Here is a 71287-nt window from a genome sequence, read left to right as displayed (position 1 = left end):
GGCCAATACGGCACAGTTAAAAATCGATTTGAGATTAGAGATAGGTTTGTTCGACTGAGATATGTGGCTAATCGTGGGTGACACCACTAAATTGGAAAATTCCCGTCGATTGGCCCTATACTGATTCTCCGTCATTTTGGTACCCTGTGTTCGTATTTGAATTATCGAGATTTTCATGACAATCGAGAGTCGCCAATGTGTTGAGCGGGTTCATTGTGGCTCGAAGAAAATTGACCACGAGTTATTTGTATTAAATATCTCCGAAAACTATTCGGTAGCCTAGGTCACGTTAAAAACACGCCTGAATGAAATTAACTGCGAATTCAGGTTCGATTTCAGAAATTAAAAGTTTTGTCATGTCACGATCTATCTTAGGAACATTGACTCATCCTCTGAAGAATTTTCGGAGATTCCGAGATTTTTACGAAAAATCATTACGAATGTTTTGGAAAACAAATGGAAATTCGAATCGGCCGAATTGAAGAGATTTTCGACTTGTAAATAGAGCTACTTGATGAATGGGAGTTGTAGAAATTATGTGGACTTTTTCTACATCAAAATGGGACGTCAAATTTGGGAATTTGTTGAGGAAATTGAATACCAAAATGAGTAAATTCGGAATTAGAAAAAGGGCAGCATTTTTGGGCATCAAAATGGGTTTATTTGTAAAGATAATACAAGAAAGTATTATTGGACAACTTGAATAAGTTTGAGGGCTTTGAGGGGGACAATGCATTAATCAAAGGAGATAAGTTCCTTTACTTTTCCTTCTCTCTCTCGTTCAAGCTTCTATCGCATGCCTTGACTGCCGCCCCTCCCTCTGCACGTCTTCGAGCTCTTGTTTTTGCTTCACTTTCATTCTTCCTTTTTTCTCATTCAAAGTCTGCAGCATCACAGAAGCAAATTGCTCAATCTCTGCCCATTTCCTCTCTCTACACCACTTGTCCGTGAGCCAAGTGTCTTCAGTCAATAAACTGGCATCAAAGACCACCGAAGTTGATCCCCTTTTGTCGCCAGCAACGAAACCACCTGCTAGTCTTGCCTCCTTCGTGTCTTTGTCACATCCTTGGGTCAAATAGCAAAGCCAGAAATTGACCGCCTGTAAACTGACTTCACCTAAGCTGCTTCCGTGGACGCCAACAGTTGCTTCTCCTTTTAGTCAGTGAAGCCACAAGCATTTGACGCCAGCCCACCGATCCTCACGCTGTCACCACTCCACTGAATCCAAGTTCCCTGCAACATGTCCTCAATTGTTGCTTGTTTAGTCAACCTGCTAGCCCCCTCGGTGGATTTGTTGACCGTGAAGTCTCCACTCGCCCAGCGTCGTTGACTGAGGGTAGCTCCATTGACTTCGCTACTCCTTCATCCACGCGCCTTTAGCCCATTCGAAGTTAGGCCACAAGAATTTCAACCCATTCGCTCTAGCAAGTTGGTTCGGCCCAACCTTCACACAAGTTAGCCCACATTTCAGCCAAGAAGCAGCCCATCAAGTGAGTTCTTGGGCCTGCAAAGCAAGCCCAACCCAACTACAGTCAAAGCCCAGGATCAAACCCAGCACTTGCTGTGGGCTTGCAAGGCTTTGGGCCCAATTCGAATGCCCGTTGACGTTACCGAAAATTTAGATTTCGACTGCCGTCGTGGTGTTCCAATCTTTGCATTTAAACGAGTGAGTTTTGCTCACTAATCCTCACTTAGTATGCTAATGATGCTTAAGGGTTGATTAGATTTAATTAACTGTAATTAGGTAGATAGACTAGATTATAGTAATTAAATTAGGGATTTATTGATGCATGTTAGGCAAATGGATAGTGTAGTTAGTAAGGAAAAATTCCTAGTATTTATTGAACGAGTCTCGGTAACTTTCTAGGCTCATCTCGGCTTCCGATTAGGCATTATGGGCCTAAATTGAATTTATGGCATTTATTTAATATTTTCTGTAATTATTTAATTAATTAATTATTTTTCAGATAGGCCGTGATAGCTAACGATTGGAATTCTATATTAATTATTGTGGCGTAGTCTGTTTATTTATTTGAGTGCTAAATCGTGCTGAATTGATTTAATTCTGATTTTAGGATTTTATTCCTAAATTAATTGATTTTGGTAACTAATGGGAAAATTACCGGGCGTTGGTTTAAAGTGCCAAAAATATGTGATGGGTTGTTGAAACTGGTGGGATATTTAAAAAGCTGAAATTATTATATTTTGACTAAGATTGACTATGTACCCACACACTGCTATTTTATCGAGAATAATAAAAAGATGAAATTGGTTGTATAATTGGGATGGTATATTATATTGACTCATGGGCGATATGTTAGCTTAGCATAAAGCAATATACCGGTATACTGTATCAACCTACGGGCTATATGTCTACTTAGCAGAGAGCAATATACCTTGTTAGTTTTGATGGAATATGTCGTTGTACTATATCTACTTATGGGTGATATGGCAGCTTAGCAGAGAGCAGTATATCTTATCATTTTAGATTGAACACTATCGATATACTATATCAGCCTACGGGCGATATGACAGCTTAGTAGAGAGCAGTATACCCGATTATCTTATAAGCGAGCTATACTATCTATTTATTAGTTTAGCAGTGAGCATTCTTGATATGAACAAACTTTCTAAATAGTATGAGATGAGTTGACCAAAAAAGGGTCAAGAAGACATGGAATCGACTAGGTCGATTGATTAATGATTTTATATGATGTTATGAATTGATTGATTGATGTGATATAAGACATATATAAATAACATTGATTTGCAAGATGGAACTGAGGCCAAGGTAAATCCTCTTACCTGTGTTATGCTTAGGTAGCCTTTAGGGCATATTGGCTTCCTAATCGAGTCTTAAGGGGTAGAACTCGCTGAGATGTTGTCTCACTGGTTATTGTATAACCAATTTCAAGTCCTTAGATGGCGTTGGTGAAGGACCAGAGGCCCGAAGAGTAGAAGGTGAAGTTTGAAGAATTGATAATCCCGTCTGACTAGTTAGTCATAGGACAATTCTCTTTTGATGAAAGTTGATTCTTTTTTGCATACTTGTTTATGAACTTGTGGTTTAAAAATTGACTTAACAATTCACCTTATATATATTTGCACAATGATTTGCAATGTATATAAGTGTGGTTTTTCAGTTGTGAAATTTGGAGTCATACTTTCATATCCCATTGTTTTATTGTCTATGGATTGTTTATATGCTTCCGCATGCGCATTAAAAAGAAATGGTCGGCGATGCGTCCTGTGACGTCACTATTAAATCTACCAAGGTGAAGGATGGGTGCGTGACATACTGGCTCCTCTACGGTTTGTGGAGCTCGAGACAAGCACAATGAGGGGAAGAGAGGAGTTGGTCAATGGTCTTGGAGGGAGAGAAGAAAGAGAGAGAACAAAATGGGGCTACCAAGCCTTGTTTTTCCACCAATTTGTTCCCTTGACCAGTCCTCCTCCACCAGCACCTCCTTGGCTGCAATTCAGCCACCCATGCCTTCTCTTTACAACCTTGAAGTGACGAAAAATGGGCTAGGCAATGGGGCATATGAGTTCCAAATGTTTTCCCTCAATTAGTTACTTGTTCTTGCTTGATTCTGCATAATTCGACCTCAATAAATTCAATCGACACCCCTCTGATCAAATCGATAGTTTTCCTCACTAATACAACCCATTTGCTTCCCAATTTTGCGACAAAAAGCGATCCATGTCTTTTTTCTGAATAAAAACAGGTCTATGACGACTTTTCCCCAAAAAGTTTTGGGTTGCAGAAAAATCTTCTGAAACTGAGTCAACGCTCCTAGAATTTATTATGACACGATAGAACTTTCAATTTTTAAAATCAGACTCAAATTTGTGGTTAATTTCAATATGACGTGTTTTTAGTGTGACCTAGGCTACCGGGTGGGTTTTAGAAATTTTTAGTGCAAATGACCCATAGTCTATTTTCTTTGAACCGTAATGATCCCACTCGACACATTGGCGACTCTCGGTTGTTGTGAAAATCTCGATGATTCAAATACAAACACATGTACCAAAATGATAGAAAAATCAATCTAGTGCTGATCGATGATAATTTTCTAATTTAGTGGTGTCACCCGCATTAGCTACACATCTCAGTCAAATTGACCCATCTCTGATCTTAAATTGATTTTTAACTGTACCGTAATGGCCTTTAAATATGAGCACAGTCAAGAAGCTAATTCTTGGTCGAATTCTCAGGTCTATCGCATTAAAATTCCTTAATGGTTTTCCTAAATAGTCTAGTTATCTCGAGAGTGATAAGCTCTGAGAACAGCCTATAGGCGCATCGATGAAATGCCCAATTTATTTAATAGAAAACAGGATTGAAAATCTGGGATGTTATAGAAATAGTGTAAAATTTTCTGGGAGAATGCGGCTTTGCAGTAGGTGGCACTGGAATATGCAGTCGGACCGAAAGTGGTCCTAACGTTAAGGATTGGGTCACAAGAAAATGATATCAAAAGGGTCCTTTCGAAGATGTGGAAAGACGAGAGCTAACGAAAATCAAGAACAGAGTTGGTGCTGCTTGTGCTTTCGACAAACAGAAGGTAATGGTTTGACTTTGACAACCCAAAGTACTGAAGAAGAAATGGCAAAAGTAATAGAATTGCTGCAAACAATTGCGGCATGGCTAGAATTTGACATGTTTCCTTGAAAAAGTATTGTTCTAGAAAAAGTGTAAATGTGGGTACATTTTTCTCTTTTCATATATTTGCAAAATTTTGATCCATATAATGTCGATTATTTAATTCCATTGATCGATGATAATTCATAGTAATTTGCAACAAAGCAAATACAAGATCTTTTAAATGTCGGGTTTTTCGCTTACAAGCAACAGATGTGCACTTTTGCTAGTTATTCTATTATAAACCATCCTTTTTTAATTTTCAAGCAAACAAGATAAATAATATGATTAAGAGCCCAACCGAGTTAACCAACTGTCCAATAAAGTAGATGAGGAAAACAATAGTACATTAGACCATGTCCCAGGTTTATTGTGTTTTTCCATGGAAAATCTTGGCACTCTAACTCAGACAAGAGTAATCTAGATCTAGCCCAAATGCAGAACTGATGATTGTGTTGTGAAATTGAATTTGTACAGATTAGTAATTACTTATAAATTAGGATTACCCAAAAGTAGCTAGTAAACTTCTTTGATTAAAAAACATCCAGATCCCAAAAGCTCCTCAATAATGCATAATTTAAATTTTTCCTGAAACATCATGGCCCCACATGGTAATGCACCAAATATGGAGCAAGCATAATTTGATTGATCGACAATGCATATTACTTGCTGCAAGCATTAGTCGAATCCAAAAGTACTTGAATTATAACTAAAGTCTGCGTCTCAGCGAAAATTACCTAGGAAATAACTACTATGAGTTTAATGTTCACCATAAACTTCCAACATTGATCAAAGAGTTCAGGGAAGAAAATGGATAATCTGAAATCATGCAGGTCCAGAATCAAAGTGGTCCAGAAAAGGTCCTCCTCAAGGGTCTAAAGCCACCAACTTCACTTGGTCCTGGCCCATGCTGAGAGAAAAATAAGATGGACAGGCTATAATCAGTTCTCATAAATGTGATGACAGTATGGAGAGGGAGAATTTGAGCTAACAAAACTATACTTCAGAGTCAAGAATATATGAAGTTCCGATAATTGATATATTGAATTCTTGCATATTAATTTCTTCATTAAGCCTGTTCCTTCTCTTTCTCCTAACCGAAAGTATCTCAAGAATATCTTTATAGTCAAGGATTTCTGTTCTCGGTATTGGCAAGAACCGTGCATCTCCAACCATGCTAGCGGCATTTAAAGGACAGACCAAACCTAAATCCGTCCAATTCTGCCTTGTGATGATAGGGTTTAGCTACAAGGGAGGCAAATCAAGTGTAAAAGGGGTGCTTCTTGGGTCCAATAATGACTTGACTCATTACTTTGGATGCCTCGCTTGCTTGTCCTTGGTTCTATAACTTAGACTTTAATCACCGTATTAGGCCAATCCAACGAAATTGGGCATTTCAATTAATTATAATCTTGGAGGAAGAAAAAGCCAGCGGCGGTGGTGGATGAATGATAAGTATGTGAATTAAATTAATGACCATCTCTTCAGTTCTTAAAGTGCAGATTTGTTATTAATCTAGCATTAGTTGTAAATTCTTTCCAACACCAAAGATAAGCACCTAATAATATTCTTGACAATCAATCGTAGTTTCAGAGGAAAGGGTTGTCCAAGGATGACTACTAATTCATTCTATATAAAAGACAATGCGAATCAGTTTCGGTAGAACAATGAGAGAGAGACAGACAGACAGACAGACAGACAGACAGACAGAGTTTAAGCATGATTACCGCCAACAGCTTTCTGCGATTATCATTTTCCCTGCGCATCCTCACGACCTTTTGCTCCAATTCGAGGATGTGATTCTGACCAATTAGTGGCATCAACACATTCAGAACCTCATAACGAGAAGTATTTTGAACGAAATTCTAGTTTACCAAACAAAATTTGTAGGGAATACTTTTGATCCGGCCTCACCGACTGAGATCCCAGCAATTGTAGTTTGACTGAATTGATTATACATATAGGGAACTTTTACCTGAACTTTATCGAGAGAACGAGCAGCAGCCATTCTGTTCTTAATCTTGTTGAACTCTTGCCTTTGAGCATATTCCAAAGTGCCCCTTTTGAATCTTTTCCTTTTGGGCCATTTGTTTTCACTTTCGGTGGCATCTTCCTGAAGGATCTGCAAAGCTCGGTCATATTCAGTGCGATCCTTATTTCATATATTACTAAGAAGACTGCTAAATCAACAAACAAAATGCATGAGGAATAATTGTACAATAAAGTAAGCAGATAATTCTAACTTCTATTAGGCCAGAAAAAATCTTGGGCATGACGCACAAAAAATTTGCCTTTCTGGACACGACAATATGCACGAAATTGTCTTTTGGTCACCATGTGTCCTTCAATTCTCTGCAGGCTAGTTACTTTCCAAGGAGGAAAAAAAAAACATGAATAATGAAAACGATTTACTTGAACAATAAAGGAAAAATATATGAAGAAATAACTACGAAACTGTATTCTCTTTTTATCTAGCAGGCACTAGGGATGTGTTTGGAACGGATGACTCTGTCCAAATTCCATCACATCAAAGCATGTCTAGGTATTTCAAACTCAACCCTCTAACTAGGAAGCAGCTAGAAATGCAAAAAATGTGTACACTTCAAACAAAATGCTCATCTTGCTCAGTTAGATTAGATTCACCATTCAGTGTAATTTACATCAAAAGCTAGGACTCCTTTTTCGTTACCTTAAGGGAAAAATTCACAAAATGGCTCATGCCAAAATGATCATTTTGACTCAAATCCTAGTTCACAGCCCAAATTCTATCTGCTGTAAGTTCATTCGAGATGATTTATCGGGGGTTTAAATCCAGAGTTATTACCTTCCTTTTCTCGATGGCTCCATCCACAACAATTCCATACTTCATATTGTTTGGCTTGCACTGCCGAGCATATTCCGGAAAACCCTTCTTACACCTTCCCTTGACGTGTTCAGGTTCGTTGTGTTCCTCAAGGATTCGCATGAAGAGGTCATATTCAATGCAGGCGTTAACATCATCTAGGGGATGATGATCAACAGAACCCAAGCAGTGGTTCTCCAAAGGCTCGGATCCACGTAAAAGCTCGGTCTGCTCCGAAGAGTCTTTTTCTTTGATATAGTTCAGCGGATCCATGATCTACTTTGTAAGGCTAAAATGCTCATAAGTTTCCTCAAGCCGAGTTTCAGTTTCTGCTCAATACCGAAGAAGGGTGAAAGCTTTGTAGGATACCATCAAACACACCGTCACACTTCTTTCATGCATCAGGCAATTATTTCGTGCATTAGGCGCATCACTTGTGAAGGGACGCTAAACCAACAAAGAAAATGCATGGAGAATAATCGTACCAGTCTTTCAGAGCACCTTTTCGTGGTTTGTTTTACCTAAAACAGGTCTGATCATACTCAGTATCTTGACAAATCATGATCCATCGAGTCTCAAGCTATGCATAATCAAGCCAAGTTAAGTTTATGTAGACTCAACTCAATCACACTCGCACCATTAGAACTTGATTGGATTGCGAACTTAGATAGATTGTCATCCCTTGATTATAATGGGAGTAATCTTCTAATATTTAGTCAAATTCATAGTGAAAGTATTTTACGGTCCACATAACTCTCAATTTATAAACTACCAAAGAGTATAACATGGCACAACACCATTACCAACACCTGAGGCTAGGAGTTCTATGTCGTTATGGGAATAGCAATTCCTTTATTGGTGATGATATGACAAGTGAGAGGTTGAAAGTTCAGCCTCCAAGTGAGTGATGATTTCCATTGGAAGCTAAAGCTTCCATTTTGTCCAAAGATTCCTTGGAAAGTGGATGAACAATGTACTGGGAGAAAGAATATTTTGCTTTCATGTGCATAGGCATGAACATGATCTGGGATCCATTCAGCCTCCTTCCTAATAGGACCGGGTAACAAATTGGGTACCGAGGCTGACCAATGCGGTGGCACCAACTAAGACCTGGCCGCCCATAAACGGAACAACAGCTTCTCTTTTGGACTATGTTAGATTAGTAGGCCCATTTGATGGAGTGGAGATTGACTACGCGCAATTGAAAAGGCTAGGGGTTACTGTTCAAGGATATTTATTAGGTTCATTGCCAATAATGCGAAGCCTGCGTGATTACTCCTGCACGGACGATACATATGTATGTGAGGATCAATTATGCACAACTCGTCCAGTAAAACATAGCGGGTCACCTATCAAATGTTTACTGTGTAATTTTTTTTTTTTTTTTTTTTTGCTATGTTATCTTTCATTTGAGATTAGAGGAAATTTCCTTCTCCCTCGGGATGATTTCGAGAATGGGATAATAGCACAAATGGTCCTTTAACTTTGGTCTAGTTTGCAATGTAGTCTCTCAACTTTTAATTTTTGCAATGTCGTCCCTAAACTTTGACCTAATGTATAATATTGTCCCTAAACTTTTAATTTGTTCAATATAATCCTTGAACTATTAGAAACTATTCAATAGATTCCTTAACTTATATGAAAATATTTAAAAGTTCAACGACCAAATTGAACATTAGATTAAAATTCAAGGATTATGTTAAACAAATTAAAACTTCAATGATGATATTGCATATTAGACCAAAGTTTATGAATCATTTATATCATTTTCCCTTCGGAATTTTGTAAAAGTATTATATCTGTAGGTGATTCCCCATTGCTAGTCCCATAAACAGAACCCTAACAAAAACACACACACTCTCTCTCTCTCTTCAACCAACCATAACAACACCACCTCAGCCACTTGGCCACAACCAACTTCAAGCTTCATCACGGCGGTACCAACCCCATTGCCATCGATGGACCACGCGCAACCTAACTCCACGGTCTTCCTTGATCTAGATGAAGTCCATCACTAATTGAGGGTGATGGCCATTGATCGACGATGATTATGACAGATATGCATGGGAGTGCACACTCGCGCGTGGGGAGAGAGAGAGAGAGAGAGAGAGAGAGTTGCGGACCCCATTTTCTTTATAATGTTAAGAAGGTCCCAAAGTCCCTGTTTTAGTGCCACTCCTTGTCTTCTATAGGCTAAAAACCTCATGTTGCCTGGCAGCTATGCTCACATATCGGCATGCCATAATTACTTCCGTGAAACATCTCCTCCATGTCTCTATAGCTGCAGTATGCCCTTTTCCTTCTAACCTGAAGTCCGCACGACACGATATTTTGTTGTAGTTGCTTTTGAGGACTTCATGCCCACATCAAAGTGTGTGTGTTGGGGTCTATATAGACCCCTAAGTTACTCTAGCTTCAATCATGCCCACTAGTGAGAAAATGGTGCCAAATCAATCAAAACCAAGTGAAAAAAAAGGGGAGAAGAAGCTAGAGTCTAAAAGATCCTGCCCTTTGGAAGAGGGAGAGGCTAAGAGCAGCAAGATCAGTAGCTCTCTTGACAATTGTAACTCAATCATCCTGATTGAAATTGTTGAAGGTCATTGAACACATGTTAGAAGTTCATATTAATAAATTAGATTCTTAGATCCGTCGACACTAGTTTCATAAAATCTTACTGCAATAATGATTGTGGATGAATAAAGCAGTACATTCAACTCTTTTGAAAACGTAGTCTGTAGTATCGAGAGCATGAACTATCGTCGATTTTTTGAAAATAAAAATAAAAAATTCCATTTTATCTTTAGCCTCGCGGCCTTATCCAACCAACATGATGCCTCCCTTTTTCCCCTATAAATAACTATACACGAAAGTTAGTTGATAAAAAACGAATGTTTATGAGAACAAAACACGGCAACCGCTAACTGACTATCGGCGCATTTATTTAATCCGCACATGCAACTACCACGGCATGATTTGCCCTGAATTACGCGAACTCTTGATCAAACGAATAAAAAATCTGTTGATGCCACATAATTTGGGGCGATCAGGTAGTACTCATTAGTCATGCCTTGGACGCAAAATCCAAGATTGACTGCGAATCTCACCCAGCATACGAACGAAGAGGTCGGGCGATGCAACGTTTATTAAACTGGTCCATTGGGGACCATTTCATTAAAATATAGTTTGGACATTTGCTTTATCGGATGGTCCGCCTTGGACCATGAAATTTATATTCATGTGTAGCCATAGTCCTTGTTAGCTTCCAGCTAATAAAATATGCCTAATCTTATAAAAGTGAGCGAAGTAGACATGATAATACGAAGAGATAAGATATTTTCTATACATCCAATTTCTTTTGAGTGGCGATTAAGAGGTACTTAATCTCCGTCTTTGCTTACTGAGCACATCTCCCAAGTGCTACCAAAGGCACGCGGGTCACGTCAAAATTAGGGGATTCTTGTCCTAAAGATGTCGGGCAACTAAGAATAAAACCTTGGACAAATCTTACAACTACTTGAAGCGCAAAAGCGCAAAAGCGCAAAACCATAGTTTCCATCTAGTTGACTATGTAGCAATTTTGACCTGTCTTTTCTCGACTTTAATTTCCACTTAGGATGCCATTATTATTACTTGTAATCAACATGTTCTGGGGCAGTTTCCTTTCGCTAATGAAGTGTCACTTTGCAACAATGAGTATACATAATATGTAATTAATGCATGAAGTGGCGGTTCTCGAAAGTTTTCTAAGGCACATGGCCGGCATCCGTCCAACAGATGGCAATGTTAACATGCAATTTGTAAGATTTTTAAAGGTTCATTTGCATTAAAAGGTGGGGCATGTCGTTGATCAGTGCAAATCATCATGATAGTCATCATCATCCTCCTAATCACATCACTTTCTCCGATATGGGGGCCAAATTGGCAAAAAAAAAAAAAAAAAAAAAAGAAAACAGAAAAAAGAAACAAAAAGGAATATAGATTTTAATTTTTGGGTGGGGAATAAAGTTTATAAGCAATAAATATAAGTCGACCCCTCTTAGGTTACGAAGTATTGATTGAAATTAAATTATAAAATGTCTCTGCGTCACGAGATATCAAATGATTGTTGAATAAGTGTTGACCTAGGAAGAACCTAACAGAAATTTTTTGCATGCTATAAAATCATGCTATTCTCTCTCTAACCAAAAAATCGAATAGGTTCGTCTTTATGAATTGGGTATTAATCAGCGATGGACAAAAGATGAAGACATGAGCATCTACTAGACATTAGACAAATCCCTAAGCTCATCAAGACATGAAGGTCTCGGAATATCTAAAGATGTAGATTTATACACCTCTTTTCATCAAAATCAATGTTGAGAAACTTTTATATGGGACAAGATTATCTATTTGTACATACTAGGCTTGACAAAATTAGTATTAGCCTATTGAAACCTCATATTGAAAAATAACATTTTAACCCTTCACTTGAAAACTAGATCGAAATTACTTAGAGAACGAATGGGAATTGAAGTATCAAGGACGACTCAAATCCAAAAATGAAAAATGTGAAGCTTGGCTTTGGTTAATTAGAAGGTCGAACTCAAATTATTAAGTTTTAAGTAGAGAAACACTATATGCAAATAAGACTGTTAAAATCCCATTTCAAGCAACGTCAGATGACAATGAACAGATAATATTTGGACCTTGCTCCTATCGAAAATTTTGTGGGTGCATTTATCACCAACAGAATTTTCATTTTAATACAAGCAAATGAGAGAGAGAGAGAGAGAGAAAGAGAGAGAGTTGAGCTGAGGGTCGACGGAGGTGACGGGACATTATAAACTGCACAAGTGGTGGATGGTTGTCAGAGAAACGCACATTATATCGAGGAGGAGGAGGAGGAGGAGGAGGAGGAGGTCATTAGAGGATAGGTTGTAATCCCTCAAATGTTAGTATTAAGAAATTTTAAGATGAGTTTATGCTTTTGGTTTTTTATAAAACTATATCCATCCTGACATGATAAAGATTATGCTCATTAAAGCTCTCTTTAATTCAACCAAGAGATTAATTGCGGTATTAGTTTACTCTTTGATGGTGTAACCTAACTATCATATTTTTCAATAATTTACTTTTAAATAATTGAATTTTCAATTCAACTAAATACATGCGATCATTTCTTGAACTATAACATATATCCATAGATTGCCTTTGTATGTCTAATGTAGAGTCTGAAACTTGATATATTTTTCCTTTCGAGTAGTTTATAATGTATTCAAATTGAATTTGATCAGATATAAGCTGGATAAGCATTATGAATATGATCATTTTTCCGTGAATGACCTCTCTCTCTTTCTCTCTCTTAGAACACCATTCTTGCACCGATCACTTGGTGAAAGCGATAATACATGAACACCAAAACACTTAATTCGATAGCATGTCTATACTCGACGTAATATCCAGCTATGACCAAATGAGATATGGTACGTACATGAGAAAACCCTCCTTCATTCTATCCTTGTCTTATCACGTTCATTCGGTTTATCTTAACGACAAAACACAGATTGTAAGTCCATTGCCCCCTCGAACGACGAAAACTCCGGGGGCCTTCCTACCAGGGACGCATTAACCCATGTGGATCCCGAGACGATCGCATCAAATCACCAAATCAATGATGCGCCATGAAGACTTGCGCACGCACGGGCACAGCGCAAGCTGCTCCGATGCTACAAACAAGCACACGATGACACCGGGCGAACCCTTTGTCTGTGTCCGGCCTCCGAAACCACCAACAAAGCGAGCGATTCCATTACAGTCCAAGTCAAGGAGGCCCCAAGGGGGAAAAAGAGGGAGGGGAGGAGAGGACCCAAGTCCCATCAAGTCAAGAGATGATAACTTCTCAGACAGCTGAACCGACGGACCACATGCGACACGTGGCCGACATGCAATTCAAAAGAACCAAACCTCCTTCGCCAAATGGGGCCGCTGAGAAGGAGAATATACTCGAAAGATAGTGGGGAGAAGAATGATGACGATCCCGAAGATGGAAGAACAGGAACGTTTGACGTAACCCACGGATCGATGCTAAGATCCCTGGACTAAATTGACTTACAAAGTGACTTAATATATTTATGTTAACCGAAGCCAGGAACCATCACTCTGTGATTCGATCTTGTTTGCAAACCTCGCGTAGTTTCACCATGTTTCTAGTGATGGGTCCCGTTTGGAGCCCACGGTTTCACGAGGAGCACTTAAGATAGAGAGAGGTCAGTCCACTTGCGATTGCATGCTTTTTGTGAATTCAATCATAGAGCCCCAGTGTTTCTCAATATGTGGGGGAGACAGTTCAAAGAAATACAGGGATTGCTTTTTAGCTTTCCTTTGCTACTTGTTTAATGATTGTACATACGTCTCTCTCTCTCTCTCTCTCTCCTCGGTTCAGTCTCGGTTTTATGACAGCATCCTTTTATGCATTAACATATGTTGACTAATCCTAACGAACCACCTCTCTACTTTCCTTTTCCCCTCTTTTTTGATAAAAATATAAGTCTTCTCCACCCAATTCTCATGGTGAATACACCCATCTTTGTTTTTCTCGGCCAATTGCTTCATATCCTCGAAACTTCTGCGTCTTTGTTCCATAACGGTTGAGCTCTTCCAGAGATGACTAGCTTGCACGAAGAAGCGGAAAAGTCATCTCTTTTGCTTCGCTGCTGATATAGGTTTCTTGATGTTTCTGGGATTCATGTCCAAACTGGAGCCTGTAAACTACACACTGACATCAATCTTGTGTAGCCACTCTAGAAGGTTGAAAGCAAAATCTGGCGAAGTTTCACAACCTGCCTAGTTAAACCTTTGTGATTTCGTGGGATCAAAGAAATTCCCAGGTATGTTTTTTCTTACCTCTTTCAGGTTATTCACATGAATCCCGCCGTGAGCTTACTTGCTGCTTTTGTCATTCAATAATTAGTGTTATCCACAAAAACATTATTTTGCAAAATCTGCTTAGTGTATGAAAAGGTGTAGATGTCTAGAGAAAATCTCCTGTTGGGTTATTAGTTAGGAAAATCCAAATAGGATGTGGACAAGAGGAAATTATTTTTGACATTTTCTCAATGACATTGAGCAACAAATAAAACTTTTTCTAGTGGGCACACTTCAGCAGCGTCTTTCCGAAGTTTAAAAAGATAACTTAACTCAACAGGCTAGATGACACATAGAGGAGATCAGATTTTCCCAGAAATGAGTCTGAGATCCTGCAATTTTTGCGCCTAAAAAGGTGACTGAAGCAAAGACACAACATTTCTGATTCTTCACATAAGCATTGGGCCTGACCAGAGGCTGAGGGTGAAGTATAAAGCTAACTTTCTGAAAGGTGGGTTCTGAGGTTTCTGCAATTTTTCTATGCCTTTATTGGTTTAACCAATTGAAAGAAGAACCTCAAGGGCTTTTTTTCCTTTTTAGTTTTGTGTTACATGGCCAGTACTTGCCTTGAATTAGCCTAGCCTACATGTGCATTGTCACTCGGCTGCTTTCTTTTATCTCCATTACTCTCTTTTCTGGAAAAGAGGAATAAAGAAAAAGAAATAAACTTGGCCCTAGCCAAGATTTTAGAGGATCACTGGTGATAAAGACAATCCCCAGAGACATAATTGTACAATAGGACCACTAGCACACAACACACAGTTGGACGTGGGGGCAATTCTTGTTTACTTTTTGAAGGGATTGAAGGAAATGTCTGTGTCCTGACAGAGGTTTGAGCAACATATATATCATGCAATTGCAGGTCTCACACTCATCAACCATGTCATCTACAGCTAGTTTCAGATAGCGAAAAGTACATAAAATAATTGTTAAGAAAGAGAGCCTCAGTTAGGTGAAGCCATCCCTTCTGATGTCCGAATCCAATATCAAGATTCTGCAGAAAAAAAATTTCAAAGGGTGATTGTCACAAGGTACAGTAGCGGCTTTTATTTTATGCATCTGCATTACATATGAATGGCTAGAAATTGCAAAAATTATGCTCAGCATTCTCAAATTAAACTTCTACTATGACTGGCCCAAAAAAATTGTGTTATTAGTGCGTCAATCTCATAGTAGATGAGAAGCAGCCAAGAGATTTTGGACATTGGTTCAGGTACTCAATATTTCTCAATTTTTGGAAAGAAATTCTATAAATCAAAATTCAGCGATGTTAGCACAAGATAGCTACAATACATCTGTTTTGCTAATTCAAATATGTATCGGTGATGCACACAGATCTTGTTTAAAAAGAAGGAAACAGATACCAAACTATGCTCGAATGTTTGTGCACTTGTCATGACTACTCTTGTCAGAGTTCGGTTAAAACCTGAATTAATAGGTTTTATCTCAAGCAAGACATGTTATTTAAGAAAGATTCAAATCCGATTCCCATTCTTCGCCTGCGTATGTAAGAGGAAAACTGGGCAAGTTTAATATTGCCTTAGCTTTTTCAGAAATTATTAGCTTAGGCTCTTTGTGAGCCAAACTACAATGCAAATTATGCTGAAAATAGTTGGAGCATCAATTCAATTGAATTACAATATATTTCTCGAGATTCAAAATATTTTTAACATTTCTCGGCATATAAGGAAACCAAAATCTGCAAAACTAGATGAAACATGACCTGTTACGCATAACTTCTTAACTAGTAAATGTCCTCTCCATTATTTTTCCTCTTTAAATTCTCGAAAGCAGTACTGCCTTCTCCTGGTGTGTCAGATTCTATCATTTTCAAAATCAGATTTCCCATAACTCCACAGTAATTGAGGTGCCAATTTTGTTCACAAGCAAAGGGTTGGTCCGTGCCGATGCTGTAATGTATTACTTCCTTATAGTGTCTATGTAATGAGCAATAAATGACGCAATAAAGGTAGTATTTATATGGTCGAGAGCGAGATAGCTACTCAGTCAATGCACGTAACTGCTGACCTCATCTTTTTGAAAACCAAAAGTCTCGTCATTTTAAGTCTTCTTTTTCTACAATTGCAGCATTTGTCAAAAGGGGTAGAAAATCCCAAGATTCTTCTTGAATTGAATCCGATTTCTCATTGTCATACTTTAATAGATCAGTTGCTTTTAAAAAGTTTTTGTCACTTACCATAAACAACAGAGGCGAATCTGCACGACTTTAAGCAGAGTGCAGAGTGCTGTCCTAAGAGTTGGAGCCTCTTTCATATCTTGGCATTTCTTCAGGGAAGTGTTAGGGCGGTTCACGTCTAGAGGGAATTTTAACTATAAAAGCAACCCATTTCTGTTGGAAGCATTAATGAAAAGGTGAAGCTGCTTGGTTTTCTGTTCTATTCTTTGTTTTCTTGTTCTCCTCCTTTCTGAGTTCTCCATCAAATTTGAAATGCATTCCCCTTTTTCTGATTAGGGATTTGTGATCTTACCTTCTCTTCCTCTTCCTTTTTCTTTTTCAATTTGTTCCTCAATGGTTCATTAGCAGATAGTTTTCGGGTTTTGGCGTTTCCATTCCATTTTTTTGGTTCAATTATCTTGGCTATCCCTTTTATTGCCATTTGCTTTTCAGTTTTTACCTGATCGAGTTCAGTCTCTATTGATCTCTATCTTTCAATATTGAGTTTTAAATTGCTGGTGATCCTCAATTCGCATTTGGATTTGCTGATCAGTTTTTTCATTAGAATCTGCCGGTACTGATTGAAATTTGTGCTTCAACTAATTGATACATTGCCTTCATGAGGAATAGAATTTGGGTATCTCAAATCACCCGGTTTCAATCTTTTTTGCTTTTCTCTTTTGGGCATGAATAGCGTACAGAATAATGGGATTGCTCTGCTTTTGACGACTTCCTTCTTACCTTTGTGCAGAAAGCTCCTGTTTGTTGTTGATCGATTCGTAGCTACACTTTGCTCGGGAGCTATTCCAAAGTTTTGCAATTGCTCATCTTAAAATGGATAGACCATAATTGGTGGAATTCTTGGCAGTTTGAAGCACAGTTGCTGGAAAGGTGAGGCTATCAAGACTTAGAATCTGGTCATGAGCCCTGGAATTTGGATAGGAAGAAAAAGGAACCACGAAGATGAAGTTTATGAAACTTGGGACAAGGCCAGACACATTTTACACAGAAGAAGCGACAAGGTACAGATAGTAAACAAAGATGGAGGCCTTTTTTTTTCTTTTTAATTTTATTTTGGGCAAATACTGAGGATACTTGCGACTGACATCTTAGTTTTGGACACACATTTGCAGAACGGTGACTTCAGATACACCGCCAGACCTAATTTTACGAATCAACAACGTCAATTATCTTCTCCATAAGGTAAAGGTTCAGAAAATCCTACTCAGCATAAATATTAGGACAACTCAATCCTGCTGATATTAGTTTGAATTATGGAGTGGAAATAAATCTACGTGTGCGTAAATCAAATAGCAGAAGATGAAACTTCTTGAAAGTCTTTAACACAATCTCATCTTCAGATAAAAAAAGGAACACACTGAAAACTCATGAGTGTCCAGAACTTTTTATGTTACTTGAATTGTTTATGTTGATTTATTTTATAACAAAGAGCTTTTAGTTGCAGTTCTCTCTGCTACCGAAATGCGGTCTCTTACAACAGCTTTGCCCAGTGGATGATGGTGAAATTACCATAGATCTCCATGACATTCCCGGAGGTGAAGAGGCTTTCGAGATGTGTGCTAAATATTGCTATGGAATTACCATCAACTTCAGCGCTTATAACTTTCTACCGGCATTTTGCGCTGCCAAGTTCCTCCGAATGACCGAAGTGGTGGAAAAGGGAAATTTCGTGATGAAGCTTGAGGCTTTTTTCCAGTCGTGCATTCTCGAGGGCTGGAAGGACTCCATCATCACGCTTAAGACTACATCAAAATTACCTGATTGGTCTGAATCTCTCGGAATTGCTAGGAAGTGCATCGACTCAATTGTGCAGAAAATTCTCACCCCTTCACCAAAGGTTAAGGCATTTCTTTTCTTCTTTTATCTACTTTTTCTTCATTTAGACAAATTTTCACTGAAAACATAAGGCCGGATTGTAACATATATGCAGGTCACATGGTCTTATACTTATACAAGACCAGGATATGACAGAAAACATCGACAATCAGTACCTCGTGATTGGTGGACAGAAGATATTTCTGATCTAGACATAGACCAGTTCCGATTTATTATCATTGCATTACGAAATATGCTCCCTTCACAGCTTATTGGTGAAGCTTTGCATGTCTATGCCTCTCGCTGGCTACCAGACATGAGTAGGACTAGCACTATCGGAAGTACCACATCACAACCAGAAGAAATCACGATGAAGAACCGGCGAATCCTAGAGGCTATTGTAAGCATGATCCCAGCGGAACAGGGTTCTCTTTCAATTAATTTCCTGCTAAGGCTACTGAGTCTTGGAAACTATCTAGGGTCATCTCCATTAACCAAAACTGAACTTGTCCGGAGGTCCAGTCAACAGTTGGACGAGGCGACAGTGAGTGATTTGCTGTTTCCTTCTTATTCCGCATCAGACAAACACTTTTACGATGTGGAATTGGTACGGTCCGTGTTGGAAAGTTTTTGGGTGCTGTGGAGAAGGCAGCCTCCTGGATCTTCAGAGAAGGGAGAGTCTATGAGGTCAGTTAGGAAGGTTGGGAAGCTCATTGATTCTTATCTTCAAGTGATATCCAAGGACGTCAACATGCCTGCGTCGACAGTAGTATCTCTTGCCGAATGCTTGCCTGATATTGCCAGGCCACTGCATGATGAACTCTACAAAGCTATTAACATCTACCTAAAGGTAATATATTTTAAGCATTGACACATAGAAAATTGGCGAAATTGAGTAGATGTTCTTAATCTTGACTTTCAAGGTACTCGTCTGTTTATTGGATGGCTTAACAATTGGCTTCATGCTACTTCATGTGCTGGCAGGAGCATCCTGATTTGTCCAAAGCCGACAAAAAGTTCCTCTGTCGGATTTTAGATTGCCAGAAGCTGTCTCCTGAGGTACGAGCGCATGCCGTGAAGAACGAGCGCCTGCCCTTACGCACGGTGGTTCAAGTCCTCTACTTTGACCAAGAGAAATCTGCCAGGGGAGCAACAACACCTCACAGCTTGGCTTCACATGACACCAGAACTAGGGGCAAGGAGACTCTCGCTGCAAGAGAAGATCAAGGCAAGCAAAAGCTAAGCCCGGAAGTTGGATTTCCCAGACCAGATGACACGACGATATCAGTAGCCGAAACCAGCACTACAGATCATCCTAGGATAATGCAACCGGAAATGAAGCTACCACGAGAATTGGAGAGGAAGTTGGTGATGAGGGAGATGGAGGAGGGAGTAGAGTCATCAGATAAGGCAAAGGATGTCGCCGCAGACGAGAGATCGCAAAGAAGCACACTGGACCCCCATAAGATCGGGAAAAAGACTGGTAAAACAGACCGTGGCCATAATAAAGGGCGAGAGAGATAGCAAATTGGCCGATGGTCGTATACATCAGCAGGAAGGCGTTGTGTTGCACTTCAGGATCTGTAACTTTTCCTGTGCCCATCAATTAGTTTGGTTCTGAGTCATTATTTGCAATGTAATCTGCTATTTGTGAGTAGACATAGCTTCTATAAGATGAGAGCCTCCATAAACCAAAGAAGAAATTCTACAGGATCTAATCCTAAGCCATTCATATACCAATATACCAGCAACATAGGCTGCTCTATGTACCTCATACACTCCTTTCCTCTAAAGATATGAATTTTTTTCTGTCAGACTTCCTACTGATGATGTTTGGTGTGGACCTAGAGAGTCAAATTCAGATAAAAATTGAGAAGATAAGCTGTTGGGATATGGAATGGGTTTTTCCTGCCAAAATAAAAGTTCATTCTACTAAAAATCAACAATCTCGTAAATCTATCTATTAAATAGAGTCAAGTAAACAACATTTAATCTCGTAAGTCAATTCAGCTTTAAATTATAAACAGTACATTGCGTGCTTTTCATAGTAAATGAACTTTGAATAGTAATCATTTACACATATTAAAAATTCAAGTTAATATCACAAAAAATCTCAAATTAATACACCTATAATTAATTTACAATCAATAAAAATTTCAAATTAGTACACATGCGATAAATTTACCTTCCGTGAGTTTTCCGTTAAATTTTAATGTCAAATAACTAAATTGGATGACAAGGTGTACAATTTAGGGTTTTACCTCTCATTCATTTGTTGTTAATTTATGGTTTTTCGATGCATTAATCTAATTCAACATAAACTAAAGGTAGTAAATTTATTACAAAACTGCAATTTTGGATTTTTTTTATGGTAAAAAATTTAATTTAGGATAAATTTATCACACAATATAAATTTGGAGCTTTATTTGTTGATATCTTATATTCCTTTGGCGACCCAAAAAATCAGGGAGAATTTTCCTTTTTCCAACAGGTGGGATCTTATAGAACGCTTCAGATACTCCAACAAAGGCTCTCACTTTTCACTTTTCAGCGCTCAAAAACCTCCTGCAAGGACCCAGCAGAGCAAGAAGACGAACTCGAGCTTCGGTTCTGCTTGCCCCCCTCAGGTACGTCCGCCTCGTGCACCGCCCCCATTCGCCCCTCCAGCCTGCTAATTCCGGTTTCACCCATTTCAAGATTCGACGTGATCGTGCTATAATTTGCATTGATTTCTTGGGTTGGGGTGTTGCAGAGGCTGGTCATGGCGGAGAAGGGAGGGAAGGGGCACTCGCTGCCCGGCAAAGCGGCCAAGTCCTCGCTCAAGTCCACCACTCCCAACGGAGGTAAAAGTTAGCGCGACCCATTTTCGCTTTCTTCCGATTCTCGCGTCGCTGCTTCGTTTTTCGATCGCATTATTGTTTTTGTGGCGATCGGCGTCTCTTGCTGTTCTTGGGTTTATGCTGAGAGAATTTTTTGTGGTTGTGTGTGTTGACGTGTAGCGTCCGCGAAGGGCAAGGACGATGGTTCTGGGAAACCCAAGAAGGGGAGGAAGGTTCAGTTTGATTCCGAAGGTTTGCATAGCGTTTGGGTTGTTTGATTCTTTTTCGTGGTTGTTGATTATAAGTGGTTTGGAGATGTGGGTTCTGTGACTATCCGGGGTTCGCTCCGTTTCCTTGTGGTGATGTTTCTTTGTTGTGGGTGGCTATTTGCACAGGTCTCGGGGATGGAATTTTGGGTTTTCATCTGGCAGCAAAGCAGACAGCTTGTTGAATAAATGTCCGTCTCCGAATTCATCATTTTCAGGCTGTTTCTGTGGATTTATTGCTTGGCAGTTCCATGTGGCTTCGGTTGCTTGCGTTGTGTTATTTGCTACTTACTGCGTGCTGATTATTTTGTCCTGGCAATCTGTGTAATTTCCTTAGTGAATTTGGGCAAAGGAGGGAAAGGAGATAAGACTGGCAGTGCTGCCAAAAGTTCCGCTCCCAAAGAACTGCCTCCTCTGGAGCTCAGAGTTGAGCAGGGTAGGTGTTTAGCTATACTGCTCCTTTTTTTCAGCAGCGCAGATTGAATATCTTACTTATGGGTTGCTTCAACCTCTGACTGTTGGGTATAACTACACGTGTGGAGCTTTGCTTGAATTGGTTTGTTTTAGGTATGAAAATCCAAATGAGATCAGTAATTGGCCTAAATTTTTTTATTTGAAAATTTGGGTTCAAGCGAGATGGGCTTGGCAAGAAGGTGGCAAGAAGGCATTTAATACGAATGGAGAGACAGATGCCTTACAAATTACGTCTACCTTTAGCAGTTAATAAACTTATCCAATCATTGACTCATGCTTGTAAGCATAGGTCTGCATGTTGGCAACCTCTATGATTGTTTCATTTCTGACTTACTAGAGTCATACAGATTGGACTTCAGCAGGTTCATTTTGGACTGTGGAGTGTGGTTTTTCCTCTTCTGGCCAAAGAGCAGAGTTGTATTGAATTTTTCAATTTATTGGGCATATTGGTGATGATGCTACGTGTGAATGATACTTTACCTTTTCATCAATTTAAAGGTTTGGTTTAGACTAGTTACTGTGTTGGGTATGCTCCCTGATCTTGTCAATTTATTGAATTTATAGAACTCCCAAAACATGCCAAATGTCTGATGGACTGTGAAGCTGCTGAAATCTTACAAGGAATCCAGGAGCAAATGGTTGTATTGTCTGAGGATCCAACGATCAAAATTCCTGTGTAAGGAGTACATTCTCGTGGGTATCCTTTTGATCCCTCTCTTTCAACATACCTGAGTCAACTGTCCTTTCAGATCCTTTACTCGTGGATTGCAATATGCCAAAAATGGAATTCACTATACAGATCCGGGATCAGTGAGAAGAGCTCTAGAGTATCCTTGTTTTTGAAGTTTCTTTTGAGTGCTTTAATAATGTGATTACCAATTCTCTTAATGAGGTCCCATGCAATGGATAAAACATTGTTAACCATTAACTCATCTCAAAGGCCTCTTACACAATATGGTGTCACTGAGGGCGAGGTACTAATCTCAACTTTTTGGGTAACATTTCTTAAGAAGACGCAGTGCCATTAATCTCAGATTTGGTGCAGATATGTGTCATTGGGAATGTCTGTCCAGAAACTCCAGATGAAGTCTTTGCTCTTGTTCCATCCTTGAAGGTACTCTATGACCATACTTTAAGATCTTTAGCTTGCCATGGACAATTTTCGATATGGCTGGTAACCTGCATTAGTAGAGACAATTTGGGCACCTCTGTTCAAAGCTGTTTTAATCCCCTGAAAGGCTTTTCTTTGTATGTTCCATTAGTGGAAAATTTGGCCTGTGCTGGATAATTGTGAGAATCAAGCATGACAAAACATGCTAATATCATTTTAAATAGAAGAATTGAATGCAAGTTCCAAGTTTTGAGTCAACATTTCATGCTGTGGATTCATAGGGTTCTTTTCACGACAGAGATTTTCATTTTGAGTCGCCAGTTAAAAGAAATTTAGATGATATCCAACTAGGGTCATTGAAGTTTAAGCTTTTTGTTTACAGTTAATGTCGGGGTAATATGTGTATAAATATTCCTGCATGCTGAAAACTAGAGACGTCATAAAGTCTCTGTATATGTCATTCTGTCTCCTTATGGCATGTTTGCTATTCGGCTTTGCAAGCCATTTTTGTCAACTCATTGATTCCTTATTTAAGTTTTTAGAAAAGGAAATTCGTCTGTACAACTAGGTTACCATTTGGAATCGAGTCTGGTTGTATAATCCCTCCGGCTGCCTCCTTGTCATCATTACTGATACCTTGTCTTAGACAAAGTTTTGACCCCAAGTTTTGTGCAGTCTAAGAAGAGCAAGCTCGCTGAGCCTCTCAAAGATGTTTTGGCTGAACTAGTTAAGCTGAGAAAGGCAACGTGACACCCAGCAGAGATCTGCAGTAAGATACCACAGTTGCTGATCGACTGACATGGCTTCTTCTCCGCTCTTGCTTTTCCTTGGTGCTGATTACCGACTGGCCTTTAGTGTTAACTGCAGGTTTTTTTGTTTATAATATTTACTGTATTTCTGCTCTCGGAATTCAGGGTAGAGTTGTTCGGTGGGTTAGATTGTGTGTATAGCTTCACCTAGCAGAACAAGAAGCAGTATCCTCAGGACTTTCCTGCGTCATTTTGTCACTTGTCGGATTCAGTTTTGTACTTGAATCTAGAGATGTAAGGTTTATTCTTGAGGAAAGTGTTACTAATACTTTTGAAGTGTACTGTGCATATGTGTTGACTCCCTGAACACGATGGTGTCTTTTTATATGATATGCATGACGATCATCTCATGTACTCACCTCATCTTCACGTTGTTTGGAGCCAGTGAATTTGGTGCTTCCATTAGCATTTCGTTGTACCCAGACTATCGTCTCAATGGTAGAGTTCACTGAGTGCGGTTTCTATGCAGTTCATTTCCGATCTTTAGCACTCTCTCTCTCCAGCTGAACATAAAAAGTCCATCCTTTCACTATTAGTTGTCCAATCATGGGTCTTTTATGACTAAAGGTCGAGTATTAATAGGCACAGCATATAACCTTGTCTTTGTTTTTCTATATCATTATTTAGTTATAATTCACAGAGAGTATTCCTGAAACTTTTGGGTTAAAAGCTTTCAGATCAAAAGCTGAGTGAACTATCATAGCAGCCATCTTGATTTATGATCGTGGAAAACTCGAATGCCAATGAGTCACCAGTTATGGACATTGATCTAATCCTTTTAACAGTAATAAGGATAAGTACAGAAATAGGATCTAAGATTTGTGAAGTTGGTCAATTGACTATTCAACGTCTTGTTTGGCCACTTGAGGATTTAAAATTAACAAGAACTCAGTTCGCCATAGCTGCGATTTATCATGAAAGCCTCAGCTGCTACCCCCCACTACTTCAAGTGATTGGGGAGACATCGGCTTCAGCAAGCAATAGAACATGGCAATGTTGATGAGTTACATGGGTTAATAAAAGGATGAGCCAAATCGTGTATCTTAGGGCCTCTTCCTAGAGACTCCCTTACACATCACCACGGCCACCAGGAAAACTCCAATGGCCATGGTGATGATGGCCATGTTGAAGCCGTGGTTTGCTCGGAAGGCGAATCAAGAGGGTTATGGCCCCCGTGCACTTGGCTTTGCAAACAAGCATGGGCACTAATGGCCCTCACCCTCAAGTTGATCCAAGTCCACGAACTACACGGGTTAAACCCCACTTTGCATTGTGTTGCCGAGAGAAATAGAGAGACATTGAGCCGGAGATCCTAGCCGAGTTTCAATCTGTTTGCAAATTGTTCACTGAAAACTTGATGAGCTAGTGTGAAACTACAGTTCACATTGCCATCAAGAACCGCAACCTCCAAGCATTCAAGGTGCAGTTTGAATGGGCTTGAGAGAGTCAATCTGACATCAATTTTGGATTGGAAAGACCAAGATGGTAACAGTGTCTTACATATTGCTGTATTCATAGGTTAGTTCATCAATTGCGTGGTTGTTTGTGCTTTTATTGTTCAATCCTTCAATTGACTTAATCCAACTCCGGAACAAATGTAATGGTAACAAAGATAACGGGATCACCTCATTCGGTTCTTTTGATGGAGAGAAGAAAACGAATAAGGGGGTGATTACTATCACTCCTTCCCTCCCAATCTTCTACTTCCTATTTTCTTTTTGTATTGAATACAGTTTTTACAGCTTGATCCATTCTTTTATCTTCTTTTGTTTCCTTAGTGATTACTCTAATCATTTTATTTCTCTCCAAATCACTCGATCCAAACTTGTAATAGACTTTTTATACTATTCAACTGGGTTGTGAAAGTGAGGTCAAGAAGTAGCGTTTCTTCAAAAAAAAGAGGAAAATTTAAGAACTCATATTAGGATAGTGACAATATGCGTATGTAAATTATTTTTAAATGTATTCATTTAATTTACTGGATACATATTGGCCTGTTTCAAAATCCAATTAACCGTTGGAAATTACAAAATTTAACACTGAATGAGATTAAATTTGCATGATAATCCTTATTAATATTCAGTTTAAAAGACTCAATTCAATCAAAACATTCATTTTTTTTTTTAATAATCAGAAAAGCGCACTTCTCATTACTAGGGTAACGATTGTAGGTACAAAAAGTAAGAATCGAAACAAAGAAGAGCCCATTGGGCTTCAGAGGGTTTGGACAACCAAGTAAAGGCCAGGTATCTATTTCTATAGGCTTTAAATATAGATTATGTTTGGTAGTCCGAATTTGAATCTACATAAGACAATTTATTATCCTACTCGGTATTTGGGAATGCCACTTGGACTGGATGAACTGGGATACGTCCAGATAAAATGATGGATAAGAAATTCGAGATGGGAGGTGGGATTAGATACGGATTGGGTAAGAAAAAATTTAAAAGAATTTTAAGAGGAACGACAACAACTTGCTTTCTCCTGTGACGACCGGGGCCATCATTGCGACACAATTTCTCCAGAAAGCGAGTTGCACCGGTGGGAGAGCTCGTCGGAATAGCGAGATCCTCTGTAGTCCATGATTTCTCCGGGGATCCACGCTTTCACTGCAGATTGAGGGAACAAGGAAAACAAAAAGAGGTTATCTCTTTTCCTCAGTCGCTTCTCACGAAGTTAAGCGCCACCATTCATCGTTCCCCGCGGCGGCTTCATCTTGCTCGTTATTGATGGTTCGTTTGCTGCTACGCCATCGACACAAGTCTGTGCTAGAACTTCCTGCTGCGCACGCTCCTGCCAACGACAATCCTTCCCCGTCGGCAACTGTTGACCCTAATTCCTTCTGCCAGCATGTTTTTATTTTTCTTAAGCATTACAATTTTTGTTTTATAATTTTCATATTTTTAATTTTATGGAATTTTTACTTGTTTTCAAATCTTATGTTAAGTGTATCGAATTATAGGATAAGATATGTCCATCTTTACTATTCGGAGGATTTTATATCATACTTTATCCTATCTTATCCAGATCTTTCTCCTGATGATCAAACGCAGAGGATAAGTGAGGAAAACATAGCAGTGACATAGAGATGGCCTTGTTTATAGTCTATTAAATGAATTGTAAAGGTATGATTAAAATTGTTTCCCTTCCAATCCCTTTAAAATTAATGTTTAGTCAGCTCTAAATTTCTCTAAGTTGGATGGTTTTGGATACATAATTTCCTTCCAACTCTTTCCATCATGATTGCTCCTACCTTATTACTTAAATCATTATTTTCTGTTAATTGGTAACATCTCTTTCCTTCTTCAAAAATTGATTCGTCTGAATAGATTATAGGAGATAGAAGCTAACAAATACAATCCGACACAGCAATAAAATAACTAATTTGTGGACAGGAAAATTACTCCCAATCAGTTGAATCTCGTGCATATAGGCTATCGGGATACCTCTCCAAGGCTGTCTTTCTCTGCATAGCCAAACAGCTCGTGTACAACATGTAATTGAATTTGAAACTTTTCAATTGATGTGAATTCGCCTATAATGACTCACATGTTAATTCCTAGCTATCATTAATATAATTTTTGTTGATTGGACTGAATTGTACTTTTTGAATAGATTTAGGAATTCATTACATTGGTCGAAGTGATTCCATTCAATAAATAAGGTCTACATGCTTCGTTTCTCTCCCGGTGCACATGTGCGAACGGCACATCCAAGTTCTGAATCGAATCGACGTCACCAGGGAACATTTCGGCAACTTCCTAGGATCAAACGATCGGAAATAACTCCCAAGTATCATTAACTATAGCTATTCTTGTCGCGTGTCCATATAATCCATCTTTCCAGTCTTTTAAGGTTTGCTAGAAATAAACTTTTTCAGCAGTTGCAAGAGAGTTGGGCCGCGACGCTGGGGAAATCTGCCGAGGAGTACACGTGGAGATGGGCAGGGGAGAGAGTTCGGTGGAAGGTGTGGGTTGACTGAAGGAGACAACCGAAGATGGCTGGCAGAAACGGTGGAGGGAGAACTCGGTGGCTTCGGGCTTCGTGGAGTCGACTTTGAGGGAGTTTGCTGGGCTGTTGACTCGGTCGAGACGTGGACAACGACGGAGCAGCTTCGGACGAGATGGAAACGAAAGCAGCGCAGCTGGTGGGGCTTCGGATGAAGAAAATAAAGGAAAGCAGAATCAGAAGTTTGTGCGAAGGAGGGGCCGGCAGAGTCGTGATCGAGAAGTCTTGGAAAAAGGGGGAAAAAGCCAAAATATGTACCCCGGCCCCCCCAAAAATCTTTCTTGATATATTTCCCAATATTGTCCAAATTGATACTAAAATTCAGCCCTCAAACCATAGTTCCGAATTTCACTAATTTTAGACTTCAATTTCATCCTCGATTTCTCTAATCGATGTCTAATTTCAACGGAAAAAAATCCCGTACAATTTTATGTAAGTCCCCAATACTCAAAGCAAAGGCGGAAGTCCAAATTCCTTAAATTCGACCCGTACGAATTTCCGTTAATTTTCCACAACATCTTAATCGATTTTCCATAACAATCCTGGAATTTCTGAAAATTTTTCAGAGGATGAGTCAACGTTCCTAAAATAGCTCATGACACTATAGAATTTTCAATTTTTGAACTCGGGGTCAAATTCGCGGTTAATTTCAATTTGGCGTGCTTTTAGCATGATTTAGTCTACCAAGTAACTTTTATGAATTTTTAATGCAATTGACCCGTGATTGATTTATCTCGAGTCACAACGTACATCTTCGATACATTGGCAACCATCGGTTGTCGTAAAAATCTCGATATTTTAATTACGAACATCGAATATCAAAACGATAGAGAAATCGGTTTAGTGCTGATCGACGAGTATTTTGTAATCAAGTAGAATCACCCACACTCTGATCATATATTTTAGTCGACTCAACCTATCTCCGATCTCTGATCGATTTCTGATAGTGCCAAGATGACCCTTGCAGACCAATACGGTCGAGCAGTCGATTTTTGATTGAATTCCCAAGTCTATTGCATTTAGATTCCTTAATTGTTTCCTTAGATAACCCAATTATCTCGTGAGTGATTAGCTTAAAAAATAACACTATTAGCACGTCAATGAAATGTCCGATTTATTTAATTGAAAACAAAATCTGAAAATTCATACTGTTACACCAATCCTATACATCCAATAAGGTTTTAAAATGCTATATGAATCCCAAGATGTCAAAATATCCAGAAATATCCCATTCACCTCAAGTGTCAAATTATGAAATGATTTTTATTTAAAAAAAAAAATCCAAAACCCAGAGGCTAAAGGGTTCAAACAAGTGATTAGATGAATTGGTATAAGTGCAATAGCAAGTTCCTTGATTATCATATCATGACATCTAAACTACTAGCAAAAGCATTCAAGATCCCAAACTGTTCAGATACCCAGAGCAAAAGTAACAAAAAGGCAACAATTTCCTTCTGCTTTAAAGATTTCACTTGATGCTGAATGCAAAGAGAAACTTCTGTGAAGCTTCGTTTTGGCCAAAAAAGAACGAATCTATTCACAGTAGCTCACAAACACTACTAAGTTTCATAAAGACCGTATTGTTACCGCTATGGAAGATCATAGATTTGAATTTCACACAAGGAGACCGGAATTCCAATCCCTAATAAGACAAGAACCTCTACCAACTCTACCACGCACGCTCACATGGAGTCTTCACAGTAAAAAGACAAGAAATTCCACCAATTTGCTCACCCCTACTCGTGACCCACCTCACATTTAAAGACCGCAAATTAGAAAAGCAAAAGAAAAGAGAGAGCACTGAAAGGTAAGAAAAGCACGCACCGCTCTCATTACTCAAAAGTCGTTCTCTCGAAGTAAGTGTTCAAGTGGCGAGAGTTCTTCCGCTTCCCAAGAATCGGCACACAGACATCGACGCTTAATGAATAGAATCTTGACCTTACGCCACCACACTAATGATCCTCACGCAGAGTCGAGGGATTATCCCATAGATGGCGGAGGAAATTTACCTCAGATACCATTCCGCGAAGTGATCCAATTTGTTTCAGGGTAGACCAGGGAACCGCCCTCTAGCAAGCCATGCGTCCAGTACGGTTTTACAATGCTGTAGACGATTGTTGTTTTCAGCTATCAATTTATCCATGAATCCAAGATGTCATGATATCCAGAGAAATATATAATTCTATTTGCCCCAAGTATTGGATCATGCAACGATTTTTAACAAAATAGATCCAAAGCCCTAAGGCCGAATGGTTCTAAAGAAGGGAAAATTATCAAAAAAGCCATAAACCTATTGCAATTGCACCAATTCAGTCCTAAACTTTTTTTTTTGACCAATCAAGTCATAAACCTTTTATAATTATTTCCTATCAATCCATCCGGCCAAAATTGACCAGCTAATGTTGATGTTGGCAACTATCAACCTTTTATTAATAATATTTTATTTTTTCAAATATTTTATTATTATTATTATTATTTTTTTTTTTTCTTTTTTTTCGTTTTTATCTTCTTCTTTATCTTCTCCCTCTCCTCCTTCCTCCTCCTCTCCTTCTCCCTCCTTCTTCCTTTGGCTTCGCGATCGGCCAAAGCTTCCGACGACCGCCAAAGGGGAGGGTTGGCCGATCGCCGAACTGAGGCGACTGGGCTAGCTCGCCTCGCCGTCGCAAGGCAAGCCCTTACCAGATCTGGCAAGGGGGCCCTCGTCGTTGCGGGTCTAGCGCGGGGTTTAACAAGGTGAGACCCGCCGAATTTGGTGAGGCGATCCGACGGGCTCCCCTCATGGTCGTTGAGCAAGGCGAGCCCTTGCCAAATCTGGCAAGAGGGCCTCATTGTTGCGTTTGGCAAGGTCCTCCTCGTCGGATCTGACGAGGGCTCTCCTTGCCCGATGACCGCGAGGCGAGCCCTCGTCGAATTCGGTGGGGGCTCGCCTTGCCATCACTGAGCGCAAGCTCGCTAACTGGCAAGGCGAGCTGCCGGATTGCCTCAATCCAACAATCGGTTAAGCTGGCCGGTCGCCGAAGCCAAAGGAAGGAGGAGGGAGGAAGAAGGAAGAGGGAGAAGGGAAAAAAAAAGATAAAAAAATTATATTTCAAAAATAAAATATTATTATAAAAAAAGTTGTCGGTGGTCGATCGCCACATCAGCATTGGCCAGCTATAAACAGATTCTTGACCTTTACCCCACTACACGAGAAAATATTGGGTGGTCCGGGACCACCACGTCAGCGTGGTCCCCGGCCACTCACGAGATGCCATGGCCCCACTTGTGTCTTCTGTCTTCTTCCCCTCTCTCTCTCCTCTTCCTAGCCCGCCGATGCCCTCTCTCCTCCTAGCCCGCACGCTCTCTCTCTCTCCTGTCGAGCATTTATTGCGGAAGTTTTCTCTTTCCTTCAATGTTTGAGAAAGAAAACGCCGTTCGGACGCACGTCCCTCTCCATTTCTTTCCTTTCGAATTTTTGAATTTGAAATTCTCTCTCCGCGCTCGTTCCCCTGCCGTCGCCGAGCATCAAGCGGCCGTTCCCCTGCCGTTGCCGACGAACCACACTACGGCCGCAGCTACTCCGGTGCTCGCTCGCTTCTCTCTTCGGGCTCGTTGCTGCTCCGTCGTTCGTTCCGGCGTTCCCGGGGTCGCAGATGCAGCACGCGGAGGAGAAGCAAGCCTCTTCGAGCTCCCCTCAACGTCGGTGAGCGTCGCCCGCCGAGCGAGACCCCCACACACCGGAAGGCTCGGAGGCGAGGTTGCTGGAGAAGCTGGTGCCGTACGTGAAACGCGACGCCGACGGCCCTCCACCTCCGCCGGTTGCCTCCGTCGGCGTCGGAGTCCGTCGCCCGACTCCGACGCCGACGCCCCCTCGCCTCCCTCTCGCGACCTCCGCTCTGCTCTCTCCCTCTTTCCTCTGCGGAGCGCCCATCGGCCAACCCCGCGAGCAACCTCTTTCCGAGTCTCCCGTCTCCTTCGCGGCCGGTAGACGTCGTCCATCTCTCTCTCTCTCTCTTTTAAATGTCACGGATTCTTCTTTCTTATTTCTGTTCCATGGTGATGAGCAAGTGTACTCTAGCTTGATGATGCATCATGGGTAGGTTCGTTTCATGAGATTGAGATTAAGCTACACTGGGTGCGGAGGTTGTTCGTAATGGGATGTGCGTCTCTTGTGCCGAATAGAGTGTTGGGTCGTGCCTTGGAAGCTGAAAAGATGAACTTTAGTTGTTTCCTTGTTCGATTATGCTATTAATTAGTCTCGTGATATCACAAGTTCATTCGATGTTGGGATTGAAGTTTTGGTGTCGGGTTATGTTAATATTGGGAAGGTTCATGCTCTGTGTTAGTTTTTGTTCACACAATGGATTCTCTCTGTGGTGGGTTTGCAGCTTCGGTTTGACCAATCGGCTAGGGCGTGCTCGAGGGCTTTGATCAACTCGATTCTTGCTCGCTGGCCATCCTCTTAGAAAAAAAGGCGGCTCGTAATTAGTTGTGTCTTGGCTTTGTAATGGACCAAGAGTCCCGAGTGGATGAGGACTTCCCCCTCTTCCATAAATGCTCCAAACAACCTAAAGCGCCACCATCATCATCGATAACTACTTCCTCCTCCTCCGCCTTGCGGCCGAGACGTCAATAAAGCAAGTGGAGAAAGTGAAGGAGGATACTAGCCTTACTAGCACTAATGTCCGGGTAACAAGATTTGAAGCTTTCAATCGAGCAAGAGTGAAATCGCATGGAGTTTTAGATTTGAGGATGACATCTACTTCAACCGTTCCTGCGTTAAATCTTTTGACATTGCATTCGGATTTGCATTTTTGTGCCTATGTACTTCGTCGTAAGTTTTTATCTTCTGATATTCAATGGTAGGATGGGAGAAGGCTGAAAATGAAGTCTTGGTGCTAAAGAAACAACTGGAGGTTGCAACACAAAGGAACTCGACACTAGAAGATCGAATCGGTCATCTTGATGGAGCTCTTAAGGAATGTGTGAGGCAGCTCGGAGGTGAGGGAAGAGCAAGAGCAGAAGATCCAAGAAGCTGTGGTCAAGAAAACTGGTGAGTGGGAATCAACAAAGGCCGAGCTTGAGACTAAGCTTTCCAATGTCCATGCCCAGCTTCAAGCAGCCAAGAGTGAAGCTTCTTCAGTTATATGTTCTGATCTCGGCCCTAAGCTTGATGCTGCTGAAAAAGAGAATGTGGCCCTCAAAGCCAAAGTCCTTTCTATGTTGGAGGAGCTAGAACTTAGGATTATTGAGCGTGATTTGAGCACCCAAGCAGCAGAAACATCAAGAAACGGCATTTAGAGAGCATAAGAAGGTAGCTAGGCTGGAAGCCGAATGCCGCAGAACTCGGATCTTGAAAAATAAAGCAAGTGCAACAAACGATCTTAAGTCTTTCTCTGCATCATCGGTTTGTGTAGAGTCCTTCGATGATAGCCAATCGATGTAGGGGATAGGTTGGTAACATTGAGAATGACGTGCGTAGAAGCGAGTTGCTTGGAGCCAAGTGATTGTGAGCCGTGCCACTCGAGTCATGGGCATCTGCTCTAATAACTCGAACTCGACCATTTTAAGAAAGAGAAATCCTTCGGAAAGAATCTCATGGTCTCTTCGGGAGAACTTGATTTAATGGATGATTTTCTGGAGATGGAAATGCTTGCGCTTTACCGGACGCGAAAGTGGAAGCTGCAGCCATGGAGTGGGGCCTGCTCTGGATCAAAACGACCATGATGAAGTCACTCTCAAATCTGAGCTTGAAGCCATGATCAATAGAACGGCAGAGCTGCGGGAGGAATTAGAGAAGAAGAAAGAAGAAAAGGAGAAGCTAGAGATGGCTCTAAGTCAATGGAAAAAGCAACTTGAAACGTCATGGAGTCAGCTCAATGAGGTTGAGATGAGATTGACAGAACTCAGCAACATGTTGTCTGCAGCACAAAAATCGAAGCAAGCTGCAGAGGAGGAAGCAAGGATTACCCATGAGAGGATGGAAGTAACAGAGTGAAGACTGATGGATGTTGAAGAGGAGATGCAAAACTTGCTCCTTAATGACAAATTACTACAAGAAGAGGTTGAAAGAGAGCGTGCTTTGTCTGATGAAAATGAGGCAAAATGTGGGGAGCTAGAGGATGAAAATCTAAATATGAAAGGGGATGCTGAACTGCAGCATGAGATCAAGCTTCAGCGTGTGTCCTGCCTCTCGATGAACAGCTTAAAGTAAGGCAGGTTAGTTCTCTATGGCTTGTGGATGTTAGTCTATATCCAATGGAAAGCATGATAACATGAGTAAATTATTGAGATGGTATTGCTCCTTTTACATAATTTATCAAGTTTGCCGACAAACCCGCTACTGCATTTTGAGTGGCAATGTTACGGTTGCATGTAGAGTGAGTTCCATCTGCATGAGAAAAGAGAGATGCCTCTCTTGGTACATTCACATCTTGTGTCTGGACATCTGATTTGGGTGCTTTTTTATGAGATATGACTTCAATCTCCCAGGTCAATAGTTATTTATTTATAGCCATCTCAAGGAAGATGAAATGATTATTTTCCAATAACGCAGTGTGGTTTTGATCTTCATATTGACATATAGCTATGTTAGAAACAGGAGGGCCGCATCAGCATCTTGTACTTTATTAGTACAAACTGTATGATTGGGGCACAATTTAAACAAATCTCAAATTTCACCGTTGCATTGAAGACATCCAGAAGTTAATATAGAATTTCAAAGCACTTGACCTTTGCTGTAATGTAATTTTCGAGCTTAAAAAGCACTTATAGTGCTGCGATAGGGTGCTTCTAAACTAACTTAACTAGAAAATTCTCATGCTAGGCGAACTTTTTTTTTTTTTTTTTTTTTTTCTGTGGGTTGTGGTGCTTTGAGCAACACTACGCTTGCTGACACCATCAACTATCTGATAGGATCAGCTTACCAATGTTTTATTCATGCTAAATGGGCGATCATGACTTAGTATGAATTTAGTTTCCTACTTATGTTCTCATTTAGTTTTGTTATGTAAAACAGGAGCAAGAGCTAGCAGTCGCTGCTTGCCGGTTTGCGGGTGCCGAAGACTATTTCATCTCTCGCTCAGCAATTAAAATCTCTAGCTGTAGTAGACGACTTCTTCGCAGATTCCGATCCAATGTGCAATCACACGGATGAAGGATTACTAAGCCCCGAAAACGAGCTGCACCATTTAAGCAACCCACCGGTCCTCATTTTTGCTGAACAAAGATGAAATAATCATGGTTTAAGGATTTGATTATTCAACTAGCTGAGGCAGGAAGATGAAATGAGTGAGGTGAGATGGGAAGAATGTCTACTTTGATCTTTTGCCTTGTGAATAAACAACCACCGTTGTAAATGTATTCATGACATATCTGAAACCGACACTCGTGAATCTCAAGTATAGCGATACATAGTCAGGCTTTTGAATGATAAAAGGTTTCAATTCCTTCATAGCATGTGGATGTCCAAATTGCTTAAACTTGCCAATTGTCTTGTTTGGTGTTAGTGAGTTGTAGCAGAGGTCGTAAGCTCATCTTGGCCCCCGGCAATCCCATGGCGGGCCACCTAGAAGAGTACACATGCCCCAAACTTTCCCCGCTAGACAAAATAAGTAGCGACTTTCGTGACCATTTTAGTTTGGCTTTTAATTTTTTTTTCCTTAGGAAAAACCTTTAGCTAGACCGTTTGGCAACTTGGCATTCAGTTTTTCCACTAAATCAAATCAGAGGTGGAAAATAAAATGAAAAGGAGTTGTGTAGGAGCAATACGAAAATTAAACAGAATGAGGTATCGGGTTTGGACGCCAAATTTTTTTTGCTCAATAAGACACTGAGATTTTAAATTAGGTGCGTGCAAAGTTTGATGGATTAATTTTGAGTACGGAAACACGTACGAATTTATTTCCGAAAAGCTTTAACAAAAAAAAAAAAAGAGTTGGAAAAGAGTTGTTGGGCAAGAAATAGAAAAAAAAATTGAGGTATCGGGTTTGGACACCAAATTTTTTTTGCTCAATAACGCAATGAGGTTTTAAACTAAGTGCTTGAGAAGTTTGATGGATTAATTTTGAGTATGGAAACACGTACGAATTTATTTCCGAAAGCTTTAACAAAAAAAAAAAAGAGAGGTCGAAAAGGGTTATTAGGCAAAAAATAAATAAAAAATGAAGTATCGGGTTTGGACACCAAATTTTTTTTTGCTCAATAACACAATGAGGTTTTAAAGTAAGTGCCTACAAAGTTTGATGGATTAATTTTGAGTACAGAAACACGTACGAATTTATTTTCGAAAGCTTTAACAAAAAAAAAAAAAAAGGTCAAAAATGGTTATTAGACAAGAAATAGAAAAAAAAAATGACGTATCGGGTTTTGATGCCAAATTTTTTTGGCTCAATAACACAATGAGGTTTTAAACTAAGTGCGTGCAAAGTTTGATAGATTAATTTTGAATACGGAAACACGTACGAATTTATTTCGAAAAGCTTTAACAAAAAAAAAAAGAGTTGGAAAAGGGTTGTTCGGCAAAAAAACGAAGAAAAATTGAGGTATCGGGTTTGGACGCCAAATTTCTTTTGCTCAATAACACAATGATGTTTTAAAGTAAGTGCCTGCAAAGTTTGATGGATTAATTTTGAGTACGGAAACACGTACAAATTTATTTCCGAAAGTTTTAAAAAAAAATAGTTGAAAAAGGATTGTTCAGCAAGAAATTGAGAAAAAATTGAGGTATCGGGTTTGGATGTCAAATTTTTTTTGCTCAATATCACAATGAGGTTTTAAACTAGGTACGTGCAAAGTTTGATGGATTAATTTTGAGTACGGGAGCACGTACAATTTATTTCTGAAAATTTAAAAAAAAAAGGTTGAAAAATGGTTGTTGAGCAAAAAATAGAGAAAAAATTGAGGTATCAGGTTTGGACGCTAAATTTTTTTTGCTCAATAATACAATGAGGTTTTAAACTAGGTGCGTGCAAAATTTAATAGATTAATTTTGAGTACGAGAACACGTACAAATTTATTCCCGAAAACTTTAACAAAAAAAATTAAAAAACCTCATTGGGCTAGAAATATATAAAAAAAAAAAAATTGATGTATTTGGACGCGCAATTGGGCCCCTTGTTGTCTTTTGTTTTTTTTTCTTTTTTTCCCCTCTGCGTAGCTTCTTCGTACCCTCTCCTAGCCTGCGCACGTCCATTCTCCCCCTACCCTGCACAGCTCTTGCTCCTGTTTTACATAACAAAACTAAATGAGAACTTAAGGAGGAAACTAAATTCAGGCTAAGTCATGATCGCCCATTTAGCATGAATAAAACATTGGTAAGCTGATCCTATATAGTCGATGGTGTCAGCAAGCGCTGTGTTGCTCAAAGCACCACAACCCACAGAAAAAAAAAAAAAAGAGTTCGCCTAACATGAGAATTTTCTGGTTAAGTTAGTTTAGAAGCACCCTATCACAGCACTGTAAGTGCTTTTAAGCTCGATCAGAGTGCATCACACAAAAGAACAAGATAACATAAAACATAGCATGATCATGCCTTCATTCGTCGAACTGACAGCAAAAAGACAAACTTGAACTCATACAGTCATACGAATACCATCAATTGCCGCTTTGATTGCAAACTTAACTCATTGCAGATCCATTTTACTCGAATCGGCAATTGCATAGGGATATGGGGTATGGTGCAAGACGCTTGCTCCATATTGGCAACCTCTCTGCTTTCGTTATTGATTGTGACATTCTTCTGTCTAGGATGTGCGGTGCCAACCAGAACAAAGGGAGGAAATATGCATTACCAGAACGAGAAAGACAGAATTTCCATATAACCAAGCCACATTTCTCACTCTTATCCTGCATGTAGCTACATCTAGGTCCAGTAATGTGCTGGCTAGTTTCTCCAATCACTAGCTGAAAAGCAACCATTCCAATCCAAAACACAAAACATATTTATGATCTGATACTTTGTGTCATTTATTCGTTCATTCATTTGCAATCTGACAGTTTCTACGTTCTTCTGAAAATGAGAAATAACAATGGTGTCAGAAGCACAGATAGCATGTCACAAGCCAATCTCACAAGTATCCTATGTCGACCTTCAATATGAAAAAAAACAGCAGCATTTGGAGATGATGGACTCTCACAAAGATAATTCAATACTGTACATCGAATGGATACATTCTTAAGGCCCAGCTTACAGCTCAACTATTCTTATGTAACTTTTTCAATGTGCAACACTAAAATGAGCTACATGATCCAGGCAACAGGCACAAAGCAGTCTCTGTGGCGAGAAGGGGGCATCCATATTTTAAAACACATTACCCTGACCAGAGTTCCCATGCCTCATGACTTGACCGTCAACTAAGACCATTCAATGAGACCACACCCATAGATGTGATTAACCTTGAAACCAGAAAGACCAGATAAATTGACATAAGGCCAATCCCCAACATCTTGTTCGGTCGCATGTCATGTCGGGGCAAGACGATGAGTGACCAAAGAATTCCGCTCATCAGAAACCCCATCGTGTAAAATAGACTGCTATCCTGGGGGACTACAAATGATGCAGGTCTACTAGACCAGGCTCCAAGAAACAGTGAAACTCCCAGACCAGCAAGTGTGTTAAACATAGGCCCAGCATAACAACCCGACATTGCAATCTGCACACCATCTCCACCATTCATTGCCAATGCTACATTTGACATCAGATCACCCATAGAGTTTCCCAGGCCAAAACTGTCAAACCAAGGATAGAAGGATTTATGCCAAAAATAACACCCAGCGCTACCAGCAAAGAAACAAGCTCGTTTGCGACTATGTAGAACCAGATTATACTCATGAAGAATCCCCCAAAGACCCAAGGAAATAAGAACTTGCGTGGTGGTTGATCAGCTCTGGTGTACACATATGCAAAAACACCAAGTACGCCCCCAGCACATATGCCAATAGCGTATGCGATTTCTCTGCTCAGATTTCCAACATCGTCTTGCGTGTTCCATAAAAATGCCAAAAAAATAGGTGCTAATGAAGCACTGGCGACAGCATATGTCTTTGACCATCTTTCTTCCTCGACTATAGGGATTGTCAGCCGCCTTGGTAGTGTCAGCGGCATCTCCAGTAGAGAAAATAATTTCGACCATGTGAAGGAAGAATTTCCATTGGCCATTTCATCATCATTCCAACCCCACAACTGCTTTGGGCTATCCGGATTCACTTTGACAGCCTCATTTGAATAAATTGCAACATTTGAAGCCCACATCCAGTGCGGCAACTCGCTTTGCAGATGAGGTACATCACCATCAGAGTTTGACTCAATCAGTGAGGCATAAATAGATTCGTCTTCCTCACTTCCTTGAGAAAAGATACTTCTTCTGACAGGAAGTAAAGGCGTAACAGAATCTAGCCTTAATTTCCTGGATTGTTTCCTCAGCATCTCATTGGCGGCAACTGCAAAGGCATAGAGCCCATATATGGAAACAAATGCAATAGCACCCCCAACACTGACCTCGCCAACAATCAAAATAATACCAAGGCAAATCAAAGTGAAGAGGAAGAAGGATACATCTCTGATAAAACACCTCCTATCAATCTGGACCATCTGCTCTGCCCCAGAGAAAGAAACAGCCCCGACGACAACACAAGTAACAAAAACAGCACCACCCAATACGCTATTGAGACCCACTGCCCCTGCATCTTTCCCCATAAATGCGGCAATGCTGGCAAACACATCAGGAGCCCCATTACCAAGCGGAAGCAGAGAAACCCCTGCAACCGTGGGCGGCAACTTCAGAAGACTAGAAAGCTTCTCCAAACTACAACAGAAGTAATCTGCTGCAGTGTTGCCCAACAAGTAAAACAGAGCAACCAGCCACAGTGCCAGCACGGCATACCCCACACCCGTGAATTTCTCGCAATCACAGTAGAAGAACGAAATGTAATGGAAGAACCCACCGGCGTTACACTCAGGATTGGCGATCAGATACTCGCACTTGCTCTTATAACCTTTGTGCTCATACAAACCAGCACACAGTTTAGGATTCTTCGCAGACAAATCATTACCGACGGACTCGTCCACACTCACCGTCCCATTCAACCCGGAGGCAACCGGCGGAGGTGGAGGGCCGTCGGCGTCGCGTTTCGCGTACGGCACCAGCTTCTCCAGCAACCTCGCCTCCGAGCCTTCCGGTGTGTGGGGGTCTCGCTCGGCGGGCGACGCTCGCCGACGTTGAGGGGAGCTCGAAGAGGCCTGCTTCTCCTCCGCGTGCGGCATCTGCGACCCCGGGAACGCCGGAACGAACGACGGAGCAGCAACGAGCCCGAAGAGAGAAGCGAGCGAGCACCGGAGTAGCTGCGGCCGTAGTGTGGTTCGTCGGCGACGGCAGGGGAACGAGCGCGGAGAGAGAATTTCAGATTCAAAAATTCGAAAGGAAAGAAATGGAGAGGGACGTGCGTCCGAACGGCGTTTTCTTTCTCAAACGAAGGAAAGAGAAAAACGTCCGCAATAAATGCTCTGACAGGAGAGAGAGAGCGTGCAGGCTAGGAGGAGAGAGCGCATCGGCAGGCTAGGAAGAGGAGAGAGAGAGGGGAAGAAGGCAGAAAGACACAAGTGGGGCCCACCCCTCCACATGGCATCTCGTGAGTGGCCGGGGACCACGCTGACGTTTTCTCCACTACACCAGTACTCCTCACATGGATTCAGGGGATTATGCCGTAGATGGCGGAGGAAATTTAGCTAGATGCCATCCCACGAGGGAATTGAAAACGAAACCCAACGTAGAGAGTATCTCGGAGCGGAGAGGAGAGGGTCGAATCGCGAACGAAGTCAAGATCGAGCCGCGGAAAGGGAGAGGCGGCAAGGCATCTGAAAAAAGAGTAGAAAGATTAACTTGGGATTAGCAGTGGACCAGTTGAAACCTAGGACTTTGTCTTGCAAGGTCAGTCTTTCGATAAAATGAATGGTTCAGGGTATAGAATTGACATCCGAATTGGTCAAGACCGGTTCCCAATATTTTTGGGTAAAATGAATGATTATGGAAAACTCGGTCGCCATTGCATTAAAGAGAAACAAGTGATGAAGAACCCACTAGTGACTCCAATTTATATATATTGGTTTTATTCATCTCAACAGTAATTGAGATAAGTGTAATAAAAGGGCTTAAGTTTGGGGTTTGAGTCAATTAAAGAGTCAAAAAGTTTTTATTTTGGCCACTTGATGACTTAAATTTTTTTTAAAGGGCTATAATCAGATTATCGAGTTCGCTGTTAGTGGAAGTCGAGCATTGAAAGCTTATGCTTTATTTTACCACAGATTACCCAAATGACAAGCGCGTTCACGGGTGTAGTAATAATTTATCAAGGACAGCCTTAGTTGCTATTCCCCACAGCTTCATGTAGCTGCAGAGAAATGACCCCAAATGATATTAAAAAAAAAAAAAATCAGACCAGAAATCACTAGGTTTAGGTTTAATTAGACTTCTTCGATTAATTTAAATTTTCTTGCTGACTGAGCTTTCACATTGTGAAACTTCGCATATAATTTCTCCGACAGAGAAAGATCCCCAACTAGTTGCGTTTTTTCTTCTTTATAAATTATAACCAATGACTCGCCTTATTAAATTGCGTTGACCATGGCGCTATTTATGATTATGCAAGTTCACTACTCCTACTTCCATCCATCATCATCACCGAGCAAATCCCCTCTCCTGCTACCTATGTAGCACCGACACGCGACACGTGACACGCGACACGACACGACACGCGACACGTCATTTCTAAAAAAGCAGAGAATTCCGACACGTTAAATATTAAATAAATATTTTTATATATACATATAATTATTTCAAAAATAAAGAGTAGAGTCAATTTATTTAAATAAATTTATAATTTTTCATGATGATCATAATTTATTATTGTTCAACATTATTCGTTTTTTTTCTTTTTTAAAATCACTCTCCACCCTCTCCCTCCAAAAAGAAAAGAAAAAGGGTCATCCCGCCCAGGACGAGCATCCCATTTTAATTTGTTTTTGGCTCTTCTGGCACCATCATATTTTACTTTTATTTTTCCTTCTCTTCCTTGAAAACCCAAATGCATGGTACCTTAGTTTTAAATTTTTTTCTGCACTCCTTGGAAACCTAAACCTAGCTGCCTCATCCCCCTTTGACTCCTCCTTTACGGCACCCCCTCCTTCGAAAACTAAATCGTAGCCTCCTCCTCCTTCTGTGCTCACTGCTCATCCTCCTTGCACGGCACCCATCCTATCTTTTAGAAACCCTTCGAGAGCAGCTTGAAAACTCTCGGAAAACGGCCGCTCCCTCCTCCATTTGCACGATCCTCTTCCTCTCAATCCCTACTCTCTCTTGGTCACCTCGTTGTAGCTGCTCACTGCCTTGCTTCTCCTCTCTCTTTGCGGTCGTAGCCTTGTCTCCGGTCCTCTCGTCGCGGCCATCTCGGCCGCCTGGTTCTCTCTTCCTCCAGCCTTCTCTCACCGTCGCGGCCTCACCGTCGCGGCCTCGCCTCTGCAGCCTTGCTTCCTCTCCCTCGCCTCGTCTTCACCCTCCATCGCCAACGATTCACTCTCCCTTCACGCTTGCAGATCCGCTCAAGAAGCCCAGCCTCTTGCTCGGACACGCTCCGACTCGCGTGTCGAGAAAAGTTGACCACGTGTCCGACACGACACGGAAGGTTCCCGAGCGCGTCCGTGCTTCATAGCCTGCTACAATCCCCTCCTCAAACAATGACCCTTCAAGAAGCAATAGCAGCTGATAATGTTGATACGCTATACAGCTTAATTGAGAGGAACAAAAATCTCTTAGATGATGCAGACCCCTTCACAAATACTCCACTACACAATGCCGCAGAGAAGGGGAAAACTAAAGTGGCCATGGAGATAGCTACCTTGAAGCCGTCGTTCACTCGAAAGCTGAATTGCAGGGGTTATAGCCCCATGCACTTGGCTTTGCTAAATAAGCATTATCACACTGCGAGGGCACTGATGACCCTCAACCCTGAAGTGATCCGAGTCCGAGGACGAGAAGGGTACACCCCTTTACATTTTGTAGCTGGGGAAAAAATGCAGGATCAAGAGGAGCTCCAGGAACTCCTGGCAGAAATCCTGTCTACTTGCGAATCGTCCATTGAAGACTTGACGAACCAGTGTGAGACTGCAGTTCACGTTGCTGTCAAGAAGGGCAACACCAAAGCACTTGAGATTTTGCTTGGATGGCTTAAGCGAGTTCATCTAAAAAGAATCTTGAACTGGAAAGACCAAAATGGTAATACTGTCTTACATATTGCTGTATCCGGACAGCAGCAACTTCAGGCCGGACAGCAGCAACTTCCTGCGGCTGTATCCGAACAGCAGCAACTTCCTGTGGCTGTATCCGAAGAGCAGCAACTTGAGGTATAGTTCATGCCGATATACTTCATTGATTTCGTCGTTGTACGTGCTTGTATTGTTCAGTCCTTGAATTCGACATAATCTAATCCAAGAACAATTGTTATGGTAATGACATGGTAGGGACTGAAAATACATGGTTTTAGAAACATTCGAAGAGAAGAGACTTGAACGGAACCCCCTCGTTTGGTTTGTTTCGTAGGAGAGAAGAAAAGGAATTATGGGAGGGATGGATACCATTCCTTCCCTCCCAATCTTTTAATTCCGATTCTCTTCTTGAAAATTTTCCCGTGCACAAGGTCATGGTAGAGTGGGTTCCACCCGTATATTCAGTACGTTTTTTACAGGTTGATCCATTCGTTTATCTTCGTTTGTTTCCATAGTGATTAATCATTTCATTTCTCTCCAAACCCCACCATCCATACATATATAGTTGACTTTATATGCCATTCAGATGGGTCGTGAAAATTAGGTCAACAAGCACTGTTTTTCTTTTGCTTTAGAAATAAATCAAATACTAACATTAAGAAGTTGATCGTATTCAGTGATGTACTTTTCATGGTCATCTTATACTTTCAGCGTTGTACTTTTCTGTTTTAGCACAAGCCCATAGTTCATTTCAAGGCTGCTAGTGCAAAAACTAGTTTGAGCTCCTGATGCTATTACGAGTTCTTTTTTTAATTGGCCCAACAACGTTTTCGGTTGGAGCGATACAGAGATCACATTGTTTACAGTTTATTTAGTGGAGAGAAAAGATATTATTAAAATTATTTCCCTTCGAACCCTATGAAACTTCGTTTTTATTGAGCTCTAAGTAACTCCAAGTCAGATGGTTTTGGATGAAGAATTTCCTTTCAACTTTTTTCATCGTAATCACTCCTGTCTTCCTGTCTAACAAAACATTAACCTAATCCATTCTTTTCTATTACTGTATTTCTCCTATTGATTAGCAAAATCTCTTTTATTCTTTCATAATCAGTCCATCTACGAGATAGAAGTTAATGACATTGAAGCTAACACGGACAATCCAACTTGACCATAAAATAATTTCTTCATGGACGTGAGAATTACTCCCTATTCAGTTGAATCTTAGCAAAATCATTTACAAAAATCATTTCGGTTCCTCACTTTAAAAATCATTTACAATATGTAATTATAAACATTCAGTTGGCTTAATTAAGTCCTAAACTTATAGGAAAATATGATATTTTGGGTCCTCACTTTTGCAAAATTCGCCAATATTACTACTCACATGGGCAATTTCTAGTTATGACATAAATAATTTCAAGTAAAAGGATTGAATTGCACTTTTCGAGAAAGATATGAGACTTCATTACATTAATTGAACTGACGGCATTTGATAAATAAGGTTTGGTAAACATTTTCCTTTTGTACATATATCCATAGCATCATTCAAACTTATATGGCAGGAGGTCACTTTGTGCACAATGATAAAGCTTAGTCACATAGCAATGATTGAAACTGAAGGAATACATATTTCATTTTGTTTCATTTGCATTTCTTCCAGATCATCAATCTACTGATTGGGTATACGAACGTTCATGCAAAGAACTTACAGCACAAGACAGCTCTGCAAATTTGCCAAGAGAATTCTGATTGCAATCAAGATGTTGAGAAAAGGTTAAGCCGTGAAGAACATCAAACAAGAGATTATACTCCTACTCTCTCATTATCACAGTATTTTAGCATGAAACTAACTGTGCTCGAGAGGTGTGCAGGGTATTTTGGCACCAAAAACGAAAAAGTTTGCAAAATAGTCCTTATAGTGTCTACCTTGATTTTGACTGCCACTTACCAATCCGCTTTCACTCCTCCGGGAGGATATTGGCAGGATTCCTCTTCAAATAACCCAGCCAATTCCACTGTCGTTACCCCTAATTCCACTGTCGTTACCACCAATTCCAGCAGCATTGTTACTGGAAAACCACATCAAGCCGGAAATCTTATCTTGAGTGGCGTTGGTCTATGGTGGTTTACTATCCTCAACAGCTTAGTTTTTACCGCCTCCATCGGCACGGTTTGGGCCACCGCGATTAAATTCTTCCCCGACACTTTAATGGTTTACATTTCTTTAGTGCTTCTCGGCTTTACCTACTTTGTTTTTATTACAATGGAAATACCAAATTCCGATAACCTCATAACAGGGATCCTATTTGGATTTTATGTGTGCTCGTTACTCACCATGTTGCTCCTCCCCCTTTATGTGTGGTGGAAGCACTACCGAGTTCTATCCAGAATCGATGCCAGAAGGGGATGCGTCGGCAGCTTGCGAGGATCGAAGGATCAGAAATAGTTCGCAAGTATTATCTACTTTAACTATTCCTGTCGCAAGTGAGGTTTGCAAAATATACTCTTTTTATTAGTTGCATGTAATGTACTCATCTTTTAATTCCTTAATGCCAATAGACCTTTAATCTTTGCTTGAAGTTGGGATTTGGCTTTCCGAATGCTAATCCATTATGACGCAATGGAAACGAAAAGAATTGAATAAACATGAATACACAAAGTTTGCAAGTACAAAACGTCTGAAGAGAAATGTCTCGATTTTCTATAATTTTGAAACGAGGCAAACTGCCTGATCCCATAAAACACGACAAAAATACACTCTCGCAACCCTTTTTAAGAAGTTCACTACTCAATAATGTAACAGAAAAAAGAAATGCCGATAATATAACAAAATCGTAGCTAAACCTAAAAAGCAATTAGATCCTATGGTATCTTACAATCAATGATAAAATATCATAATGCATTTAGAAAGTTAAATTAATAAAAAACAATGAATTCGAATACTGTATACTAGAGACATCCCAAGCTAACCTAATCAAAGAATGAAATATCAAATTTCAAAATACTAAAATTTTCAAATATCTAATCTTACGATACCCCCACAACGTTCTCTATTTATTGAAAAAAGAAATAGGCTTGACCTTGAGTTTTTAGAATGTCGGTCATCTGACATAGCATATCTTGTACAATCCTCGTAGAATTCCGAACCATATCTGCAAAATGAATCAAAATTTTTGGCTTTAAGAAAATATCCCAACCAAACCTTTAGATCCATCCAGCAATTGATTCTACCAGCTAAAAAATTTGTTTGTATATATTTGCATACGTACGTGCGAATAAAGAAGTGATTTACATCTGCAGTAACATTTCCCAAGTTATCAATTAAAACAGAGAACCTTGCAACGAATTCGTGTAACTCTTTAAGACAAACGGTGATGGTCACAATCCTTGGCGGTAATCTTTATGACAAGCTCCACCATGGCTGTACTAGTTAAGCTCAAATAGGCGACGTGCTACGCAAAGATACTGCAGTTGCTGATTGACTGACATGGCTTCTTCTCCATTCTTGCTCTTCCTTTGATAGTGATTACCACCTGTTATTTAATATTAACTGCAGTAATTTCCTTAAAATTTTTACCGTATTTGCTGCCCCCAGACTCAGTGTAGAGTAGTTCAGTGGATTAGATTGTGTGCAGAGCTTCACCTAGCAGAACAAGCAGCGGTATCCCCTTGACTTTCCGGCATCACTTGCCAGACTTGGTACTTTACTTGAGTATAGAGATGCAGGGTTGGTCCTGAAGGAAAGTGTCACTGATATTTTTAGAGTACTTTGCACATGCGTTGACTCCCTGAACATGATAGTAGCTTCTTATGATATGCATGACAATTAGTCTCGTTCTCACCTCATCGTCTTGAGCCAGCGAAGCGGGTGCCATATGCATTTTGTTCGCTGTACTCGAACCACCATCTCAATGAATGAGTTCACCAAGTGATGCTTTTATGCAGTTCATTTTCGTTCTTTAGCAGGCTTTCTGTCTTTCCAGTTAAGAATTACAATCCATCCTTTCACTATCATTTTCCTATCATGGGTCTTTTATAACTAAAGGTCAAGTCTTAATTATCATAATACATGAGGTCTTCAGATGTTAATATACATAATCCATCCCCAAAATTAGCTAGTAGCTATATTATTTAATTTTGTGTTACGATTACATTGTATTCTAAAACAATATGTAGTTCACAAGAGTCCCTAAATATTTTGCATTAAAAGCTATGAGATTAAAAACCATATAGTATTTAGGCTAAAAATATGGAATCTATCATGTTAAAACTAATATCCCATGAATCCCAAGATGTTATGATATCCTCAAAAATATGTAATTCCATTCGCCTCAAGCGCTAGACCATGCAATGGTTTTTAGAAAGTAGATTCAAAGCCCAGAGGCTGAAGGGTTCTAAAAAGTGAATAGATGCATTGACATAAGTACAAGAACAAGTTCCTTAAATATCATATGACATCATCGAACTACAGGTGAAAGCACAAGATCCCAAACTATTCAGATACCCAGAGCAAAAGAAACAAAAGAAAAACAACACTTGCTTCTTCTATACAGATTGCACCTGACGCTGAACGTAAAGAGAAGCTTCTGTGAGGCTCGTTTTGGCCCCAGAAGAAGGAAAAAAGGGGAATAAAAAAAAAAAAAAAAAAAGAACTATTGACAGTCTTGTATAGTTCACAGATCTGAATTTCACGCAAGGAAAGGAAAATTCCACTATAAATTAGATGAGAACCTCTACCAACTCTACCACACGGACTCACATAATAACTACTCACTGTAAAAAGACACCGAATTCCAATTTGCTCACCGCTACTCGAGGCCCACCTCACATTAAAAAACCAAAAAACTGTTGGATTATAATGTCTCGGTTGCTGTTTTCTGTTTTGGTTTTTTACTCTGTTTTTCTGCTGTTTTATGTTCTGTTTTCTGCTCTGTTTTACTCTGTTTTTTATTAAAAAACAGCCAAGTTTAATTTAGTTATTTATTTAGTGTTTTTGCTATTTTCTAGGAAGTTAATAGCACGTTTATGTGCAGTTATGTGTTGCACGTACGTGAGCAGTTTTTGCTTTGTTTAAGTTGTCATGTACTTGACAGTTTCCTTTAGAAAAGTACGTATGCAAGTTTGTGTTCTGTTTCTCTGCGCTTCTCTTCCTCATCACAAAAATATAGCTTCTGGTTTTCTATTTTCTTGTTTACTGTTTTGATCAGTAACAACAGTGGTATCGAGCGTATATGATCTTGAGGGACTGTGAAGTGAAGCAAGTATCGAAGTGTAAAGAAGTTAAAGGGTGATGGAGACAGGGTCGAGTGGTTTCTGCGATGGCTTCTCCAAGTATTTACTTTGGAGAGAATTATCAAGCATGGGCTGTCAAGATGACGGCATTTTTGGAGGGTCATGATTTGTGGGAGGCTGTGGAGGATGATTATGAGATTGCTCCACTTCCAGACAATCCAACCTTGAATCAGATAAAGTACCATAAAGAGAGAATCACAAGGAAGGCCAAGGCAAAGTCATGTCTCAGACGCTGCTTGTTTCACCCACTATCTTCACAAGGATCATGAGATGTGATTCTGCAAAGGCAATATGGGATTTCTTGAAGGATGAATACGAGGGAGATGAGAAGATAAGAGGCATGAAGGTGCTGAATCTCTTGAGGGAATTTGAGAGACAACAGATGAAAGATTCGAGTCGGTGAAGGAGTACTCTGATAGGTTGGTTGGGATAGCTGAAAAAATCAGAGTTTTAGGGACTGACTTGAAGGATGAAAGGCTTGTTCAGAAGATCCTGGTGTCTCTTCCAGAGAAGTTCGAAGCCACCATAGCGTCTCTGGAAAATACAAGAGACTTACCGATATAAAACTTGCAGAATTGTTAAATGCTCTGCAGACACGGGAGCACGAAGACCGATGAGAAGAGAAGAGTTTGTAGAGGGAAAGGTGCGCTGCAAGCTAGAGTGAAATCAAATGATGGAGGCAAAGGGAAGAAATGGATTCAGTCCAGAGAAAATGCTAGTGACTCCAAGTTTGTAGCAAAAGAAGGAAATTCCGGTGGATCTAGCAAATGGAAGATGAACAAAAAGCCTTGTCAATACTGTGGTGGAACTAATCATAAGTTTTTAGATGTTGGAGAAAGCTCGATGCTAGATGCGGAAGATGTCACAAGTTGGGTCACATGGAAGCCATCTACAAAGAAAAAAATTACCAGCAAGCAAGAAAAGCCCAGGTAGCAGTGAATGAAACTGAGGAAGAGCACTTGTTTGTAGCTTCTTTTTCTGAATCTTTTGTTGGGAATGATGCATGGCTGGTGGATAGTGGCTGTACCAATCATATGATCAATTCGAACTGTTTAGGAATCTAGACAGTCGGTCAGTCCGAGTCGAATTGGCAACGGACGGTATATAGAAGTGCAAGGGAAGGGTTCGGTGGCTATTGAAGGAAATCGGGAGGTGAAGCTGATCGGTGATGTTCTTTTTGTGCCAAATATTGACCATAATCTGTTAAGTGTTGGTCAACTAGTTGAGAGAAGGCTATAAAGTGAAGTTCGAAGGGAAGGAATGTCTTATCAATAATGCGGATAGCAAAGAAGTGCTAAGAATTCCAATGGAGGACAAGAGTTTCATGTTCCAGCCACAAGAGATGCAACAAATGGCTTTAAAGTGCAAAGAAGAAAATGCAGAGATATGGCATAAAAAGACTTGGGCATGTTCACGGGAAGAGCATGTCGTTTATGCGGAGAAATAGCTTGCGAGATGACTTGCCAAGTTTGGAGGAGGAATTTCCACAAAGTGCAAAACTTGTCTTCTTGGCAAGCAAGCCAAATTTCCTTTCAAAGGAGGAGGCCGGAGAGCATGTGAAAAGCTGCAATTAGTCCACACGGATCTATGTGGACCTATGTCCGAGTCTTCTCTCAATGGTAGCGGGTATTTCATTACCTTCACCGATGATATGACTAGGATGAGTTGGATTTATTTTCTGCGAGCCAAGTCTGAAGTTGCTGATGTGTTTGTGAAGTTTAAAGCCTTAGTTGAGAATCGAGTGGGAAGAAAATTAAAATGCTCGGGTCTGATAATGGTTCGAGTATACCGCTCACAAGTTTAAGTTGAATTGTGAGCAAGCGGAATCGTGCAGCAGTTCACTGCTCCTATTCACCTCAACAGAATGGGGTCATGAGAGGAAAAACAGAAGTATTATGGAGATGGCCGATGTATGATGCAGGAGAAGATGTTGCCTAAGAAGTTCGGGCTGACTAATCTTTGCAGTGTTCTTATTGAACAGATTGCCCACAAAGGCCTTAAAGAGGTCAACATCTTTTGAAGTCTGGTATGGTGTTAAACCTTCTATGAAAAATTTGAAGGTTTTTGGGTGTTTGTGTTACACTCATGTTCCTGAGGTCAAGAGGGACAAGCTGGATAAGAAGGCAGAGTTGGGAATCTTCATTGGGTACAGTCTCCAATCAAAGGCTTACAAAAATTTTCACCCTATGACAGAAAAGGTGACTCAGTAAGCGAGAGATGTTGTTTTTCTAGAGGAAGATGAGTGGAATTGGATGGAAGGAAGGAGTGCGGAAAAGCAAAGAAAAACAACCTGCAACGGATGTAGAGGTTGATGAAGTTATAGATGGATTGGAAGACAAAGTGGATGATTTACCAATGAGGGGCACAAGGTCACTTGCTGAAATCTATGAAAGAAGCAATGTGGCAATGCTCGAACCATCTAACTTTATGGAAGCTAAGGAGGATCAGAGGTGGATTGCAGCAATGCAAGAGGATATTGCAATGATCCAGAAAAACCACACATGGGAGCTTGTTGACAAACCATCTGATAAGAATGTGATTGGGGTTAAGTGGGTGTTTAGAACAAAACTTAATCCTGATGGTTCTGTCAATAAACACAAAGCTAGACTGGTGGTGAAAGGCTATGCACAAATATGGGGAGTAGACTATTCTGAAACATTTGCTCCTGTTGCACGACTTGATACAATAAGGTTACTGTTAGTTATTGCAGCAGAGAAGGGGTGGCCTATATTTCAGTTAGATGTCAAGTCTGCATTTCTGAATGGAGAGCTTGAGGAGGAGATTTTTGTTGAACAACCTGAAGGCTTTAGTATCAAAGGGCAAGAAGAGAGTGTATACAGGTTGAAAAAAGCTCTATATGGACTGAAGTAGGCTCAAGAGCTTGGTATGGGAAGATAGATTGATATTTGCAAGATTTTGGTTTTGTGAAAAGCTTAAGTGAGTTCACTCTTTATGTCAAGAAGGTGAATCACAGTGTTGTAATTCTGTCACTTTATGTAGATGATCTATTAGTGACGGGGAATGATATGGAATTGATAGAGAATGTGAAGCAAGATCTATTTGCAGTTTTGAGATGTCGACTTGGGAAAGATGGCTTATTTTTTGGGTTTGGAAGTCAAACGGCTTCATATGAGATCTTCATCCGTCGAAAAAAATACATAAAAGAAATTCTAAAGAAGTTTCGATGGAAGATTGTCGAAGTGTAAGCACTCCTATGGCTGCTAAAGAAAAGTTGCGAAGATTGATGGAACAGATGCTGATGAGATGCTTCTATGTATAGAAGTCTGATTGGGTGTCTCATGTATCTTACAAAAGAACCGCACCCGATATTCTATTTGCTGTGAGTGTTTTATCCAGGTTTTTTGAGTAGTCCTAGTCGGTTACATTTGATTGCAACAAAAGGGTCTTGAGGTATCTCAAAGGAACATTGTTCTTTGGTGTGAAGTTTAAGAAAAGTTAGAAGTTTAATTTACAAGGATTTTCTAATAGTGACTGGGCTGGTTCCGTGGATGACATGAAAAGTACGTCTGGGTATTGTTTCAGTCTTGGTTCTGCTTGTTTCTCCTGGTGTTCTAAAAAGCAAGAAACTATAGCTCAGTCTACTGCAGAAGCTGAGTTTATAGCAGCTACTGCAGCTGCAAATCAAGCTTTGTGGCTAAAGAAGATAATGAAGGATTTGTGGTTGAATTCCAGTGATTGCATTGAAATTAATGTGGATAATCAGGCCGCTTTAGCAATATCTCAGAATCCAGTTTTCCATGGCAAAACCAAGCATTTCAAAGTCAAATTTTTCTTTCGCGTGAGGTGCAACAAAGTGGCGAAGTTAAGTTGGTCTATTGCAGATCTGAAGATCAACTTGCAGACATGTTCACAAAACCACTTCAAGCTGGAAGATTTGAAGTATTAAGAAAGAAAATTGGTGTATGCAGCAGCAACTGATCCAAGGAGGAGTTTGTTGGATTATAATGTCTCAGTTGCTATTTTCTGTTTTGGTTTTTTACTCTGTTTTTCTGCTGTTTTATGTTCTGTTTTCTGCTCTGTTTTACTCTGTTTTTTATTAAAAACAGCCAAGTTTAATTTAGTTATTTATTTAGTGTTTTTGCTATTTTCTAGGAAGTTAATAGCACGTTTATGTGCAGTTATGTGTTGCACGTACGTGAGCAGTTTTTGCTTTGTTTAAGTTGTCATGTACTTGACAGTTTCCTTTAGAACAGACGTATGCAAGTTTGTGTTCTGTTTCTCTGCGCTTCTTTCCTCATCACAAAAATATAGCTTCTGGTTTTCTATTTTCTTGTTTACTGTTTTGATCAGTAACAACAAAAACAGAAAAGCTAAAGCAAAGAAAAGAGAGAGCACTGAGAGGTAAGAAAAGCACCATTTTCACTCCTCAAAAGTCATTCTCTCGAAAAGCCAGTGTTCAAGTGGCAAGAGTTCTTCAGCTTTCCATGAAACCTTTCCGCATAAGGCATCGACACTAAATAACTAAAATCTTGACCCTTAACCCCACCACGCTAGTGCTCCTCGCAAGAAGTAATCGAAAACGAAACTGACAAAGGGAGAGTACCTCGAGTGTGAGAGGAGAGTGTAAATCGCAAACAAATCTGAGATCAAGCAGCTAGAGTGCCGGGATGGAGAGTGACGAATCGCAAATGAAGTAGAGATTGAGCCACCTGAAGAGGCGCGATCGTGTGGCGACAAAGATTACTTGACAAATCTGAGAGAGAGTTCGAGTGTGAGAGACACAGGTGAGGAAAAGAGAGAACCTGCCTTGCGAGGTTAATTTCCGGATGACCGGTTATGGGTATAGAAATGGGATCGAGTGGGACAAGGCCCGTTCCCAACTTTTTCATCCGAAAACCAAATTGGTCTCCGTGTGAATTGGCCTAGAACTGGTATGGCCTGTTTGGTTCGATTCCTGAATCGAACTGGCCCAATTGCTTTTCCCTAATATCGTCTAATTTATGTTTATGGAAAACTTAATTGCCAATTACATCAAATAGAACAGGTGATGAAAAACTCACAAATGACTAACCAGCATTTTATTATGATTTAATCTTCTGGACGGTAATATGGATAAGCTTAGGAGCATGACTTTGAGATTTGGGCCATTATTCAATTAAGGACTTAAAAATCAAAGCTCCAATCAAATATTGCATTCGCCATTGCTGGAGTTACCATCATTGCGTACCTTGTCGGCTGTAGTTGTGATTCATCAAGACGGCCTCTGCTGCTATACAACACGGCTTCAAGTAGTTGAGGAGAAATGACAACCAACGACAATAAAAGTAAAAATAAAAACAAATTCAGACGACAAATTATTGGCTTAGGATTATTTAGTGTTATTGGATTAACTTATATTATCACATTGACTTGGCTCACGCATTAAGAAACTTCGCATGCATGTTCTCTAAATAGAAAGATCCCCAACTAGTTGCATTGTTCCTACGGGATGTATCATCAACAATGAGTCGCCTAATTAAACTTTGGTTGACCAAGGCACTATTTATGATTCCGCAAGTTCGCTACTCCTACTTCCATCCATCATCAATGAGCAAACCCCCTCAGCACCTACGTCTTCCTCCTCAAATAATGGACCCTCGGTTTCAACAACCTATAGAACATGATGATGTTGATGAGCTACATAGGTTAATTGCAGAGAATAAAAATCTTAGATTGTGTACCTAAGGACCCCTTCCCAAATACTCCTTTACACATTGCTGCAGCGGCTGGAAGAACCCAAGTGGCCGTGGAGGTGGCCATCTTGAAGCCATCATTTGCTTGGAAGCTAGATCCAAACGGTTACAACCTCATGCACTTGGCTTTGCAACACAAGCATTATCACATTGCAAGGGCACTAATGAACCTCAACCTCGAGTTGATCAAAATCCAAGGACGAAGTAGGATCACCCCTTTACATTATGTTGCCGGGAAAGATGGAGACAATGAACTAGAGCTCTTGGCCTAATTCCTATATGCTTGCAAGTTGTTCATCGAAGACTTAACGAGTCAATGCGAGACAGTGGTTCATATTGCTGCCGAGAACCACAACCTCATAGCATTCAAGATTTTGTTTGGATGGCTCAAATGAGTCCGTCCAACACGAATCTTGAACAGGAAAGACCAAAATGGTAACACTATCTTACATATTGCCACGTTTGAAGGATAGCCCGAGGTATAGTTCATCAGTTTCGTGGTTATTTGTGCTTTTATTGTTTGATCCTTCAATTCAACACAATCTTATCCAAGAACAAATATAATGGTAGTAAGTTCATGGTTTTAGAAAACATTTAGAATGAGGAGATATGAAAGAAACCACCTTGTTTGATTTCTTTTGTCGGAGAGAAGAAAAGGAATCAAGGGGATGGTTATTACTCCTTAGTCCTTCCCTGCCAATCTCCTACTTCCACTTCTCAATTTGACAATTTCCCTGTGCACTTGATCAAGGGAGGGTTGGCTCTACCCTAGTATTCAATGGAGTTTTTACATAGGTTGATCCATTCTTTTTATCTTCATTTGTTTCCTTAGTGATTAAAGTAATCATTTCATTTCTCTCCAAATCACTCACCATCCAAACATTTAATAGACTTTTTATGCCATTCAGATGGGTTGTAAAAATTAAGTCAATAACTAGTGCTTTTTTATAATAAAAAAAAGTCAAATACTCATATTAAGATAGTGATTATATGAGTATGTAGATCGTTTTCAAATTTTTTCGTTTAATTTAATATATACATATTGGCATGTTTGAAATTTAAATGAAGTGCTCGAAATTAAAAATTTAGCAATGAGTGAGATTAAACTTGTATTAGTATTTGACTTAAAAGACTCCATTCATTCAAAACATTCACTTTATCTAGGAATCAATATAATTTATATTGTTAAACCTATCAATAGTAACAACAATTCCATGTTTGCTAATAAAAAAGTCAAATTCAATGATGTATTTTTAATTATCAAGAAACAATTTTTAATTTCTATTGTCAGCATTTAAGATTATCAATACTAGCGCTTACTTTTCAATTTATCAAAACAAGCCCATGGTTTCACTTGAAAAGTGGGAAAACTATTTTAAGCTCGTGATGCTTCTAATTTGAGTTTGATTTAATTGGCTTAATAATGTTCTGGTTGGAGGATATGAAGGAAAAGGAAGAAAAGAAAGATAGTGATATAGAGAGATCATTTTTTTATAGCTTAGTAAATGGAGAAAAAAGTTATGACTAAAATTGTTTCTCTTCAAACCCCAGTAAAACTCATTTTTAAGTGTGCTCTAAATCTTTCAAGTGGGATAATTTTTTATGAGTACTTTCCTTCCAACTCGCTACATCATAGTCACCCCTACCTAACACAATGATAACTCAATCCATTCTTCTTTATCATTTTGTTTTTCCTATGGATTAGCAAAATCTCTTTCCTTCTTTCAAAATCAGTCCACCCGAACATATTGTACATGATAGAAATTAGTGAAATGGATGCTAACAAAAACAATTCGACACAACCATAGAATAATTACTTTGTGGATGAGAAAATTAGTGCTTGATCAATTGAATGATATGCATATAATATATATACACACACAAATGCATACACCTATCTAAGGTAGTCTTTCTCTTCATAGCAAAAGCCATATGTACAAAATATAATTGAATCCCAAGCCTTTTAGTTGACATGAATAAGTCCTAAACTTTTATGAAAAATCATAATCATTCGGGCCATCACTTTTGTGGAATTCCCTATGTTACGACTGACATGGGCAATTCCTAGCTATCGCGTGAATAATTTATAAGTGAAATGACTAAATTGCACTTTTTAAAAAAGACTCTAGATTTCATTATTTTGGTTGATACAATTTGCATTTAAAAAATAACTTTGTGCACAATAGTAAAGCTTGTGAACCATACTTTATTTTGTTCCCTTTGCATTTCTTCCACATCATCAAGCGCTTGATTGGATATACAACTATATATGCGAAGAACTTCCAAGTTAACACGGCTTTTGAAATCTTCCAAAGGGATCCCAGTGGTGATCCAGATGTTGCGAAGAGATTTCACCCTGAAGGACATGGTTTTACTACTATACTCTCTCTATCACAGTTTTATGGCACGGAAGTAGTGCTTATAGCGTCAACCTTAATTGCAGCAGCAACTTACCAAGCTACGCTTGCTCCTCCGAAAGGATACTGGCAAGATTCCTCTTTAGATCCCCCGGCCAATTCCACTGTTGTTACCGCCAATTCCAGCAGCATTGCTCTTGGAAAACCACATCAAGCCGACGACCTTATCCTGAGCCGTTCGAAACTATTTGGGTACACGATGATCAATAGCCTGGCTTTTTTAGCCTCGATTGCCGCAATCGGCGCCTCATCTTTAACACTAAAGGCCAGCGCTTTCGTGTTTACCTGCTCTGCATTTCTTACTATTGTAGGGTTTCAATCCAAATTCCAAAAACCGATGCAGCGGCAGGATATTATATAGAGGTACTTTGGTATTTCTCTTTTGACGGTAAAGCTCGAAAGAGATCAATGACGAATCGATGCCATGTGGAGACAAGTCTAGGATTGAAGAGTTCAAAGTAATTTCACAAGTATTACTTACTTTAGCACATCTTCTTGTGGGGGCGTCTAGTCTATGTTTCTTGTCTTAAGGTTTGCAAGAATCCAACTTTGTTGCCTGTAATGGACTCATCTATTGATTCATTCGTGACTGAAGACCTTCACTCTTGCTTGAATTGAGGACTTCAAGTAGCTTTTTTCCTTATCCAAATTTATGAAACGACACATCGCAAGATGGACGCACAAAGCATAAAGGCACAAAGCGTATAGATGCAAAGCGCAAAGAGCAACATATCTTGATTTTCTATATATCTAAGAAAAGGCAAACCGAGTGACCTGATAAATCACAACAAATAAGCACGGTTGCAACTCTTTTTCTAGAAATTACAACTTGAAACAAGAAATACTAAGAATATAGCTGCTGGCTTGCTGCCACCTAATTTTTCGGTTTGGAGAGGAAAAGACTTTAATTTAGGGGTATTATTTAAAGGTGTGCTCAATGCACTCGATTAGGCATGACCTCTCCTAACCCCTTACTAGCACGGCTTCTGGTTATTCGATCTTAAGTCATATTAACGCTACGAGGGTTTTTAATCAATATATTGAAGTGCGTATCAAGTAATAATCGAAATAGAAATACACAAACAATAATTTAACATTTGTCTCTAAAAACAAACCACATCCTATTTTAAAGCCTTAAGGGCTTGAGTGAAAAAAAAAATATCAAAGATTTTCGCACATTCTAAAAGAGAAATCTTTCAACATCTAATTTCCAAGCTTTATCCTAATTTTTAAAAAATAAAATCTTTTTCAAAATTTTCTGACTTTTTTACGGATCCTCCGCATGTCGGGACCGGCTCAGGTCCATGGCTGGACTGGGCTCAGTGAATGAGCCCAGTCCGGCGACCCTAAAAACAAAGCTCTACACATTAAGCCCGGCCTGGAACAGCAACCTAGCCCAACCACTGAACATTAGCAAACAACAGCCCGGCCCACAAACTAAACTAAGCTTATGAAACAAAAATTGGCCCAACCAAGACAAGGCGCCCCCCCCTGGCTCCGACCCGGATTTGACCCGACAGCCAACACAGCCCTGACTCCTCTTGCGCCCCCCCGCTCCTCTCGACCTTGACGGAGGAATTGGCCTTTCAACGACACTTCAAGTGTTGGCTATTCTTTCAGATCATCAAGCTATTAATTGGGTTCACGACTGTAAATGTGAAGAACTTCCCGAATAGAACAGTCCTGGACATCTTCCAAGTGAGTGCTTCTTTTGACGAAGATGTTGCAAAGAGGCTATGCCGAAGATCATCTTCTACCCTCTCTCAATCACGGTTTTTTAGCAAGGAACTAACTCTCTTTGAGAAGTACTCATTTTTTTTCAGCATCCAAGATGAAGGCGCTCGCAACATAATCCTTATAGTGGCATCCTTAATTGTGAATACCACTTACAAAGCCGTTCTCAGTCCTCCGGGTCATATTGGCAGGATTCCTCTTCAAATCTCCCCGGCCAATTCCTCTGTCGTTGCTGCCAATTCCAGCGGCATTGCTATTGAAAAGACACATCAAGCCGGAAACATCATATTGAGTGGCTCCGATCTACATTTGTTCGTATATCTCAGCAGCACGGCTTTTTTTGTCTCCATCGCCTCAATTGGGGTTGCTGCTCTTTCACTATGGCTCTTCACTCGCATTGTTTCCTTCTCTTTGACTATTATAAGGGCTGCCTACTGTGATTTCCTTGTAATTAAATTCCCCAAGTCTGAGTTTTATGCTGAGTTGATGCCACAAGGAGACGGCTCAGCAGCATCCTAGGATCAAAGGACTAATTCGCATGTGGTGTTTACTTTGACTACTCTTGTAGACATTCTTCTTATTAGTTACATGCAATTGAACTGATAAGAAATCTACTACAATACTCTTCGAATTCAGAGCCATCTCTGCAAAATCAATCAAAATATTCTCGCTTTAAGAAAAGATCCTAACCAAAACTTCAGCATCGATTCGTCAATTAATTCTGTAAACTTTCTAGCATAATGAAATCAATTCTAGATCTTATGCAATTCTTTTGATTTTCTATCGCTTCAAATTTCTTTGTCAAAATCTCACATTTATGTAAATTCAGATCAACATGAGAGGGGCTTTTCTCCAAAATCATCCTTCCATCCCAATGGAAAAAAATGCTTACCCTGTGATTCTTCCCTTTAGCTCAAAATCCTCCGGTTCTCGAAAAAGAAATTCAAAAACTTCCACTTCTTGCTCTTGAGGCTCAAGAACAATCTTATTAACGGGAACCATAGAAATGTCAATCTGATTTTAGTTGTTCTTGTATATGATAACACGAAACTGGCTTGTTTGCATGACAGCTCGATCATCAAACCGCCAAGATCGCCGTCTTTCCCACTAAATGGCACATTCTAATCAAAGCTTTACCTCCTCTTCTTCGTTCACGCTTTGGTGAGCGAGAAGCAGCCAGGTATAGGAGAAGGGGCGGTTGGCTCACCTGCACTTGATCCCACGAAGAAAAAAAAAATCATCTCCCTTCAGTCTACAAGCTAAAAGATTTGCTCGTCAATGTAATGATGACAATTCTTGGCAGTGATCTACGTGACAAGCTCCACTATGTCGACCGTCCCTCTATCCTAATAATGGCGACCATCATTAGTGCTACCTTGTCTTGGACAAATTTTTGCCCCAAGTTTTATGCACGCTAAGAACAGCAAGCTTGCCGAGCCTCTAAAATCGGTTGGATTTTCTTTATAAATTTTACTGTATTCGCTTCACTCGGACTCAGAGTAGAGTAGTTCGGTGGGTTAGATTGTGTATATAGCTTCACCTAGCAGACTATTGGAACAAGCATCGGCATCCCCAGGACTTTCCTGCATCATTTTGTCACTTGTTGGAGTCAGTACTTCACTTGAGTTTAGAGATGCAGGGCTCATCTTTAAGCAAAGTGTTACTGTTAGTTTTAAAGAATACTGTGCATATATGTTGGCTCCCTGATCATGATAGTGGCTTTTTATGATATGCATGACAATCAGTCTTATATACTCACCTCATCATCTTGAGCAAGCGAAGTTGGTGCCATGAGCATTTTGTTCATTGTACTCGAACCGCCATCTCAATGAACTAGTTCATCAAGTGATGCTTTTATGCAGTTCATTTTCGTTATTTAGCACGCTCTCTGTCTCTCCAGCTGAGCATTAGAATCCATCCTTTCGTTATCATATTCCTATCATGGGTCCTTTATAACTGATAGTCAAGTTTTAATAGTCATGGGATATTAGGTTTTTAGATTTAAATATATTATCCATCCCCAAAATTAGCTAGTAGCTCTGTTATTTAATTTCGAGTTATATTTTATTTGTTCTAAAACAATATGTAGTACACGAGAGTTCCTAAATCTTTTGGGTTAAAAGCTTTGAGATTAAAAGCAAATGAACTATTATAGCATTTAGCAGTGATTGGTTTCAAGGTGTTTATGTTCTGGTCTAGAAATATGAAATTTATTCTGTAAAGCCAATTCTTAGTCTTTGGAACTAGAAACCAAACTGACCCTAGAAATAGCTTGGAACCAGACCGGCTGGTTTTAGGATAAACTGAGAACCGGCCAACGTCTTTATTTATTTATTTATTTCACACTTAGTTTGAGGGAGACAATATACGGACGCAGTCATGTTTCATCCTTTAAAAGAGATCCAAGTATTCCCTCTAGCAAGCCAATCCCATGTGTCCAGTAAAGGTTTAGAATGATGTCAATGATTGTTATCCACAGCTTTCCATTTATCCCGTGAATCCTAAGATGTCATGATATCCAGAAAATTATGTAATTCCATTCGCCTCAAGTATCAAATCATGCAATAATTTTTAAAAAGTAGATCCAAACCCAAAGGCTGAAGGGTTCTAATAAGCAATTAAATGCATTGATATAAGTACAAGAACAAGTTCATCCTTATTTATCACAGCATTAACTACAGTTGAAAGCATTCAAGATCTCAAACTGTTCAGATACCAAGAGCAAAAGAAACAGAAACTTCCTTCTGCTTTACAGATTTCACTTAATGCTAAAAGAGAAACTTCTGTGAAGTTTGATTTGTGAAAATGACTCTATTTTCCTAGGTGTTCTACTAAAATCTAAAATTTGAGTAGAAAATATTTTCCACCGCTTATTTTAGCTCAAACATTTTCCCCGAAAAAAATTATCAAAAATTGAATTTTAATATTTTAATTAACCAAAAATTTATTTTATTTATTTATATTTTTTTTTAAAATGATTTTTTTAATAATTTATATTTTTAAAATAGAAATTTTTATTATTTATTATTTTTTTTTCCTTCCTCCTTCCTCCTCCTTCTTCCTCCCGATTCCTCCCGAAAAAAAGACGCAGCCAAAGAACAACACATCCAACTCTCAGTTATTGTCAAAACACTCCAAGATTTCTTATAGGCCACATTGTTTCATAGATCCGAATTTCACACAAGGAAAGGAAAATTCCACTCCAAAGTAGACAAGAACCTCTACCAACTCTACCATACAGGCTCTCATTCTGACTACTCAACATTGACTATTCACAGTAAAAGACACCGAATTCCTGCTTGCTCACCCCTACTTGTGACCCACCTCACATCAAAAGACCAAAACACATAAAAGCAAAAGAAAAGAGAGAGCACTGAGAGGTACGAAAAGCCTCTTTTATTTTCACTCTTCAAAAGAGTTCTTCAGCGTTCCAAGAAACCTTTCAGTGTATGGCATCGACGAAGAAATAGAAAAGGATGCAGGGGACTAGCTCAGATACCATTGCACGAAGAAATCGAAAAGAGAGAGCACTGAGAGGTACGAAAAGCATCTTTTATTTTCACTCCTCAAAAGAGTTCTTTAGCGTTCCAAGAAACCTTTCAGTGTATGGCATCGACGAAGAAATCGAAAAGGATTCACGGGACTAGCTCAGATACCATTGCACGAAGAAATTGAAAAGAAAACCCAACGTGGACCTCGGAGTGGAGAGGAGAGTGGCAAATCGCGAATGAAGTCGAGACCAACCGCTGAAGAGAGAGAGAGAGAGAGAGAGAGAGAGAGAGAGCGGCAAGGCATCTAACAAAAGAGTAAAAGATTCACTTGAGGTTAGCAGTGAACCGGTTGAACCTCGAACTTTGTCTTGCAAGGCCCGCTTTTCGGTAAAAGCAATCGGTTCAGCGTAAAGAATTGAGAACCAATTTGATTGAGGCCAGTTTCCAATCTTTTTATTTGGAAATCAAAATCAATTCTCATGTGAATTGACTTGCAACCGATTGAGCTTGTTTAAGTTGGATCCTGGATTGAACTGGTCCAATTGCTCACTCCTACTAGCATCCATCTAATATACGATTACGAAAACTCAATTGCCAATTACATTAAAGAGGAACAAGTGATGAAGAACCCACTAATGACTCACCGGCTTATAGCTATTGGTTTAATATCCTCAATGGTAAAAGAGATAGGTGTAGAAAAGGGCTTAAGATTGGGCATTTAGTCAATTGAAGAGTCAAATGTTTATTTTGGCCACTTGATGACTTCAAATATATATATAAAGGCTCTAATCAGATTATTGAGTTTGCTGTTAGAAAAATTCAAGCAATGAAATTCTTATACTTCTCACGGTTTTAAGTAGATACCATCTTTGTGAAACTGCTAAGGCTATTTTAATGTTACACCAAACCGATATTAACAAAAAAAAAAAAAAAAAATATTGGACCACAAATTATTGGTTAAGGATGAATTACACTTGTCAAAGTAATTTAAATTTTTATTGACGACTTGACTCCCGGCATCACGAAACTTCGCATGCAAGTTCTCTAAAGAGAAAGATCCCCCAACCAATTGAATTGTTTCTCCCGATATATCAAACTTCACGTGGAAGTTCTCTAAAGAGAAAGATCCCCCGACCAATTGGATTGTTCATACAGGATAGATCATAAACAATGACCCTATATATGATGTTCTCAAGTTCGCTACTCCTACTTCCATCCACCATCAACGAGTGAAGCCCCTCTTCTCCTACATTTCCTCCTCAATCAATGGCCCTTCAAGAAGCAATAGCAGCTGATGATATTAATCAGCTTTACAGATTAATTGAGGGGGACATATATCTCTTAGATCAAGGATCCGAGGGCCCCTTCCCAAATACTCCACTGCACGATGCGGCAGACCAGGGGAAAACTAAAGTGGCAATGGAGATAGCCACCTTGAAACCATCGTACGCTGAAAAGCTGAATCACGGGGGTTATAGTCCCATGCACTTGGCTTTGCAAAATAAGCATTATCATCTTGTGAGGGCATTGATGACCCTCGATCCCGAGTTGATTCGAGTCCGAGGACGAGGTGGGATCACCCCTTTGCATTTTGTAGCTGGGAAAATAGGAGACGATGAGCAAGAGAACAAGGAGCTCCTAGATCTCTTGGCAGAATTCCTATTTGCTTGCGAATCATCTATCAAAGACTTGACGAACCAATGCGAGACTGCAGTTCACATTGCCGTTAGGATAGGCAACACGGAAGCATTCAAGGTTTTATTTGGATGGCTTAAGCGAGTTCATCTGATGCGAATCTTGGACTGCAAAGATCAATATGGTGATACCGTCCTACATATTGCTACATCAGAAAAGCAGCCTGAGGTATATAGTTCATTGTTTTCATGGTTATCCATGCTTTTCTTGTTCGATACTTAAATTTGACAAAACCTTATCTAGGAACAAATATGATGGTAATAAGTTAATGTTTTTGAAAACATTCTGAATGAGGAGAATTGAAAGGGACCATCTTTTTTAGTTTCATTTGTTGGAGAGAAGTGAAGGAATCAAGAGGGATGATTATTACTCCTCGATCCTTCCCTGACAATCTTCTTCTTCCACTTCTCTTTGACAATTTGCCCGTGCACTTGGTTAGGGGAGGGTTGGCTCTACCCTAGTATTAAGAGTAGTTGTCAGTTGTCACACAGGTGGATGCATTCTTTTCATCTTCATTTGTTTCCTTAGTGATTAACCTAATCATTTCATTTCTCTCCAAATCACTCACCATCTAAAAATCTAATAGACTTTTTATGCCATTCAGATGGGTTGTAAAAATTAGATCAACAAGTAGTGTTTTTTTATAATTAAAAAAGTCAAGTACTCATATTAAGATAGTGATTGTATGAGTATGTCGATTGTTTTTAACTGTTTTCGTTTAATTTAATACACACATATCGGCATGTTTGAAAAATTAAATTGAGTGCTTGAAATAACAAATTTAGCAATGAATGAGATTAAATTTGTATTAGTATATGGCCTAAAAGACTTGATTTAGCCAAAACATTCACTTAATTTAATAATCAATATAATTGATAGTAATCAAAATCTTCCCAATTATATAGTTAAACCTATCAATAGTAACAACAATTTCATGTTTGGTAAGAAATAAATCAAATTTAATTATGTATTTTTAATTATCAAGAAACAATTTTTTATTTCTATCGTCAGCATGTAAGATTATCAATACTAGTGCTTACTTTTCAATTTTATCAAAACAAGCCCTTAGTTTCACTTCAAAAGTGGGAAAACTATTTTTAAGCTTGTGATGCTTCCAATTCGTGTTTATTTTAATTGGCTTAACAAGGATTTGGTTAGAGGATATAGAGGAAAAGGAAGAAAAGAAAGGCAGTGATATAGAGAGATCACCTTGTTTATAGTTTATTAAAAGGAAAGAAAAGCTAGGATTAAAATTGTTTCTTTTCGAACCCCAATAAAAATAATTTTTTAGTGTGCTCTAACTCTTTCAAGTTGGATAATTTTTAATGAGTAATTTCTTCCAACTTGTTGTGTCAGTCACTCCTACCTAATACGACGATTACTTCATTCTTTTCTATCATTTCATTTTTCTTATGAATTAGCAAAATCTCTTTCCTTCTTTCAAAATCAGTCCTCCCGAAGATATTGTACGAGATGGAAGTTAGTGAAATGGATCCTAACAAGGACAATCCGACACAACCATAGGATAATCAATTTGTGAACAGGAATATTATGCATAGAGGATATATATATGTATGGACACCCACACACACCTGTCTAAGGTAGTCTTTCTCTTCATTGCCAAAACCATTTGTACAAAATATAATTAAATCCCAAGCCTTTCAGTTAATGTTATTAAGTCCCAAACTTTAATGAAAAATCATAATTATTTGGGCCATCATCCTAACTATTACGTGAATAATTTCTAAGTGTAAAGACTAAATTGCACTTTTTGAAAAAGATTGTGGACTTCATTATATTAGTTCATACAATTTGCATTTAATAAATAAGGTTTTTCCCTTTTGTACATTCGTTGTTGCATCACTAGCATCGTCAAACTTCTATATTTATTTGGCATGAGCTCACTTTATGCACAATGGCAAAGCTTATGAGAGAGCAGTGATTGAAAACTGAAGGGAACCATACTTCATTTTGTTCCCTTTGCATTTCTTCCAGATCATCAAGCTCTTGATTGGATATATGACCGTAAATGTAAAGAACTTTCAAGGTAACACAGCTCTGGAAATCTTCCAAGCAAATCCCAGCGGTGATCCAGATGTTGTGGAGAGGTTTCACCAAATAGGACATCAAGAAAGACGTTTTACTACTATAATTTCTCTATCAACGTTTTATAGCACAGAACTAACCTTGCTTGAGAAGTACAGAAATTGGATTGGCAGGCGAGATAATTCCAGTCGCGAAGCAGTGCTTATAGTGTCAACCTTAGTTGCAGCTGCAACTTACCAAGCTGCGCTTGCTCCTCCGAAGGGATATTGGCAAGACTCCTCTCCAGATCCCCAAGCCAATTCCACTATTGTTACCGCCAATTCCAGCAGCATTGCTCTTGGAAAACCACATCAAGCCGGAGATCTTATCCTAAGCGGTGATGAACTATCTTGCTACACGATAATGAATAGCATGGCTTTTTTCGCCTCGATTGCCGTAATCGGGGCCTGCGCTTTAACACTGAAGGACCGCCGTCTCGCCAGTGCCGCTGTTTTGCCTATCGTGTTTCTCTGCTTTTCTTACTTGGTTACGTTTACACTCCAAATTCCCAAAACCAATAAGGCGGCAGTATCTTATCTAGCAACAGCTTTCCTTCTCTTTTGGCTCGGCTGGCTTAGTCTCTTCATATACGCGACGAGAAAGCTCAAAATAGTTCTGCGACGAATCGACGCGACGTGGAGACAAGTCAAGGATTGAAGGGTTTTTATTTCACAAGTATTATTTATTTTTAACACTTCTTGTCATTGGGGCGTCTAATCTATGTTTCTTGTTTTAAGGTTTGCAAGAATCCAACTTTGCTGCCTGTAATGGAGACATCCATTGATTCCGTCGTCCTGGAGACCTTTACTCTTTGCTTGAATTGAGGACTTCAAATAGCTTTTTCCTTATTCAATTTTATAAAATGATGAAGCGCGAGGTGGACGCACAAAGCATACATGCACAAGTGCAAAGAGCGACATATCTTGATTTTGTATATTTTTTTAAAAAGAGATATACTAAGAATATAGTTGCCACCACTTAACTTTTCCTTCCGAAGAGGAAAAGACATAAATTTAGGGGTATTACTTAAAGGTGTGCCCAAGGCACTCAGTTAAGCATGGGCTCTCCTAAACCCTTACCCTGCGCAATGTTTAGGTATTCGATGTTAAGTCAAATTAATGCTATGAGGGTTTTTAAATTAATATATTGAAAGTGTTTATCAAATAATAATTGAAATATAAATGCACAAATAATGACCGACTATTTGTCCTTAAAACAAATCACAACTTTAAGGGCTTGTTCAATTTTGAATGAAAAAAAAAAATTGATCAAAGATTGGCACATTTAAAAAGAAAATCCCTCAAGATCTAATTTCTAAGATTTTTCCTAATTTTTAGAAAAGATAAAATCTTTTTCCGAAAATTTTCAGATTTTTAAATTTTATTGATATTATATTACGGATCCTCCGCAACCGACTCGAGTCAGGACTGGCTCAGGTCCATGGCTGGACTGGGCTCATCTGAGCCCAGTCAGGTGACCCCAAAAAACAAATCTAAAAAACAAAAGGACATTAAGCCCGGCCTGGGATATCAACCTAGCCCAACCACTAAACATTAACAAACAACAGCCCGGCCCACAAGCTAAACTAAGCTTCTCAAACAAAAATTGGCCCAACCAACTGGCCGACCGGCGAGCCAAGCCCGAATTGGCTCCGACCCGGATCTGACCCGACGCCCAGCACAGCCCTGACTCCTCTTGTGCCCCCCGCTCATCGCGGCCTTGACGGAGGAATTGGCTTTTCAACAGCAATTCAAGTATTAGCTATTCTTTCAGATCATCAACCTTCTAATTGGACATGCGAATGTAAATGTGAAGAACTTCCTGAACAGAACAGCTCTGGACATCTTCCAAGTGAGTGCTCCATTTGATGAAGATGTTGCGAAGAGGTTAGGCCGAAGATCCACTTCTACCCTTTTCTATCATAATTTTTTAGCAAGGAACTTTACCGTCTATGAGAAGTACTCATATGTTTTCGGCATCCAAGATGAGGCCACTCGCAACATAATCCTTACAGTGGCTACCTTAATCGCGACCGCCTCATACCAAGCCGTTCTCAGTCCTCTGGGCATATAATGGCAGGATTCCTCTTCAAATGCCCCCGCCAATTCCTCTGTCGTTACTGCCAATTCCAGCGGCATTGCCGTTCAAAAGCCAGATCAAGCCGGAAACATTATATTGAGTGGCTCCAATCTATATCTGTTCGTATATCTCAATAGCACGACTTTTTTCATCTCAATTGCCTCAATCGGGGTCGCTGCTTTTTTCACTATGGCCCCGCACTCGCATCGTTTCGTTCTCTTTGACTATTATAACCGCTGCCTACTGTGTTTTCCTTGTAATTGAATTCCCCTAATCCGGTAGCTAATGCACATCCGAGTTTTATCCCAAGTTGATGCCACAAGGAGACGGCTCAGCTGCATCCAAGGATCAAAGGACTAGTTCGCATGTGGGGTTTACTTTAACTACTCTTGTGGCGTGTGCAAAAAATCTGTGTTCTAGCCTTGAGGTTTGCAATGGACCAATCTTCTCATTAGTTTTAAGCAATGGACTTACCTATTAATTCCTTAAAGAAGGGAGCTTTTTCCCTAATAAAACTTCATTACAATGACAGAAGCAGAAACGAAAAGCACTAAGTGGCGAATTGAAAATTTGAATGCCGAAACGTATGTACACCTTAAGCTAAGAGAGAAATATCTCGATTTTCTGTATCTCTGAAAAGGGGTGAATTGTGTGATTTTATGAAACACAACAAATATTCAAGATTACCACCGCCTTTAAAAAAAAAAAAACCCAAGGGAGGCGCTAGGTATTAAGTGTGACTCAATGTCACTTCAAGATTGTCCATCCAATACCAAAAAAAAAAAAAAAAAAAAAAAATTCAAAAAAAAAAAAAAAAAGAACAAATATTCAAGATTTTAACCCTTTTTTTCTAGAATTTACTACTCGACAAAGTAATAGAAAAAGAAATCCTAGGAATATAACAGAAGCATAGCAAAACCTTTAAAAACTATTAGATCATGTGGGATCTTCCAATCAAAGATAAGATATCTTCGTGCATTTTAAAAATTAAAAATTAAAAACATTAATTTCAACTATCATATGCTAAATGAACATCCTAAACTATCTTGATTAAAGAAGCAAATATCAAAATTCAAAATCCTAATTTCATCCAATAAAAGGCATAATTCCAAACTTGAGGTGTCCCCACGTCATTCTCACTTTATTGATAAAAAAGTCAGAAAGTATCCTTGAGTTTTTAAAATGTTGGTCGTCTGGCAAGGCAAATCTACCATAATACTCTTGGAAATTTAGAGCCATCTCCGCGAAATCAATCGAAATATTCTTGCTTTAGGAAAAGATCCCAACCAAAACTTTAACATGGATTCGTCAATTGATTCTGTAAATTTTCTGGTATGACGAAATCAATTCTAGATCATATGCAATTCTTTTGATTTTCTATGGTTCAAATTTCTTTGTCAAAATCTCACATTTATTTAAATTCATATCAACATGAGAGGGGCTTTTCTCCATGATCATCCCTCCATCCTAATGGAAAAGAAATGCTCACCCTGTGATTCTTCGCTTTAGCTCAAAATCCTCCGGTTCTTGGAAAGGAAATTCAAAAACTTCAACTTCTTGCTCTCGAGGCTCAAGAACAATCTTATTAACGGAAACCATAGAAGTGTCAATCTGTTTTCAGTTGTTCTTACATATGATAACATGAAACTGGCTTGTTTGGACGAAAACTCGATCGTCAAACCATAAAGATCACCGTCTTTCCCATTAAATGGCACATTCAGAGCTTTACCTGCTCTTTTTCGTTCAACCTGCACTTGATCCCACAAGAAAAAAAAAATCATCTCCCTTCAATCTACAAGCTAAAAGATTTGCTCGTCAATGTAATGATGACAATTCTTGGCAGCGATCTACGTGACAAGCTCCACTATGTCGACCGTCCGTCTATCCTAATAATGGCGACCATCATTAGTGCTACCTTGTCTTGGACAAATTTTTGCCCCAAGTTTTGTGCACGCTAAGAACAGCAAGCTTGCCGAGCCTCTAAAATCTGTTGGATTTTCTTTATAAATTTTACTGTATACGCTTCACTCGGACTCATAGTAGAGTAGTTCGGTGGGTTAGATTGTGTATAGCTTCACCTAGCAGACTAGTGGAACAAGCATCGGTATTCTCAGGACTTTCCTGCATCATTTTGTCACTTGTTGGAGTCGGTACTTCACTTGAGTTTAGAGATGCGGGGTTCATCCTTAAGGAAAGTGTTACTGTTATTCTTAAAGAGTTCTGCCCATATATGTTGACTCCCTGATCATGATAGTGGCTATTTATGATATGCATGACAATCAGTCTCACGTACTCGCCTCATCCTCTTAAGCAAGTGATGTTGGTGCCATGAGCATTTTGTTCACTGCACTTGAACCGCCATCTCAAAGAACTAGTTCATCAAGTGTTGCTTTTATGCAGTTCATTTTTGTTATTTGGAACGCTCTCTGTCTCTCCAGCATGGCATTAAAATCCATCCTTTCATTATCATTTTCCTATCATGGGTCCCTTATAACTGAAGGTCAAGTTTTAATAGTCATAGGATATGAGGGTTTTAGACTTAAATATATTATCCATCCCCAAAATTAGCTAATAGCTCTGTTATTTAATTTTGCGTATCACAATTTTCTGGAAAGAGATTAGCTAGTAACTCAACTTGAAGGCCTCTTGCACAACTTGGTGTCGCTGATGGCGAGATACTAATCTTGACTTTTTTGGGTACCATTTCTTAAGAAGACGCAGTGCCATTAATCTCCGATTTGATGCAGATGTTTGTCATTGTTTCTGCCCGTCCAGAAACTCCAGATTCCTCTTGTTCCGTCCGAGAAGGTACCCTATGACCATGCTATGAGATCTTTAGCTTGCCATGGACAATTTTCAATGGGGCTGGTACCCTTCATTAGTAGGGAAAATTTTGAACGCCTTTGTTCAAAGCTCTATTTCATCCCCGAGAAGATTATTTTTCTATTGGGCTTTGCGAGTTCATTTCTGTCAACTCATTGATTCCTTATTGAAGTGCTTAGAAGAAGAAACTCGTCTAGACGACTCCACTACCACTTGGAACCGATTCTTGGTGTATTATCCTCCTAGCTGCCTCCTTGTCATCATCAGTGCTAACTTGTCTTGGACAAGTTTTGAGCCCAAGTTTTGTGCAGGCTCAGAAAAGCAATCTCGCCGAGCCTCTCAAAGATGTTCTGGCTGAACTAGTTTAGCTCAGACAGGCAATGGGATGGCCCAGCAGAGATCTGCAGTGAGATACTGCAGCTGCTGATTGAACGATAGACATGGCTTCTTCTCCAACCTTGTTTTTTCCTTGACACTGATTACCGCCTGGTATTCGATGTCAACCGCAGTTTTTTTTTTTTTCTTTCTTTCTTTATAAGTTTTATTGTATCTGCTGCTCTCGGACTCAGGGTAGAGTAGTTTTTTTTTTTTTGGTCGAAAGGTAGAGTAGTTTGGTGGGTTAGATTGTGTGTATACCTCTATACCTTCACCTAGGGATCAAGGAGCAGTATCCTCAGGACCTTACCGCATCATTTTGTCACTTAACGGAATCAGTAATATACTTACATTTAGAAATGTAAGGTTTATCCTTGAGGAAAGTGTTATTGATATTTTTAAAATGTGCTGACTCCTTGAACATGGTAGTTGCTTTTTGGGATAATGACACAAATAGATGCGGAACTTTGGTCCAATGT

General features: G+C 39.6%; 4 protein-coding genes, 1 non-coding gene and 1 pseudogene across 11 annotated transcripts; 4 read left to right on the top strand and 2 right to left on the bottom strand.

Moving 5' to 3' along the window:
- Nucleotides 1-5297: 5297 nt before the first annotated feature.
- Nucleotides 5298-7785, bottom strand: LOC108959274. Its single transcript, XM_039311448.1, has 4 exons — nt 7470-7785; nt 6621-6767; nt 6373-6447; nt 5298-5555 (listed from the first exon to the last, which is right to left on the bottom strand). The coding sequence occupies exons 1-4, from the start codon at nt 7758-7760 to the stop codon at nt 5487-5489; spliced, it is 582 nt and encodes a 193-aa protein (XP_039167382.1). The 5' UTR covers nt 7761-7785; the 3' UTR covers nt 5298-5486.
- Nucleotides 7786-13768: 5983 nt separating this feature from the next.
- Nucleotides 13769-20218, top strand: LOC104441175 (BTB/POZ domain-containing protein At5g47800). 7 transcript variants are annotated; one of them, XM_039311442.1, is made up of 8 exons: nt 13769-14353; nt 14746-14841; nt 15253-15421; nt 17318-17588; nt 17700-17769; nt 18032-18424; nt 18518-19252; nt 19387-20218. In XM_039311442.1, exons 4-8 carry the CDS (start codon nt 17530-17532, stop codon nt 19924-19926), a joined length of 1797 nt encoding a protein of 598 aa, XP_039167376.1. In that variant the 5' UTR covers nt 13769-14353; nt 14746-14841; nt 15253-15421; nt 17318-17529; the 3' UTR covers nt 19927-20218. The 7 variants fall into 7 exon arrangements, with proteins under 7 accessions (XP_039167376.1, XP_018727506.2, XP_039167375.1 ...); XM_018871961.2 differs by having other exon boundaries at nt 14671-14841; XM_039311441.1 differs by lacking the exon at nt 14746-14841.
- A 657-nt stretch (nt 20219-20875) lies between these two features.
- On the top strand, nt 20876-24188 carry LOC104441176. The gene is made up of 10 exons (XR_005550538.1): nt 20876-21029; nt 21155-21245; nt 21402-21473; nt 21617-21678; nt 21825-21923; nt 22526-22637; nt 22711-22788; nt 22902-22935; nt 23007-23075; nt 23748-24188. It is a non-coding gene; the product is annotated as an uncharacterized LOC104441176 (transcript).
- A 13794-nt stretch (nt 24189-37982) lies between these two features.
- On the bottom strand, nt 37983-40392 carry LOC104431977 (annotated as a pseudogene).
- Nucleotides 40393-42499: 2107 nt separating this feature from the next.
- Nucleotides 42500-45703, top strand: LOC104442786 (ankyrin repeat-containing protein BDA1). Its single transcript, XM_039311447.1, has 2 exons — nt 42500-43262; nt 44785-45703. Exons 1-2 carry the CDS (start codon nt 42597-42599, stop codon nt 45568-45570), a joined length of 1452 nt encoding a protein of 483 aa, XP_039167381.1. The 5' UTR covers nt 42500-42596; the 3' UTR covers nt 45571-45703.
- Nucleotides 45704-63010: 17307 nt separating this feature from the next.
- On the top strand, nt 63011-66205 carry LOC108958974 (ankyrin repeat-containing protein BDA1-like). The gene is made up of 2 exons (XM_039311297.1): nt 63011-63614; nt 65442-66205. The coding sequence occupies exons 1-2, from the start codon at nt 63018-63020 to the stop codon at nt 66186-66188; spliced, it is 1344 nt and encodes a 447-aa protein (XP_039167231.1). The 5' UTR covers nt 63011-63017; the 3' UTR covers nt 66189-66205.
- Nucleotides 66206-71287: the final 5082 nt, after the last annotated feature.

This window comes from Eucalyptus grandis, chromosome 4 (assembly GCF_016545825.1).
Source record: "Eucalyptus grandis isolate ANBG69807.140 chromosome 4, ASM1654582v1, whole genome shotgun sequence".
In the NCBI taxonomy this organism is placed as follows: domain Eukaryota; kingdom Viridiplantae; phylum Streptophyta; class Magnoliopsida; order Myrtales; family Myrtaceae; genus Eucalyptus; species Eucalyptus grandis.
The sequence above is the reverse complement of the archived record's forward strand: the minus strand, read 5'-3'. Positions and strand labels throughout refer to the sequence as shown.

Excerpts from the sequence above, each read along its gene's own strand:
- LOC104441175 (XM_039311445.1), top strand. The coding sequence starts at position 17,530 with ATGAAGTTTATGAAACTTGGGACAAGGCCAGACACATTTTACACAGAA. Across the intron at positions 17,770-18,031 it reads TCAATTATCTTCTCCATAAG|TTCTCTCTGCTACCGAAATG; the intron begins GTAAAGGTTCAG and ends TTTTAGTTGCAG. Across the intron at positions 18,425-18,517 it reads TTCTCACCCCTTCACCAAAG|GTCACATGGTCTTATACTTA; the intron begins GTTAAGGCATTT and ends ACATATATGCAG.
- LOC108958974 (XM_039311297.1), top strand. The coding sequence starts at position 63,018 with ATGGCCCTTCAAGAAGCAATAGCAGCTGATGATATTAATCAGCTTTAC. Across the intron at positions 63,615-65,441 it reads CATCAGAAAAGCAGCCTGAG|ATCATCAAGCTCTTGATTGG; the intron begins GTATATAGTTCA and ends CATTTCTTCCAG.
- LOC104442786 (XM_039311447.1), top strand. The coding sequence starts at position 42,597 with ATGACCCTTCAAGAAGCAATAGCAGCTGATAATGTTGATACGCTATAC. Across the intron at positions 43,263-44,784 it reads CCGAAGAGCAGCAACTTGAG|ATCATCAATCTACTGATTGG; the intron begins GTATAGTTCATG and ends CATTTCTTCCAG.
- LOC108959274 (XM_039311448.1), bottom strand. The coding sequence starts at position 7,760 with ATGGATCCGCTGAACTATATCAAAGAAAAAGACTCTTCGGAGCAGACC. Across the intron at positions 6,448-6,620 it reads GTTCTCTCGATAAAGTTCAG|AATCACATCCTCGAATTGGA; the intron begins GTAAAAGTTCCC and ends CTAATTGGTCAG. Across the intron at positions 5,556-6,372 it reads ATCGCAGAAAGCTGTTGGCG|CATGGGCCAGGACCAAGTGA; the intron begins GTAATCATGCTT and ends TTTTTCTCTCAG.